The following is a 60,948-nucleotide window of genomic DNA, read 5'->3' as shown; positions in this document are numbered from 1 at the left end:
TTTGCAATTTGGCACTTATAACGTCAAAAGAATATCTAATTTCTATTTATAAACTAAATCTGTTCTCAGTGTGCGGAGATTTATTGTTAATACATGTACTTGTGTCTTTTTTGCAATTTTTCCTCCTTTCGAAAATCTTTCAAACAAATTGTGTCTATTGTTTGTAATCTTTACATGCATGATCATTTGGGTTGCCTTGACCTTTTTACTTTAACTCTTTTATGAGAATATATACTTTGCCAAATTAAATGGCAATACAAATATATAAAAAGAACAATAGAAGTATTTGGTCGAAAAAATCAACGGCTCATTAAAATAAACCCAGTAAAGCATATAGATGCCATAATTTTGACGAATGTAAATGAACAAACATTCTACATTGATAAGCTTCATAAAGAATGAAATAAAGTTTGTTTCCAGAAATTAAGACTTTTGCATTTAAACAATGAACTAACGGTTTTCAGTAAGTGCAATTTGTGGTTACAGTTCCCGATGATGCCAAACTATCATGTTGTTTGCCAAGTGCGTAAAAAGTTGCCTCGCACTTCACTTTAGTGTTTATATATTTTTTGGTCATTTCGGATCATTGATTCCAACTTTTTTTAGTGTTGAAAATTGAGTATGGCTCAAGACGGTGCTAGAGGGTGTGAGAGATGTTGCACTTTTACATTATCCCTCATGTACAGACTCAATCAATCTGAGTCTACAATATTCATGTAATTTTGCTGTTTTTGATGCTTCCGATGAAACACTTTTTTTATTTCAAGATATTTATTTAGGATATTCATATAAACGTGTGCATTATAAAAACAAGATGTGCTCGGAAATTTTCCTCGCCGTATATTTTGCTGTTAGCAAGGCTGACCAGATATATAGCCAGACATCTCCCATTTATTAGTGGTTTGTTTATCATTATCAACTGTTAATAATTCGGAAACGGTTGTTTTAGTTTGATATTTTCGAACAGCTAATCATAAAAGTGACACCGACCAGGAAGAATGCAATCGAACGTGCAAATGTATATCAACGTCTGTATGTGCACCTTATTAAAGGTATAACCACAGATGTGGAAATCACTTCCTATAATAATCAAAAGTAAAAATCGAATTTAATTAAATTTAATTATGGTTCAAATGAGATGAATCATTTCAAATGCATTGAACGAAAATTTTGGTGTTTTTTTTTATCGTACACCATTTAAAAACATTTATTGCAAATAACTACATTCCCAAATACAGTCAGGACACGAATGTTGTATAGACAGACGGACGGTGCGGTTTTAATATGCCGCCCTTCGGGGGGCACAAAAAGTATAAAATGAACTAAATAAAAAGTTAAAATCTTAGTTAACACATACTTTGTGATTTATTTTTGTAACAACATAAGACAGAAAAGCAATAACAAACTATTGAATATCAATTAAAAGCTTTACATGAACATTAAACATTCATTAACTTATTTAAGGCAAGAAATGTCGGTGAATAACCGTGTTTTGAAATAATACTTTTCACAAATAATGATGTTGAATTCTTTAATAAAAATAAAAATAAAAATACACGACTGTTCAATTACATTCATAAAAAGGATTTTTAGAAAACTACACGAGAAAGCAAAAGACAAAATCTAGAGACATTTATAACAAGGACATGCCAAAAACAACAATATTTAAGTAATATGTTTGATGTTCAATATATGTGTGTGTAAGGAACACTAATCATTCACTATAAACCAGTCATTAAGCCCGAAACGGATCAATATCAAGTAACCATGGAGATAAAAATCCATCATTTGTCTTTCCTCCATTACAATGAATTACATAATACTAGTTAGTATTCACTGATTGACGGTCCAAATAATTTGAACACTTTCTCTTTGAATGATGTTTGTGGTTTCATTTTGCTGTTCTTCCGCTTATAATCAATATACTCGTAACCTGCGATCATCTTTTTAATGACAAGGCCAAGGTTCCCGATGTCACTGCTGACGTCATCGGTTGTAGCGGAGTATATCGGCAAGGCAACAAGACTCACGCGACGAATCATCTATTAATAAAATATAAATAAAGATAAATCTTTTTATAAAATCATTTTAAAAATATCACTGACTAAACAATAAATCAAATAATGAAATAATCTATCAATTCGTTTATTTGTGAATTGAATAATTTTTGCATTATTAACATTTCTATTTACTGGTAACAATTAATGAAATGCATGCCATAAAATATAATTCATGTGTCATGAATTCTTTAATCTTATCGTGTAACATTCTGTTGTATCTTTATCACAGGAAATAATCTCGAGTCGAAAGAAAAAATGGCCGCCATTTACAAATTCTAAGTTTCAGAGGCGGAGGAATTTGTTTTCAAGAATTATTTCTTTGAACAAAAATGCCCCTTTCTACGAAATTCGCTGATTAAAATTTGATTGTTTTGTAATTTTGACAGTTTTTATGTGTTACATGATAAATAGAAAAACATACTACTGTCTTTTGATATCAATATTAAAAGACAGTAGCATGTTATTCTCTATAAATTACACATATAATGTTGTTATATGTTTGGCTTAATATCACACACAAAACAATTTATTATAAAGATAAAATATGATATTTAATTCCTTTGCTTTTAGAAACATAACAAGTGCATTATTTTAGCTTTAATTTTAAGTTTAATATGTTCATTCTCTTGCGTTGTTAAAAAGCAGCATGAATAAATTAAACTTCTTTCTTTTTTTTTTCTTCAAAACTCACTCCTGTACTTGTAAGTTTAAGAACAACTTCCTCGCATGTAAGAGGACCAATTACAAATCCGAGGGTGTGAATGAAATCAAGCGTTTCTGCTAATTTTCTTGTAATTGCTGCCGCATCGGATGATTTCAGTGTGAAGTTTTCCAAATATTTGTTCAATGTGATCGAACTTTGCTGCTTACAGAGCAATATGACCCCTTGATCGTATAAATCTTGAAGTTTCTTGGCTTCATCATCCTCTATAATATCGTAAATAGTGAGTATGAATTTATTAAACCAATCATCGCATAGGTGAGAAGGAAAGAAAAATAGATGTCCTAACATAAATTAAATTTGTTCGTTTTTTGAGAAATATGCTATTCATTATATCTTGTGGCTTCGCCAATTGTGATACTTTCTCTTTATGGTATGCCTATTTTTGCTTTTTTCTTTCCTTTAGTTAAAATCTTTTTCACCCACTGGTAGCCACTCAATATGATCGCATATTTCACCATACATGATGGTTTGAGTTATATAAATAGTATAAAAATATATGATATGTTATCATTTGCATTTTGAAAGATAAATGTTAATTACATTCTTACGTCTTTTAATTTTATCAATACAAAATATCAATACAAAAAATGTTTTTGTTAAGCTTGTACTTGTCGATATACGTGATTGTAAAATGTTTCACCACTAGTTCACATACCCGTTAAGCCCTTGTTCCTTTCTTGAGACAATTTATTCTTGACCTGAAATGGTATGTACATGATTAAAGTAGGAATAAAAAGGTTGAATATTATATCTCACTTTCTAGATGAAAATAATGTTGCTGGTTTTTTTTAAAAGTTTTGTAAACATGAATTCTCAACATTTTCGTTGTTTAATATCCTAATGTTATTACTAAGACCAGCTTTGGTATCGGCGCTGTTATACTTTGATTTAAACTGCCTCGTCAAAACATTATAGTAGTCATCAACCTCATTTTAAATCATGTTGATGGGTTTGTATTTTCCTAGTAGTGCACTAATCTTGTTGTCAAATGATATAATGTTCTAAAATTTACTCAATATATCTTTTTAAAGTTTAAATATGTTGTAAAAAATGACTTTTATTGTCTTGTCAATATATTGATATATAATCTCGAAAAAAGTTTAAATATGTTGTATACATTTTACAAAACTACAAAAGTAAGTTTTATAAATACTTCAATTTACCTTTTCTCCTATCCCGCTTGTAAACAAAGATGACAATGTGTAAACTATGGGGTTTGTGGCTGAATTTAGTGGCAACACAAACACGGCAACCCAGGCATATACTTCTATATCAATCACAACATTCGACATTGCAATCAGTCCTTGAATTAATGAATGTAGCTAATTAAACATTGAAATGATTAATTGGTTAACAACAAAATTTAACAAAAAATAATTTATTAGTTGATTTATTAAAGAAAGAAGACTCTCTGAATCATTATAAACACAGTTACGAACATTAATATACAAAAATTAACTGTAAGCATAAACAATTGACTATTTGTTACAATATATTGTTATATAAATACATGACATAAATACATCTTCACATGTTTTAATAGGATTCCCTTACTGTACGCCTTGAAATTTCAGTTTTGTTACTATTTCGATTATTACATTTAAATGAATATTGTATCATGTGTGAATATTTGTTATATTATTTATAATTATCATTTTACCCATAATACATATCGGGAACCAGCACAGGAAGTTGGTCATTACAACGAGCGACAACTTCCTGGCTATGGCGACATCATCACGCTGCTGTCCTTGAATGACAATGCGGACCTTCTGAATCTCTCTATTAGATAATAAAATAGACGTTGATTTGTGCAGTTCATATGAAAGATAAGTATAAGATTTGAACAAGGTGCCATAATATTTACAAAACGCAATGGAAATGATTTATGTCTAAAAGTTTACAGATGAAAATTTCGGCAATAATATCACTACCCACAGCTGTCAGGATTTGAGGGTGTTAAAGTAGTATGTGAATAAAATGAATGAATTTAGAGGAATGAACATATGAGTTTAAATGCATTTTAGTTTTTCTGCGAGATGTATTGGAAAAATGATATTTCTGCATGTTTTCTGTCTTTTTGTTTTTTCGTTGATCTTGTTTTTATTCTGTCAATGTTTTTAGTTTACTTAACAGAAGTGCATTGCTCTAAAAATTTCAATTCATCTAAAAGGAAGTAAAACAAAAACAAGGTTGTTACCTGAAAATAAGAAACTGTCCCACTGCAATGAATATAAACATGAAAAAGTTCAAGAAAACAAAAATCGCTGTGGCGTATTCCCACCCTCCACGTTTGTCTGTGGTCAGCGGATGAGCCAGGCATACTCCTGATCTATAATAACGAAAATCACGTGCATGATAAATCAACCATACATTACATCGCCTAGTAATTAAGAGAATAGACATATAACATGCAGATACCCAGAAACAATGTACTTGATGAAAGTAAATGTTAACTTTGAAGAAAGACAATAATATGAGGATTGTTTTTTTTACAGTGTTTACTTTCAAATCTAAACTCAATAGTAAGAAATACATTACTTAATAACGTGTTCTTGCGTTTTAACAAGATTTTTTAATCAGACACTTTTGTTTTATTCCCTTTTGAAATATTCCCTTTAGAAATATGAAACCTGTTATGTACCATATTATCTACACATTAATTTTTATGATATAAATAAATGTACAGTTGCATGTACGTATGTCTATGACAATTTTGAACATCACATATGTCAATTTAAGATCCTGTATGTTTTGTGATTGATATTGTTACTGTGTGTATACCACACTTGCAAAAAAAATTATATATGTATATAACTTTGCAAATAAAACAATTTTCAAACATTGAAGAATATGTAAAAAGTGTACTGCAAATATTTGTTCATTTAATCAATGAATTACATACATTCATTTCTTTTTTATTGGAAAATTTGACTCAGAATTTATAGAAAATAAATTTTTAATTACCTCTCTTTATTTACACGAAATGTTAAATTGGGTAATATCTTTATAAATAATGTTAATTGGAACTTACAATATTGACAAATCTTAATTTGAGCATCATATTTATGAAATAAAACGTGTTACAGGATCTTTAAAACTTACTTTGTATAAAACCGCTTGTCGAAGTAAGGAATTCCCACTAAAGGAACAACTGCCAGTATTATACAAATACCCCAAAACAACAGACAAGTCAGTATGGCGCTCCTTCTATTGAATCCCATCCTCTTTAACGTAAAACGTATTGTAACGAACCGATCAATGGTGATCAAACATAAGAAAACTCCAGATACTTCACACGATAAGAATGATAGAAAACCTGCAATTTAAAACATGATAGTAAGTAATATGAAAGACATGAATACAAATTACACGCCCACTTATACCAAATTTAGCAGTAACAATGCGTTATAATTGTGTGGAATAGATGTTGTAAATACGTGTAATAGTTACAATAGATAGTAGGATCACAATAGATATGAATGATAAATATGTTAAAATTATGTTTTGTTTTGTAAAATATAATTATATAAAATAGGTCAAAATAGAATATTTTCTGGTCTGTGATACAATCATAAGAAGTAAAATGGTAAAAAACCTGCTAATTTGCACATTACACCATTCCTCCATGAAATATCATTCCACACATATTTCCCTCTAAAGTGTGAGTCAGCACTGCCTATGATGATCATGTAAACACCCATTAAGAAATCCGCCACACATAAATTTGTCAATAGAATCCCATTTCCAGTTTGAAAACTGGTCTTTTCTTGCAAAAACCTGTAAACCAAGGCTAAAGCGTTCCCAGACAAAGCTATCAGCCCAATTATCCAAACGAATGCTCGCAGAACCTCGTTCCTCATGAGATCATCACACGACGAGAACTCATTCCTTGTTGGGAAACATTGATCATCCGGAACAGAATATGGTTTTATGCAACACAATAAATATAAATCAGAGATGAGAGTTTTAAGCGAGTCAAGCCCAAAGAACACGTCCTTTGAAAAATCAATTATTTCATTTCCTCTTAAATCGAGTGTTTTTAACATTGGTAAACCAGAAAATGCTTTCCCTTTTAGTGTTGAAATTAGATTGTTTGAAAGATTTAAAATTCTTAACGAATCGAGCCCTTCAAATGTCCCTGTATTAATTACTGAAATTTTCATGTTTTTCAATTCTAATTCTTCCAATGATGCAAGTCCATTGAACGTTCCTTGATCGATCACACTAATATCAGGATTTCCTTGTAAATCAATCTTTTTAAGACGAGATAAATCAGAAAAAATATTCTCCTCCAAGTTTGTCAGTTTGTTAAAACTTAAGTCTAATAGTAGTAAATTTGCCAAGCCTTCGAAGAGATATTTCCCCATTTTTTCTATTCCCTTTGAAGACAGATTTAGCGTCGCAAGGGCAGCATACTCGTTAAAGGTATGGTTGTCCCATTTTACCGACTTTTCAACAGTAAGGGATCGGATTATTTTTGTTGAGTTTCCACAAAGAAGCTCGTCATCGTTAAAAGGACAATCGGAAGAGCCATCACATATATTGTTTGATGCGACACAGATTGTTGAGAACCTGCAACGTAGTGCACCTGCACAGGTGTTGTTTACTGTGAAATAAGGTTCAAAATAATAATACTTTAAGTCAATGAGATATTTATACCAAAAAGACTTGTACATTGAGATGCTTTAAGGAGCATTATATTTTACTTTCCCTAAGCAAAGATACAACTTATAAAAATGTACCATTTAATCGTTTCTGGACATGAGATGTAACATATTTTCCGAACGGAATTGATGTAAGTCTCTTTTTTTTTAATTCTAATAATTTCTATTTTACATTTATATTTTGCCAATAGAATCTATGAAATATGAACCATAATGAGATTGCTACCAAGTGCCAATTGTTAAATCATTTAAATGTCAGTTGTTTATTCTTTTGACAGAAATTTGTAAATGTCTTAAATTTGTTCTCAAATATTTCACTGATCAACATTAATATATTTTTCTCTTTCTTTGACCACCATTATCACATTGTTACCATATATTGCTATGAAAAGGTATCAACACAAAGACCCGGAAGGGAAGAAACGTTCATTGTAGGCAACCATCAACATCATCTAGCTGCAAAAATCTGCTCTTTCTAAGAACGAGCTTATTCTCAAATATCTTAATTAACATACTGTCCAGCTGTTACAAGCTTGTCGTAAATGCTTTATTGCTAGTTTCTTAACCTGTCAGTTGCTTACTTTTATTACTGATTATCAGTATAACAGTATCATCTTCTTTAATGTCGCGAATTAACGTTGCATTGTATTTCGATAAATTATTTAGGATAATATTTCTCGCACGTGAATTAAATTCAAAACATTCGGCAAAAATACGTTAATTTGTAGATTTTGATAACAATTTCATTGCAGTCGGCTTGTAAACAAAAGTTTACAAAATTTACTGAATATAGTAAATGTGGAAAAAATCATTATATTTTATAAATAATGCTCATGCCATGTAATTACTTTATTTTCAGTTATTTATAACTTGCACAGTTGTCAATCGGATCATCAGTTACTAATACAATTTGCCTGTTTACAAAGGTGACCGGAATATATCTCAACTCACCCGATGAATGCTACGCTATGATGTTAATTGATTGATTTATTACTTACCGTTGCAGTCCTTTTCGTCTTCATTTCCCATGCATTCAGATTCACCATTGCATATAAAATGAAGAGGTATGCAATAACCTGCGTGACATTTGACGAAGCCGGTAGGACATTCAAATGCCTCTTCAAAAAGGGAAGAAACAATAAAAATAAATGAATAAAGTATGTATTTTATATGTTCATTATCATCAGATATCAAGAAGACATATGAAAATCATTCGATACCTTATCAATGCATGAATATTATCATATCTGGGTCTTGGGGTTAATATTATATTATGAAATTATGGGGGTTGGGGATAGAAGGCTAATACTGGTCAGTGTTGGGGTATAAAGTCAACACTTACCAAAGTTGTTAATTAACGTAAAAGGGGACAATAAAGGGGACAATTTATCAACATATATGACCAATTATTTACTTTTGGCGGAAAACAGAATCCCTAAAGAACGCCCAAAAGGACAAACTTGAAAATGTTGCAGGTTCAGTTTGATTGAGCTTGTTCATGGACGATAATGGAAAGTGCAAGATACCGTCCACACCCCCTAACACCGACTCAAGCAGAAACCATTATTAAACATGAAAGTGGTGTAATTTTGAATAACCGTTTTTTCTGTCTATTTGAAAATAAAACAGTGCAATTCATTATAATTCAATTTACTATATATCATACAATAAAGGAAAACACGATATATACCGCAATCATTTATGTGAGAAAAGTCCCGGCAACCTGTAAGCCCACCATGATTTCCGTCCGTAAACAAACAGCGGTATTTTGAATCATACCGCTCTCCGTTGTTACATACCAACCTGTCATCAGATGTTATACCTGAATCAAAATTAAAAAAATACTTTAAACAAACCGTACGAAAGACACTAATCCCTTTTAAATTTTCGTTTTCAAATTATTTCCATCATAGGAAATCTCTAATGCTTTCGATTTCTAAATTAGCAAAGGCTTTCACATTGTAAATGAATATACTTTTAAAAATTCTCTTATTTTTAGAACAAACAAAAGAAGAAGAAAATAATGTTACAATTTGTAAACAAACCAGCGTAAGCTTTGTGGGTTTAATTTGTTCACTAATTGGATATATGTATAGCACAACACATACTATTAAATAAGGCAAAAATGTTCTTACGTTCAAAGCATTCAAGAGGGCTGATGCGCACTCTGATTTCAGTAGGTTGTTGTCGTCGTAGACTTAGAGAAACTGCCCTGATAGGTAACATTGATTTTTTAGTGATCACAATATCCCTTTCTTTGAGAAACTCCATATATCTCAAAGACATCCATTCGACAGTACTCTTTTGGCAATGACACCTCAAATATAATGATTTATGAAATATTAGGGCATTATAACCTTGTTCTATACATGTATTTGCGTTTCGAATAGCGTGTAAATTATTAAATGAAGATAATGCTTTGGAAGTTGCACTTAAAATAGCAAGAATATTTTTGTTTGCTTGTTTGTGTGGTTCGTCGTTTTGTGCATTCTTTAGGTATTCTTTATTTCTCTCTATTTTACAACGTACACAGTATAGTGCATATGGGGCCAGAACAGGAAAGAAGATTTTGGCTAACCTCGGGTGTTAAAAACTTTAAAGCTATACCTGGGGTCAAAGCCATCCAACCTGCTGGAGCGACTCTAAATATTCGAACCCATTTAGTCGTCTATTACGATCATGATGGGATAAAATGTTGTTGCAAATCTTATGTGTCAACATTGAAGGCAACCTCTCATGCAGCCACAAGGGGCATTTAAAAATGAAGTGAATATAACAAATCCGAAACAAGATATTCAGAATTTTCACCAACAATAAGATCAAAGCAATGCCTCGTAAATAACTTACTATTACAACAATGACTTCGTACAAGCTCCTGATATTATATTACCAAAACATTGGAGTAAAAATGTTTAAGGTGGTAGTTGTAAATGCAAGCTTCCATCCATGCCCCCCACCCCTAACACCGACTTAAGCAGACTATTAAAAGATGTTTATTTGCAAAGATGTGCACAACGCAGTTTTCATTTACAATGTCAAGATGTCAGCAATAATTGGTGCACCAAACGAAGAAACAACCGGTGGAATAAATATGATTTGAGAGGGCATCAAAGGTTTTTCGTGTTCTATGTAATCTTCAAGAGAAATGATCGTATGTTGTTTCTGATAAATCAATGTTTTTTTATATGTTCACAATTATCTAACATTTGATTGATATATATATGATTGATTAAATTATTTTTAATGGACATCACGACAAACCATATCCAGTTGTTATATATGATAAAATCATATAAATATAACATATACCAGTATATTACTTATCTACCGATCAAGATATGATTTTCAATTACATGATTTAAGTAATCACCAACCTGTAAAATTTGAAATTTTGCCAAATTTACATCGTTGGAGTGAATTAAAGCCCGGCAAACTAATAATAATGAACGGTAAGAAAGATAGTTAAGGTAAATTTGTTCTCATTTTGGTAAAAAAATAATTAAACATACTTGTGTCTTTTTTTACAATACTTTCCTCCTTTCGCAAATGGTTCAAACAAATTGCCTCTATTATCTGTAAACTTTACAGCTTGGTCTACGTCTTCATCTATTGAATGTTTACATTCAAGTTCTATTTTTTGGGAACAATAATCTGAAGATGAATTAATCCGAGAAATTTATAAAGATATGTAATTATGGTGGTTTCAAAAGATCATGGCAATAAGCCACTTTAAATTCACCTGAGAACAGTTCAACTACCGCTTTGTTCCTGAACAAACTGTCAAGCAGTTCACCAATACTAGTGCCCTCACTTTCGTAGGGAATTGATATTACTTGAGTTCATGCAAGAGAAAATGTACAGTGCGAATGACCGTAGGATTCTATGATTAATCAACAAAACAATGAACTGCACCGTCCGGGATTGGAATCCTGGACACCCGATTGACAGTCTAACGCTCAACAGGTGGAGCTGATCGGGTTTTGTTTTAAATTTGTGTAGAAACATTTTCCATCTATCTTGCAATTATATTTTATTTGTCTAAATCTTTTAACTTTGATTTTTTAGTTAAACGCAATATATAACAATATTTTGATAAGTGTATTGAACTTTGTTATTATTTAATTTACTTAACATAAAACTATACTACTGTTATTTCTATAGTAACGTCAACGCTCAGTTAACAGCAACGAAAGACAAGATCCCTCCCGAATAATAGAAGAAGATGTTGATAAGAAAACATCCAGACTCGGTTCAATTTGGCAAAGTTGTGCAAGAAAATAGAAAGTGCACTATCCCATAGCTTCAGATTCAGCAATATTTTTATACTAAAACATATGATTTATTTAATACAGGTTAGTTAATATTTTGCAGATATACATTTAGATAAGTGATTTGAATATATATTTACATACGTGAATTTGCTTTCAATATTTCTATTCCCTCGTCGCCTATCGAGTAAGTTATATTTAATTCCTGTACGGTGACATTGACCCAATGATCAAGGTCACTGTGAACTTTAGAAACAACTGTCTCGTTATCATCATCTTCTCCGTACGCACAGTGAATGTCAAAAGGTTCGTCTGAAATGTTTATAGTTATTGTTTTAACAATAAACTTGAAGAGTCTTGGAAAAAAGTAAAAGATATAACTGTATACGGTTACACGTTCCCCCGGGAAATCATGTATTTGTTTTGTATTAAAGATATGAAGCTGGTTTAAAATGTTATGCTATAGTAGCACCAACGCTTTTTTAGCTGAAATAAAAAGAATAGATCTTGAAGTATGTGCACAAGTTGCTACATCAGTCTTATTTGATGCATGCATAAATATAAAACATTTTATATTAAGTTATAACCTAGAAATATTTACAATTCATAGGTTCAACAATTATAAATCTATAGTCTGTCCCATTAAAAATGGAAATGAACTTTTGCCTGGTATGAATTAACAAAACGAGGTTGAATAAGAATTTGACTATTTTTGTAAAGAAAAAAAAAATCACCCTCGAGATTTTTCAGGATTTTTCTTTAAAGTGTTTATTTTTCTTATAAAAGCAAATTTTGATTTCTCTACGGCAAATCTCTGTTGTTTATCTTCGTAGCCTTTGCCGAAGTACTCTTCATTTGAAAGTGAACGGGAGAATTTTGACCATATAACTGACTTTATGAAAAAAATGAAAAACAAGCCTAGAGATATTGACGTCAGGGTTAACATGACACTAATTTAAATGATTTTACTATTATATTAAATAAAAAATGGAAGTCTGTTGGGACAAACTATAATATCATATTCACTGACTGAATCTTAAAATAGCATCAGACTGATATCCAATGACCAAACATTGTTGACTGTTAACTATGCGTGCGCATATAAAATAATTGCTGTTTGTTCTTTATTGCGAATTTTCAAATATCATAACTTTACTATAATAGAGAAAAGCAATAGCGCCACGAGCAATTTTTCTTTAGTTTTGTAAGCGTTTGCGTCTGCCATATTTTTGCATGTGTCTTTTTTTAAAAAAAAAACTGTTTCGTTTTGTTTTCTTTATTAGACTCTAGCTTCCATAATATTGTAGTCTTAGACTAGCCATTAAATAATACAGTTATTGACTTATTAGCTATGGAATATGATAATGATATTCACCGGTATAATGGCATATTGACCATGGTGATATCCAATTGGTAAATAATTTTATTACATAAATAAAATTGATCGTTGCTAAGAAACTTACCGCTTTGTTTGAATAATATTGGGAAGAAATCTTCCTGAGAATTAGTATACACGAGCATTTCAAGGCAAGACTGACGTAAATGCCTCGGCGAACATGCCATCGGTTCATCCTCATGAAACGGACCATGACAGTGCACGGTTTGGTCACAATAAAAGCTTTTCCTAATGCAGGATCCGTCCAAACATTGGAACATGTTATTCGAACAACTTCGTTCTTGAACACACAAAAAAGAAAAGAAATGATCTACCATTATGTATAATATATTTCTTATGTTATTGAGACATGCATCGACAAATCGATTAAATAAAACAAACAAAATAATTAAAATATTGCTAAATAATGTGATGTACAATGTGTGAAGACCTAGTTAATATTATTCAGTGGTGTAGATATTTAGCTAAATATCAATATATGTTTGCTTGCGCTCCACATCACATTTTACTATTTACATTCATTTTTCCCAAGTTTCATTAAAAACAAGATTTCCGTTTATATAGACAAATATTAATGAATGTAAACCTTACTTTGAACATAGTCTGGTATGCTGTCTCTGATAAACAGAGTCATGCCAAACTCTGGTGATGCAACCATATTGGGAATCCATCTGTTACAAACATGCAAGAAAAAAAATGCTACAATATTTCAGGATTAAGACATTTTTGTGACATTGTTAAACAAATATTTTACCATTTAAGACATAGGTAACACTTTTGTGTGCGTTCTGTGGAAGTGTGTGCAGTAAGAGTTTAAATGCGAATGCCGGTATGCCTTAGAGATCAATTACAAAACATTTGAGCGATAAACCATACTGTTAAAAAATTGATATCTATTTTCTATTCAAACATTTTGATGTAAAATAGGGCGGAAAAGTGTCCAAAACGTCATTTAGTTTATTGACGGCACATTGACGTCATATGCAATGACAACATTCTTTTTTTTATGCCGTTTATGTATCGTGCGCTGCATATGTTCAAAGGGAAAATGGCGTGAAATGTCATTTTTTGAAATATTAATCGGGTAACAGGATATTTCCCCCGCTCAATATCATGTAAAAAATCTGGAAAGTGGGAAACCCCGGCGGTATTAGCTTACAAAATATCTGATCAATTAGAGTTAAGAATGAGCTTGGCTAATCACTGGGTGAAATTTTGAAATTGTACATGCTTTTTAATATCTTTTAAAGACAGAAACAAGATTCCCGCTTAATATTTAAAGATAATTTGATATATGATGCAATAAAAATTCAATTGTTTAGCTGTATTCATATGGACCTTGCTATTTGTTTTTTACCAAGGTTTTCTTCAGTCAAATAACAAGGCCAATATGAATTCGTTAGATCTAATAAGCACTATATATAAACGATAGAAACAATAGATTATTGTTTTCTGATTCATGCAATGCTTTAAATTTTTCTTGATACAAAAAAGTAATTATTTTATCAAATAAAGCCTTAGAAAGGCAAAAAATTTGCAATACTAAACATGCTGTAAATTTAATGAATAAATGGTGAATGTAAGTACAAGTATTGTTGCGCCATGTCATGTTTTAATTTTAATACAAAAATTACTTTTTCGCCATAGTTGTTATTGTGACGTTCGTATCGGAGGAGTGGATAATAATTTTGTCCAAGAACCAAGTGTCAAGAATATTTGGTCCAAAATGATACAGCTTTACCATTGCAATGTCTCCAATACCAACTGTTTCATAAGTAAAGACATCTGTCTGAACGCATGAAAAATACAAAGGTGTTAAATTGTGTGTAACATGTTAATCAATTACGTTTGGTTGTTACATAGATATGGAAATTACTAAAACATTCAAGGGCAATGAAAACGATAAATTAAAACTGCATATTCGATTTAATTAAGCTTGTAAATGTCCTGTTATAGTAAATTTAACTATGCCAACACATCAGCACCGGATATAAATTCTAAAATAGAGAACAAACGGAATCACTTTAGGACGCCTAAAACGGTAAAATTGAAAATGTTGCAGGCTCGGTTTGATTGCACCGGTTCATGGACGGAAGTGGTAATTGCAAACTACCGTCCACTTCCCTATCACCGGCTTAAGTAGTATACAACATTTAAATGTAATGGTGAAGTTGTTAATTTGGAAACAAAACCAAATGCTTACAATTATTGAAATCTATGATAAAATTAACCCGAAGTTAAAGCAATGGCAATATGAACTATTGAACAACTTACATTAGCCGATTGAAAAGTTTCTTCGTTATATCCAAAAGGATGTTTTAATTCGACAACTCCAGTGTCCGATGTATCGCCATACAGTGTCATGTACACTTTGTTTTTTGTACTGGCTTCAAAACCTTCACCCGTCCTTATTTTGATTGTGTAAGTGACCATTTCTATAATATGGATAACATGAAGTGATCAAAGTGCAGAACTTGGAGTAGGCTGGCAGAGTTCTAAATCACGTGGATTGGAGATGATAAAGTAGACACAGAATTATATTTAGTTACAGATGAACAGACCGATGAAACATGTTCTAGAATAAAACATGTGAATAAAAGTATTTCTGGCAATGACGATAATGATTTAATAGGGGTACAGTGGCCAAGGCAAATTAAAACTTTCAGAATTTAAATGTGTTTGTAGAATTGGAATAAAGAATAATTGAACAATAATTAAGATATTTAATAAAATTATCCCTTAGATCCCTTTTTTGCAGTATTGTGTTTGTAGAAAGATGATTGCTGAGAAAAAAGTTTTGTCAAATAAATAAAATGAACATAAGATGTCAGGTGTCAAACACTCCGAATATGGTGATAAGAATTTAGATATGTTTGGATAACTTTATCAATCTAATTAAAACAATTTAGACGTATTAATTAGTCAAGGGTATAAAGATACGTACAGGGATGGAAAACGATTAATCTTGGTTGTATAGATAATGCCCATGTTTATGAAGAGTATACGGATACATTAGAAGATTACATACAAATGAGATTTATTTAAAGTTACAGGTTTTAATCAATTTGACAGGTACTATAGAAATCATTTAAACTTAGATTATTGGAAACAGTTTCCCAATTTTCATATGGGGTGTCAAGCTGTCAGCAGAAGTCAAGTGCTATGTGGCAGCTGTAAAAAGTTGTCACTTCAGTGTTTTTATATTTTTCTGGTCCTTCGGGATCATTGATGCCAGCACTATTAAGTGTTGAGAATTGAATACCGCTTAAGCCGGTGCTAGGGGGCGTGAGGGATGTTGCACGTATTCATTATCCCTCATGTACAGACTCAATCAAACCGAGTATGCAATTCTCTTGTAATTTTGTTGTGATTAATGCTTCTGAGGTATGACTTTGTTTCCAGATTTTTATACTTCACAACATTAGGTGTCAAGTGCTGCGTGGCATCTGTAAAAAGTTGACCTGTACTTCACTCCAGTGTTGTTATATTTTTCTGGTCCTTCGGGATCATTGATGTAAGCACTATTAAGTGTTAAAAATTGAGTACCGCTTAAGCCGGTGCTAGGGGGCGTGATGGATGTTGCACGTATTCATTATCTCTCATGTACAGACTCAATCAAACCGAGTATGCAATTCTCTTGTAATTTTGTTGTGATTAATGCTTCCGAGGGATCACTTTGTTTCCAGATTTTTTCACAATGCCGAGACAAATGTCAATGACTAAAATGGCAGAAGCAAGCTATTAGAGTGAAAAGAGTTCTTGTTTCTTGTTGTACAATGTGTACAAATAGTCAGATTAAAAGCATGTACATGTACAATTCAATATATGTAATAGAATTAAAGCTCCCACATTAACTTTAGAGTCATTTGAACAAAAATGTTAAGGAACTGTCGTAAATATCCTTTGGGCATATATTTTTCTATGATGAATTATTAAATAAGAAAAAAAACTGTTGTAAAACATTCAAATCAACTGCAATTGTAACAGGTGAGGTGATTGCGGTCGATTTTCATTGTCTATAGGTATATATGGTTTCACGACTTGATTTGGACACAAGAAATAGATTTGCTATGACCGGTCTGTTAAACAGTATAAAGATATACTCTTATACATGATGAGAATAAAATGAAAAATTTTTACTTGTAGTATAAACTTTTTTCTATATACTAATGGATTTTGAATGATAAGAATAACCAGAATATTGGTGATAAAAATATTCCTTAAAACTGTTTGGTACTAGAATGCTAGAACAATATAGATAGAACTATTTCAAAGAACAAAGTTAAAGCAACTAGCACCAGTTTCATGCTAATTTTCATGAAAGTTATGAAAATGTTTTTAAAAGTAAAAAATATTATGAGGTGAACAAAGAAAGTTATATACACAGTGCAATCGGCACAACGCAAATTACAAAAAAGGATAAAAAAATCCCGCAAAAATAGCCCTTACTGCGTTAGTCACGCAGTAGAAATATGGTGATAAATACTGCAAAACCTGTCTTTAAACGCAAATAACATGTAAATTATTACTTGAATTATTGAATTGTTTAACATTTCTTAAAATCTTAGTAAAATTTCTCAAGTTTGACTTCTTTATATATTTATGTGCAATAAACCTAAAAAATTGTCTTCTACAATACATATATTTGTACGCGATATACATGTACCTGATACAGGCTCTCCTATTACTTGACTGTCCACTGAAATGTCCCGGAATAGAATCCAGATATTGTTTGGGTCTGGGAGAATACAGTGACATTCAAATTTGAAAGTACCATATTCCTCATTGTAAAGTGTAACCTAAAATACAGATATACAAATATATCATCATAAATTAGACACTCCTGCTATATAATTCGTCCTGTTCTTTTCTTACATCCATATTTCATTTTGGAATTTGAACCGTCAAACTTATACGTTTTTGTCAAGACAATTAATTACTGCTGGTTACAAATAATAACCTGGTAAACATGATACTTAAAACATAAGAAGCTAATACATGGCTTTTTTTCTCAGGGAAAAAGAAAGAGCACTATGAGATGCATCAGAAGCCGGAATAGAATAGAAAGAAAAAAAGTTATATGAGCTGCGTCACGACAAAACCAACATAATGGGTTTGCCACCAGCATGGATCCAGACCAGCCTGCGCATCCGCGCAGTCTGATCAGGATCCATGCTGTTCGCTATCAGTTTCACTACATGTTATAGGGTTTGAAACTGAAAAGCATGGATCCTGATCAGACTGCGCAGGCTGGTCTGGATCCTTGCTGGTCGCAAACCCATTATGTTGGTTTTGTCGTGACGAGGCTCAATTATGATTTTTTACCCTCTCCAGGTACCAGCGATTTTCACCGTTAGCATCATAGTGAGTTATTCTAATCTTGATCGGGTTAGTCATATTCAACATTGTTACGATGGACAGAACTGGACCGTCTATTGTATATGAGTTTTTAACCAGATAAATGTTCTCAGAACGCCCGTTTTCTGAATATATTTGAATAAAGTTGTCTGACGGGGTGTCAAATTCTTGTTCAGTAGTGTCACTTTTCTGTATATCGATCCTCCATTTAAAACCTAAAAAAATATCATACATTTGTTAACTCTTTAGACATAACACGCGACTTGTTGTTCATCAAAAGAAAGAAATATTGACCTTATGTAATTGTAATATTAAGTAAGTAAGAAAGTAAGTAAATCTTTTATTAAAGTGACGTGTGTACATGTAATAACAATAACATAAATAACATATTAATATAAACACCAGACCCAATGGGTATATAAGTAGCTTTTTAAATAGAAATAATTCAATAGTTCACTAAAATGATTTCAAAATGGTTATAACATCATTCATATACTACTTGCCCTTCATCGCTGTCGGTTCGAATCCCGACAGGGACTTTGGGTTCTTTCATGAGAAGAAGCTATCCAGCTAGCTTACGGAACGCCGGTGCCCATTCGTGCCTGAAATAATGCACGGAAGGACACCTGAGGTCTTCAACCGCCATATGACCTATACTGTGTCGGTGTGACGTAAAACCGTATCAAACAAACATACTGACAAGCCATAAAAAGATTAAGACTTTGAAGTGTAATACTAAATAAGTGCAATTTTTAATGATTTTCGATGGGGAACCTTAGCATGTTTCAATTGTGGCCTACAATAAACTCAGACATTGAAGGCTAGATGGGATAGCATGAAGGAAGACATGGCATCACTTCACCAAACAACCAAGTCTATGGCGGAAAACAACACCGACATCAACACTATCTGGGACAAATTTACAACTACACTGAAAGCAAGTATACAACAACATATCCCTCACAAAACTGCTAAGCCAAGAGAAACATCACCATGGATTGACAAAAGCATCAAAAGAATACTTCGAAAACGAGACCGTCTCCATAAGAAAATGAAAAAATCACAAGACAAACAACATCAAAGAAATTACAAGAACTGCAAACACTTAGTGCAGAAGGAACTCCGACAAGCCTACTGGACATATGTTGACAAAATTGTGACACCGCAGCCTACAGATCCAAACATACACAGCAGTCATAAATGTTTCTGGACCTTCATTAAACACAAGAAGAAAGACAATCAAACAATTACTGGACTAAAAGAACATGGACAACTCCACTCCAATCCTAAGTACAAAGCTAACATACTAAACCGGCAGTTTAAATCTGTATTCACAGACAAAATCACGATCACTGCTGATGACTTCAAGAAGAGGGACTACGTCAATCCACAGTCAACCCATCCTGTAGCCCCTGAGATATCCATAACCACTCACGGAATCACCAAACTCCTTCTCGCACTGAACCCACATAAAACTGCAGGACCCGACACCATAAGTCCTCGCATCCCCAAGGAATTGGCAACTGACATCGCTCCAATACACAACACCATCTTCACTCTGTTACTAGAAAATAGCACAATTCCTAATGACTGGAAAAAAGCCAATGTATCCCCGGTCTACAAGAAAGGCAGCAGATACAAACCAGAAAACTATTGCCCTATCTCTCTTACGTGCATCTGCTGCAAGCTCCTAGAGCACATTGTCACCAGCCTCATCATGAACCATGCCGAAAAACAGAAGATTCACTATCCTCTCCAACACGGCTTCACAAAGGGCAGATCCTGCGGAACACAGCTTCTTGAATTCACAGATGACATAACCCGGAACATGAAAAATGGCAAACAGACTTTGGCCCGAGTCTGTTCCTTTTCTACATTAATGACATCCCAGAGGGTCTCAACGCAGTCGTCCGACTATTTGCAGATGATATGCCGGCCTACCTTGCCATTAAAAACAAGTCTGACTGTTCCACCCTACAAACTGACCTCGACAAACTAGCTGTCTTGGAAGAGAAATGCAAAATGTCATTCCACCCAGACAAATGCCAAGTCCCACGGGGGAGGAAGTGTTACACGAAGGATGGAGTTCTTATGATAACTTGTTCATATCAGGAGTTCTTGTGATAACTGTCACGGAGTTCGTCGGAAAACATCTGTATATACTACAAAAACACTCGTCAAAAATGGTTATTTTCATCGTTCTAAAAGAGTTTTAGGTGCTAAATTACACTTTAATGATTTATCTTGTCTTACATCTTGTATTATGTGTCAAAGCCTAATTCACAGGCCATTTTTCATCGCCTCTTGCTTCAAATCTGGTAGTTTTGAGTAAAATTTCCAAATTACTTGCCAATTCACAAGTTTTGACCGGTTTATTTCTGGTTTTCATTCTTGCCATACATAATTACCTAATTATAACATAAAGCACCGGCTAACAGATTTATACACGATTTTTCAAATGTCCCGGAGTTCTTGTGATAACTCTGAAGAAGAAGAAGAAGAAGAATCTAATGGTCACCTGTCTCTAACCGCTGCATCAGAAACTATGAGGAATGAAACCATGAGGATTTAGTAGTTGGAGGTCACTTGCGCATAAAATGGGAATAACTGGTTATGTACTCAGGAAAGCTGGTAAGGTGGATCCACCGCCGAGATATGAGCATAAGTGTTTTAAAATCGGCGTAAAAACAGACAAACAGTCAAACTTCCAATGAAATACAGAATAATCTTTTGTTGTTATTTGTTGTTATATCCGATTAAAGCAATATATTTACAGGCAGCAAATTTAACGAAAATAGTCGCATAGCAGTGTACATTATTAAAAACGAAACTAATTTTCAGTGATGTTTGGAATTTGTAGAATAGCAAGTGCGATGTGTGACATTAATTTTTGTTTGTTATATTGATATTGTGTTGGCCGGCGAGCACGTTTCTCATATATCCATATTTTACCTAAAAGTTGTTATTTTGTTCAACTCTTTTCCCGAATTTTATTTTATTTGGCTTAAAATTATTAATATTATAAATATTCCCTTTTCAGCTATAATTTATTACAATGTATTCAAGACTTAATGCTGCTAAAGCCGGATCTAGTAAGATTGCAATTTATAATAAAATCAAATATGGTAAAAAAGATCATCAAGGAAAGGCGGCGTTCAATGAACGCAACTCCAACCCCACACAGCAACAAGAACTAGCTACAAGGAGCCCAGGATAGGACCAACAACAAAAAAAACAGGACAGGGCGCAAGGCAGAACACGCACAGGCTAACACTTGAATGATACTTAAAAAAAGAAATAATAGTAACCGATAAGGAAATTAAATAAAACAAATAATTAAAGATACTTAAAAAAGAAATAATAGTAAATGACAAGGAAATTAAAGAAAACAAATAATTCATTGATTAACAGACTCACAAAATAAAGGGGTACAGGGGAAGGGGATCCGAGATTCGGGAAGGGAAGGGCAAAATTTAAAAAAGAGAGAGAGATAGAGAAAAAAACTAGGGGCGAAAGGAAAGATACTTATCGCAGACGAGAAAACAACAAGGGACACAAACAGAAGTGTCACCAAAACAGTATGAATCAACAAAGACATACATCTGAGGAACACAGAGGGATGCGGCCTTGGAACGGTCAGCAGCATAAGTACTGCTGGGGAATTTAAACCGGTAAATCTGCATATATTATATCTTTCTTTTTTTACAGAATTTATACAACATAACGTACCGTCAACTATCTCGTCCGATTTGTCCATGCAGTCAAATACACCATCATTCTTTGAAAACTCCGGGATACATTGTCCGTTTAGGCACATCCATTGATCGTAGTCACACTCCGGGTAAACTAAAATGTTATTGTAAAACTCCATAAAAACTGCAAGCGTAATTGTAAAATAAATCGTCCTATGAGAGCTACCAGTGTTATTGGAAAATAATAATGAATCTCTCCCAAAAACTAAAAGAGTGATAATAAAAATAGAATTATCACTCCGTGAAAACTACATTTGTAATTGTAAAATTAGAATTTATTATTTCAAGTTAACTACATGTGTAATTGTAAAATATAAATGTTAAATATAAGTGAAAATAAGAATGAACCACACTGGGTTAACTACAAGTATGAATAAAAAATCAAATATAAACACAACTATATTGTTAAAAAAACAAAGTAACACTATGGATAATTGGAAAAATACGACTGAATCACACCGAGTAAACTACATGTGTAATTTAAAAAATATAATTACGATTCCAGGTAAACTACAAATGTTATTGTAAAATTAGATTGTAACACTCCGTTTTTGCTATAATTGCAATATAAAAAAAGAATGTTTCACTTCGGACAAAACAAAAAAAAACAAGAAGATAATTGTTTATCAACTTTAATAAGAAGTTTTTTGTAGACTGTACAAAATTTATTTTAGGAAAATAAAGTTATTTATGACATTTTATATTAAGATATTTCTTTTCGCAAAAGAAAGGCAATTTGTCAAAAGAATGTAGACTGTGTCCAAGCGTACCACAATCTATTTCATCAGCTCCATTATGACAGTCTCTATAGCTGTCACACGTCAGATTTACATTTATACATCGAGGTTCATCATCACCACAATAAAACTTGTCCGACAAACACGCTTGGTAATCTGTAATAACATTTACGAATCTTCTAATTATTATTTAAACGATCAAACATATATCCGACAACACATTAAGTATATCATATCTTGGTAATAATCATTTAAATAACTTTGTTTTAATTGAAGTTTTTACTTGTCAAACATCATACGTAATGATATGTGAGTGAAACCTTTACTTTATTGCCATCATTTTCAAAGAAACAATACTGAAATACAAGACACACAGAAAAAGCACTAAGACAATTACCAGGTTATACCCATTTTAGGGACATATGTTAAATTTATTAAAACATTTAGTAGATCCCTTACCACATGCTACCTCATCAGAACCATCCAAACAATTTTTCTCCATATCGCATTTAAATTCCTGTCTAATATATTCTCCATTATCACACATAAAAAGGTTACTATTGTTTTGTATACCAGTTCCATTTCTACTCAAATCCTCGAAGGTAAATCTAGAGAATCTAACTATAAAAGGAAACAATGGTATGGTATAGATCAAAGCACATGTGTTTACATTTGAAGAACATACACAAAATATAAATCGACATATAACTGTTGTCATTTATCAGTCTTGCTTTATTTTTCATCTTACTTAATGGTATCATATGTAATAAAAAGTTCTTTCGACGAAAATCATTATTACGTTGTTAGTAAAGGAAACTGCACAAATAAAGAAAAATCTGGGGAACAAAAAAAACAAATATTTACTCGTCCCCGGTATGCGGATTGGCCGTTCACATACCACTAAGGCTATAAATTCTTCATCACAGTTTACATCTGCCCATTTTGAATTCGAAAAAGTGCCAGACGTCTGGAGAATATCCCTCAGCATAAGGCAGTTGTTCAAACCAAACCCATTAGGTTCTACTGACATTACGGCATTGTCAAATCCCCTTCAAAAAACAATTGGAATACATTTCCCAGCTTATTTCAATGATAGTACAAGATAATTAGAAATTATTTATCAATGGAATTTTTGACCGTGTACATATTAAAATGGTATGAATTTTTTTGTAGTAACTAAAGAGACAACATTTTAGATAGACAAAACACATGATAGTTGTGAAGGTATGCATTCACAGTAGATTAGGCATAAAATTACATAATAAATAACTGTAAATTGTAAATAAATAAGTCATATAATACAGCACGTGCAGTACTATAAGTTGTTATAATACTGCACGTTTGTAACGTTTTTTTTTTTAATTATTATTGAATAATCGTATGGCTTATATAGTTTTATATACACGACTGCTTTCAATTTATAAAGAAATCTCACTTTTTCTTTAAAGAGAAGAATATACGGTTGTTTGCAAAATATCCCTCGCCTGGCGGCTCGGGTTATATTTCCAAACAACCGTTTACATAGGGCCATATAACCTGTCAAATATCCTACAACTATTAATATAAAATGTACGTCAGATAACATATTGAAATGAAGATGAAAAAAATGAAGTCTGAAATAGTTTTTGACATTTATTTCGAACAAGTTGCATAAACAAGATAAATAATCTTGAACTGAAATACGATTTGATTACTCATATAGCGCGAGCTTTTCAAAACTTACCATCTCATGTACATATATTTCTCCCCTGTTGTGTCGTAAAGCATGCCACTAGAGTGATTACGGTAAAGTCCTGAAATAAAAACACAAGTGAAGAAGGTGATACTTTTGTGCATGTTTATGGATATTTTACAAGTGTTCCTTTTATTCACAAAGTTCCAACATCATTCAAGAAATAACACAAAATGTCTACTCGAATTTAAACAAGAGGGCCATGATGGCCCTAGATCGCTCACCTGACTTATCAAACTCATCCAAACAATTACCTAGACAAGCATTCTGACCAAGTCTCATGACAGGTGAGTCAAAAATGTGACCACTACAGTGTTTATCCATATTTGAGCAGTGCGACCTAGTTTTTTACCCAGGTGTCACATATTCAAACGTGACCTAGAAATCACCAAAACAAACCTTCAGACCAATTTCCAGGATACTTGGATCAAAACATATTTGGGCGGTGTGACCTAGTTTTTCATCCAAGATGACCCATGTTCGATCTTGACTTAGAAATCATCAAAACAAACTTTCAGACCAATTAACAGAATATTTGGATCACAACAGTTGCCACTAGAGTGTTAACAAGATTTTTCTATTTTTAGCTCCTGTGACCTAGTTTTTCATCCGAGATATCCCATGTTCGATTTATTCCCAGCAATGACCTAGACAAGTTTCCTGACCAAGTTTGATGACAATTGAGTCAAAATTGTGACCACTAGAGTGTTAACAAGGTTTTTCTATTTTTAGCTCCTGTGACCTAGTTTTTCATCCGAGATGACCCATGTTCGAACTCATCCGAGCTATCACCTAGACAAGCATCTTGATCAAGTTTGATGATGATTGATGCAAAAATGTGACCGCTAGAGTGTTAACAAGGTTTTTCTATTTTTAGCTCCGGTGACCTACTTTTTCATCCGAGATGACCCATGTTCAAACTCATCCGAGCTATCACCTAGACAAACATCTTGACCAAGTTTGATGATGACTGATGCAAAAATGTGACCGCTAGAGTGTTAACAAGGTTTTTCTATTTTTAGCTCCGGTGACCTACTTTTTCATCCGAGATGACCCATGTTCGAACTCATCCGAGCTATCACCTAGACAAGCATCTTGACCAAGTTTGATGATGATTGATGCAAAAATGTGACCGCTAGAGTGTTAACAAGGTTTTTCTATTTTTAGCTCCGGTGACCTACTTTTTCATCCGAGATGACCCATGTTCGAACTCATTCAAGCTATCAACTAGATAAGCATCCTGACCAAGTTTGATGATGATTGGTCAAAAATGTGACCGCTAGAGTGTTAACAAGGTTTTTCTATTTTTAGCTCTTGGTGACCTACTTTTTTATCCGAGATGACCCATATTCAAACTCATCCGAGCTATTATCTAAACAAGCATCCTGACAAAGTTTGATGATGATTGGGTCAAAAATGTGACCACTAGAGTGTTCACAAGGTTTTTCTATTTTTAGCTCCTGTGACCTAGTTTTTCATCAGAGATGACCCATATTCGAACTCATCCAAGCAATTGACTAGACAAGCATTCTGACCAAGTTTGATGATGATTGGTTCAAAAATGTGACCACTATAGTGTTCACAAGGTTTTTCTATTTATAGCTCCTGTGACCTACTTTTTCATTTGAGATGACCCATGTTCAAACTCATCCTAACTATCACCTAAACAAACATCCTGACCAAGTTTGATGATGATTGGGTCAAAAATGTGACCTCTAGAGTGTTCACAAGGTTTTTCTATTTTTAGCTCTTGTAACCTAGTTTTTCATCCGAGATGAGCCATGTTCGAACTCATCCGAGCTTTCAACTAGATAAGCATCCTGACCAAGTTTGATGATGATTGAGGCAAAAATGCGACCGCTAGAGTGTTCACAAGCAATTGTGGACGTACGACGGACGACGTACAACGGACGACGGACATTCACCGATCCTAAAAGCTCACCCTGAGCAAGCTCAGGTGAGCTAAAAATGTGTGAATAGTGTAGTTTATAATTTGCGTTAACAAAAAAAAAAAAAAAGAAAAAAAAAGAAATAACATTCAACACTCATAAACTAAAACAAAAAAATGTTAACATAAATCTTTCTGGTAGTCCGTCCATTAAATGACTATTGATAACATTGATGAGCATATGAAAATGCAAATTTACATTGAAAGATAACGTTATGTTAAAGATTTTATATCGAGGATTTTAAAAAAAAATAAAAGAATTATCCGAACCGATGAATGAATTATTCACAACGCCAAGGTCAGTGAATGATCGTACAATAGCATCTTCGACACTATTAGAAACTGCTACAAGTTTTCCTCCAAGCTATACAGGGAAAGAAAAATAATGTTACTTAAAAACGTAATAACTACATCTTAGTCTAACACGTTTCACTTTATTCGCCTTTGAAACATCCAAGGCAGTCGAATGCATTACTCACACGAAATAATTAGGTGCGACATAAAAAAGGAATTTTTGCCCATTTTATAACCTCAGATGTGACGCCGAATGACGTCACGCAAATTACTCCTCCGATCAATATAGTTAAATAAAGAATAAATGAGCCGCGTCATGACAAAACCAACATAATGGGTTTGCGACCAGCAGGGATCCAGACCAGCCTGCGCATCCGCGCAGTCTGATCAGGATCCATGCTGTTCGCTTACCAACTATATTACAAGTATAGAAACTGATAGCGAACATCATGGATCTTGATCAGACTGCGCGGATGCACAGGTTGGTCTGGATCCATGCTGGTCGCAAACCCATTATGTTGGTTTTGTCGTGACGCGACTCAAATAAAGATATATTGGTTTGTTTATATTGCATTGTAGTACAAAAACCAAAGTTTAGCGTTCAGATAATAAGTGATTATAATATACATGTATCACATTTGAACTCGAACATGGCATAGCAAAGAATTTTTTATTAAATCAATGACTTACAGTAAAAAATTCCAATGACATAATAAATGGCTGATAATTATCGTATAGGATTTCACATTAAAAATATGGTTAAAGAATGATCCCTTGGATGCATTAATTACAACAAAATTACAAGAAAACTGCAGATTCGGTTTGATTGAGTCTGTACATGAAGGATAATGAAAAAGTGCAATATCCCTCACGCCTCCTAGCACCGGCTTGACCGTTACCCAATCTTCAACTCTTAAAGGTGCTTCAATCAATGATCCGAAAGGATCAGAAAAATATGACAACACTGAAGTGAAGTACGGGACCTAATTTTAGATTTCCTTCATTAGAAATCCGTATGTTCATCTGTGATTTTTGTTTTATATCGGTGAAAAAAATATACCTGATTACATTTGGAGTACGCTTTATTCCAGCTAACAGGCTGATTCTTGGTGATAAATTCATCATGTCTCAGGTAACATTTATATGGATATTCAACAAATAATTGATAATTGTACTTCATTCTTCCACAGAAATGGAATTGAGCTGTAACATAAGGATATGATCATAAGCTTGAAATTTTACATTTGAGCCGCGTCCAGACAAAACCAACATAGTGCGTTTGCGACCAGCATGGATCCAGACCAGCCTGCGCATCCGCGCAGTCTGATCAAGATCCATGCTGTTCGCTATCAGTTTCTCTACTTGTAATATGGTTGGTAAGCGAACAGACTGCGCGGATGCGCAGGTTGGTCTGGATCCATGCTGGTCGCAAACGCATTACGTTGGTTTTGTCACGGCGCGGCTCATTTGAAGTTAATTATCTTTATTTTAGTTACCTTTGAAGTAAATTAACTTTATTTTAGTTATCTTTATCATCCTTATTCATCAAATGAAAATAACATTTATCTAACATTTACAACTAGTAAACGTCCTACTTGTCAGATGGCTGAACTTTCTCCTGATCAGGAAAATAATTGCAAGTAACATTAATGAGCCGCGTCACGACAAAACCAACATAGTGGGTTTGCGACCAGAATGGATCCAGACCAGCCTGCGCATCCGCGCAATCTGATCAGGATCCATGCTGTTCGCTATCAGTTTCTCTACTTGTAATAGAGTTGGTAAGCGAACAGCATGGATCCTGATCAGACTGTGCGGGTGCGCAGGCTGGTCTGAATCCATGCTGGTCGCAAACGCACTATGTTGGTTTTGTCATGACGCGGCTCATTTTTTTAAGCAAAAACCTTTAACGAATTATATGTTAATACTGATGCCAACGATACTGCTTCCCGGAAAAGTTGAGATGAAACAAGGTGAAAACAACATTGATAATAAAAATAATTGTTTAGGGCAGTGGTGACCCAGTGGTTAAGGTGTCCTCCTCTCAACCAATGGATCATGGGTTCGAGCCCTACTTGGGTCAAGACCATGAATCTTTTTGTGACAGGAGTTGACTCGCAATATACAAGTTGCAAGAACTTAACAATCCAGCTTAAATAAATATGTTTTAACTGATTTTTAATTCATTTTTAAGTCATATCTTACTCTGATTGATAAAAAAACGCGCATATCTTTCTACATCTTGACCATTAGCTGCAAGCACATGTGCCCCTTCAAATATAAAAAAATAAACAATGAGTACTTTCTGTACAATAAACATGTAAACATATCATTCCATTCAGTCTACTGTATGGTTTGGTATATTAAGTCAAACCGGAACTGTTTTGTCCCTAATCGGCTTTCATTGATAAAGAAAAGTCAGAGTATCATAGCTGTTAAAACACCAACTCTCCATTACAAAACCGGATAAATTGAATATACAAGAAATTAACTTTGAGCTGTACTAGATCAAATCTTGGAGTCACAGCTTTGGGTTTTGACATATTGAAAACAGTTCAGGACAAAAGATGTGGTTAATGATAAGAAAAATATATTTGAAGTATGAAGTTGATCCTTAAGAAATAAAGAAATAATAGTAAAAAATAATGCTTTTTCAAGTAAAAAATTCTAAGTTCAAGGGAGATAAATCTAAAAATATTGGTGCTAGAATTATGAAACTTGTCATAAAAGATGTGGTTGATGATAAGTAACACATATTTGAAGCATGAAGTTGATCCCTTAAGAAATAAAGATTTAACAGTAAAAAATAATTTTTTTTTAAGGAAAATTCTAAGTTCAAGGGAAGATAAATCTGAAAATATTTGTGCTAGAGTTATGAACCTTGTCACATAAGATGTGGGTGATGATAAGGAATATATATTTGAAGTTTGAAGTTGATACCTTAAGATATGAAAAAGTTATAGTGAAAAATATTTTACTGCACCAAAACTTTAATACGGACGCGGACGCCGACGCCGAGCGGATAGGACAGCTCTCCATATACTTCGTATAGTCGGGCTAAAATTTAAAATGTCAAGTAATAAGAAGGTTAACCAGAAAAGAAAAGGAAAAAGGAACAGAAGTAGTACAAGTGATGAAAAATTGTTAACTCTTAGCAAGATATTTAAATCCACGACTTCGCCGCCGGCAAATTGATCTCTTAGTGACGTTTTGAACGAAACAAACTCGATATTGTGTGAAAGTGATACCTTCTCACCAGTAATCGCACCTAAAGACATAACTGTTAGAGTTAATGGTGTTAGTGGAAACACGTCAGTTTTAAAACATGAATGGTAAAACTACGGAGAGAGAGGTTGGACGTAGTGCCATCGGATCGACTGAGTCCGCGAGTACAACCGCGCAGATCGGATGAGCAAAGACCTTGTTGAATTGGATAACGTTGAAAAGTAGCGGAAAATTTTGATTTCGAATTGAAGAAAATATGGTTGCATATCAACGACACAGTCAAAATTACCCAGGGAAGGGTAGACCGGGTTGAGGATGATTAGATTTCGACGGTCAAACGCAAGAGCAAGAATGTGTGACTTAGAATGAGAAAAAGACTCTATAAAAAGTGAATTGAATTACATTAAAGCCCGAAGTATGAGAAACAATCTTGTTATTGGTAATCTACAGGAAACTGTGAACGAAACCCCGGCTCAAACTGAACAAATTGTCAGAGACTTTCTTATAAATAAAATACAAATAGCTGAGGAAAACGCACTTAATCTAAAGCTTGACCGGGTGCATCGAATGGGAGCGAGCCACAGCCATAATTTTGAAAATGTTTTACCTGTTTTTCCGGCAATCAAACGTTTGAGGACCAGTTGTTAAATGAGTACATTATAGAAGCGTGTGCTATTTTGTACAGTTACATAACTGTATAGTTTAATAAAAATGTTAAATACTGGTCACTTCCCAGTAGCATGGACAAAAGGCATCGTAATACCATTACATAAAAAGGGCGATAAATATGACGTCATAAATAACAGCGGAATTAACCTTGTTAAGCAAGTTATGAAAACTATTTTCACCAGTGTTAAATGAGCGTATAAATGAGTGGTCCGAAAACAATAATTTTGTATCTGACGCTCAATTTGGGTTCTGCAAAGGCCGGTCCAATATTGATGCAGTGTTTGTTCGGATCTCATTGATGCATCAGTTTAATAACGAAAATAAACGTTTGTATTGTTGTTTTATTGCTATGAAACGCTGATTTGACTCTCTATGTAGAAATTCTCTTTGATATAAGCTTTATAATACGTGATTAAATGGCAAAATTCTACGCATTATAAGAAGTATGTATCAATGTGTAAAGTCGTGTATACGTTCATGTGATGATATGAATCATTTGGATTTTTTCGATATAGCAATGGGTTTACGTCAAGGGAAGATATTTTCCCCGATTATGTTCTATTGTTTATTGAAGATCTTGAGCTTTACTTGCAAGATAGAGTAAACTGTGGACTTACTTTATTTGAGATATGTATGATATTATTACTATTCGCTGATGACATGGTTATTCTAGTTACAAATTCGTCTGATTTACAAACATCACTTAATAAGTTATATGAGTATTGTTATACTTGTGAAATACAGGTAAATGTAGATAAATCAAAATGTATGGTATTTAGCGGGGAGGCTTGCGAAATAAAGAAGTTTGGTTCTACGGTGAAAATTCATGTATTCTTGAAAATGTAAATGATTTTAAATATTTAGGTGCTACTTTTAATTATACAGGAAATTTTCATTAAATACCCAAAATGTATATGGAAAGGACTTAAAGCAATGAGTACACTCATAGTAAATTTATAAAAACATGACACTCTGCCGAAAGTGGCTTTACAACTATTTGATTCGTTTGTTAAGTCTACAATAAAATATGGATGTGAAATATGGGGTTTTGTGAAAATGAAAACAATTAGAAACTTTACATATCAAGTTTTGTAAGACATTATTGGGAATGAGATATTCGTCATGTAGTGTGTTGTTTACGGAGAGTAAGGTAGATGCCCCTTGTATATAAATAGATATGTCCATATAGTTAAATTTTGCCTCAAATTATGTCATAGGGAAAATGTCATTATTAAGGCTATAGAAGTGTCAGACTTAAACAATTGTTTATATGGTAAACCCAATTGGTTTACAAATGTAATAACTCCGATGTCTAAATATGGATTTTTACATAAAAAGAATGAAGTTGTAAGCACTAGAAATGTAAGCCTTCCTATTGATTATGCGGTATTTTAGAATGATTAAGCAACGTTTGATAGACGAATTTACACAAGTATGGCGAACTAGTATCAACATTATGGAGGTCTTAAATTTGTATAACACACTTACAAAACATATGCCATATTATAACAATAGGGCATATAGAAAAAGCATATAAAATGTGATTAGTTAAAATTATAAAAATATACAATGTAATTTATTAAAATATATACAACATACAAATGTATAATTACAAACATAGAACAAACAATGCATAACTACCGTCTACGCCCCCTAGCACCGGCTTAAGCAGAATTCAACATTTTACATGAACTGGTAAAATTTTGAATTTTGAAACATCCGCAGATGTGTTCATACGGCGGTTATCATGGAACCTTCAATGTGACACAGTAATGCCATTCCATGAAAAGAAGCGTATGGTCCCAAAGTAAAAGAATGCGTGTGCCCAAGAAAGCAATTGGCAGAACTAAATAAAAAGGAATTTTGAAAGGGGACAAGAGGTTACAAAATATTAAACATTGAATAACAAGCAAAGGACATACAATTCATAAACATTTAATTACAAAACGTTGAAAATTCAATTATAAAACAAAGAACACAAAAATTACATATCATAGAACATAAAAATAACAAAATATAGAATATACAATAGCAAAAGATTGGACAAACAATTGCAAAACATTGCAACATTTACAAAACATAGTGCACTATTCTATTTACGTTTAATTGATTGATGAGAGATAATTAAATAAATGCTTACAATCGTTTATCATAGAGACTTGTCTAAAGGTGGCGCGTTGTTTCTCTTCTCTATTTTCTTGCCATTTCAATAAAAATCCTGTCCCGGCGATACTGTCATCAGTAGCAAATTCAACTAGGAAGTCAGTTTCAAGGTACCAAACGGCCCTTGGTCGGTTAGCATTGCAGTACCTACAACAATAGACTAAGACATATATTGATGCATGCTTAACTTTAATTAAAGTTACAAATATATTTTAATGATTCATTTCGGTCGCTAAACGTCCATTACTTATCAACTTTACAATAATTAATAAGTTGTACGTTGCTGATGAAGATCTCAATAAGAACAGCAAAATGAAAACAAAAGAAGTATCAACAAGAAAAAGGGCGCTGTTACTTACACTCCTTTTACAGTCCAATCGCCTTTGTTAGAGAAATCTGGATTATATTTTGACAATCCCGATAATATAGTGAAATTATCGCCACTGCAGTCCACGCCGCCTGGTATATCAAAGTGCAGAATTTCAATTTTCACCAATCGGCTCACCATAAAAGACCATCGGCACATCAAGTTGGGATCTGTAATTCAATAATTTATAATTTCCCTTTTACCGGTACATTGTCAGCTGACGGAAAATACAGCCGTTGACAGATTCTGGCTAGTATTGTTGGTATTTACGGATATACTTGTATGTGCATCTGTTAGCCGATAAGCCGTTAACTGTGTGCTAGTTTAGGGAAAGCAAAACTAGTGAAATTGGGCAATATTTATTATGCCATGAAAAAACAGGTAGTTGATAACAAATTGTTATCCTATTATGTTAACGGTTATTCTAAGTGAAATATACTTATCTTTCTCTGAATTTAAAACTGTTGAGAAATAATTTATAGGATCTCGAAAAATATTTATTTAAATTGAACATCATGTGGTTTTCGAATTGGTCAGCTTTTACGGTCGTGCAGACTGGTCTGGATTTATACCTAGTCATAGATATGGCTTCATTATCAAAAGCTATACGTGTTTAAATATATTACATACGGTATTTGCCAAGATAGTTGAGGCTCAACAAATATCCACATGCACGTAATGTGTCACATATAGTGTTTTCTGCAAAATTTTGCGCTCTACATGTTGTGGGCTCATTTCTGCAACCCGTGCAATCTTCGGAGTGAGAGAGAGAAAAGATTCCCATTAGTTTCTCCAGCAATTAAGGAAAGAGCAGCAATAAATATATACAACTTAACCTAGTTTGTCAGAAAATTAATGTTAAAAATCTCACAGAAGGTGATCTTGGAGATTTGGCGCATTGAAAAGTTGCAGTAAACTGGTTGATAACTCTTGTTTTAAATTTATAGAGAACATTTGAAAAGTTTAACCGATGCTCTTTTGTGTAAGTAAACAATAACACACATAAAAAATAGCGCATACCAGTTTCTTCAATTCTAAGAGAAAATCCCGGCTTTGAATCTTCGAATGGTTTCCTCATGCAAGATATGTAATTGATATACAGGTACTTCATTCTTTCTATATATGAAACTGATTGTTCAAATGATGATGCGTTCTCGTGCGTCAGTATCACGTGCGGCCTATACGCCAAACTCCGTTCTTTTTCCCCGAGTGATAAAAAGTCAACGCAATTTTCAAGACCGTTTTTAATCTTCAAATATAACACTTATGTTATAAAACATATAGTAAATATTAAATCAACATAAAAATAAAGTATTGCGTTTTGTATTTTATAACGTATTTCTATATTCAAATAGCAATATGAATAATATCAACTACAAATTAACGCTACGCATTAGCATCTGACGGGCACCAATAGGAGGTCACCTTCTCGTGACCTTTCAAACAGCCAATTATCGGTGCGCTTTTCGCAATTTTGAAAGCGATGCGGTTTCTAAACCAGTACTGAGTTAATCATTTTCACGATTTCGTCCGAGAACAAACTAGCAAACTGGCAAAACAATCCTGCCTATTAAAAACTTAGTCTATTATTTCCAGTTTATCTGCTTTAAATTACTTTAAAACACTTTTTATGACAAAAATCAACAATACTTTTTACTTCCACGAACAACGGTATTTTGATACTTTGTCTAATGCTTTTTTGTAAAGGACGGTTTGATTGTGTGGCTCTCGGGAAATCCGAACAAAAAAGGTGAAACAAATACGATGGCAATCAGATCTACATGCAAGAAATAATTTACATAGCTCTTAACTTTAGTCAGATTGACTCAAGTAGCGTTAATTAGGAGCTGATTTTAATTAGATTGTACATTAGTATAGGTTCAATTGATCAAAAAGGCCTACTCATAACGGAAAAACGAATCACTTTCGGCCGACTCGTTATAGTGCTGAAGGTACGTATATAATTTATTTTCGTTGATTACATACTCTCCTTGTGTGTAAGGGGTACAACTTTTTCACAATTAGCTCAGCGACATAAAAAATCAATGAAGGAAAAGGTTCAATTTTTTGATACCAATTAACAAAAAATAAATAAAGTAAAGTGTCCGTCTTTTACTGATATAAGTATGGAAAACAACATTATTTGGTTATTACAATAATTAATTCAAATTAAAATCCAAAGCACGTGCAATGTTACTTTTCAGCGAACTTTTTATCACCCCTCGTACCTGCAGTACATGTATTTTTATACAGGGTAGAACCGAAACAAAAACATTATTTGATACTTTTTATTTCAGATCTAAATGAATGAATGAATGAATGATCACTTACTTTATCTTGATTCGGTGTGGGTATATTCAAAGTAAGATATGTCACTTTTACAGATTTGTACATGTAGAAGTTAATTTTCCAGGAACATTTCATATTTGGTGGGTGGGCTTCTGGATAGTATAGACTGGTAATATACATCGGATCCGTAAAATTCAATTCAAAATGACACGGATTTGCTACAGCACTGCCTGTTATAGGAGATAATGAAAAAATATATATCATGAAATATATCAAATATTTATCAAGGGATAAACAGAAAGATAACAATGTACTGTTTCATTTCTCTGGAAATTATTCACGTGCCATGCTTGATTGCATTGTTTATGATACTCTGAGATTTCATACAGAATAAAGGAAACTATGAGCATTTGAGAAATTTAAAGCAAATACACTTAAAAATAAAACTTTTTTGTTAAGTAGGCATATAGATATTCAACTTGTTATATATGTCACTCATGAATTACATCTGATTTTCTATTATGATATAAAAATGATGACACTTAACCCTTTCCTTCATTGCATTTTGTGAAAGGGATTTTTCCTAAAATTGACAAGTTCAACTGCTCATGAGAGACTAGAAATTTAGTGCTTACAATTCCCTAATCGCCCTTTGGGTCAATTTGCTGACAATTTCGCTTTTTTAGAGGACTGCCCAGTCTTAAGTTCCTGTTACCATGTCAACGAGAGAACATATCAAAATTGCACTTTTTTGCAATGATTTTTTCCATCAAAATTGATTTCAAGTGCTGCAACTTCTCAATAGATTGAGATAGAGTCAAGGGCTTTTCAGTGTTCGTTACACATTACCTTATGATCGACCTGGGGTCATTTTTAGCCTCTCACAAGTCCAATTTTTTTGGAGATGAGGGGGACTACCGCCCCCTTCAAACCTCCCAAACAGAAGGGGGCACATCCCCTTCTGGCAACCCCCGGTGTACCTTTTTGATAGGGGGCAACGCCAAAAAAGTGATCACTTTTTTAGCAACATTTCCTAAACGAAAAACATTGTTTGTGGTCTAAATAGGGTAATTTTTCACTGTTTGAGGTCTCAAAAAGGGGAGGGGGGGTCGAAAGCCGTCAAAACACGTCTATATGAAGTAAAGGGTTTACCCAGCAGATTATCTTGAAACCTGAAAAAAGGGTGCTTACAACAAATAACATGAACATTTCAGACTCGGTTTGATGAGTCTGTAAATGGGGGATAATGAAAAAAGTGCAACATCCCTCATGTCCTCTAGCACCGGCTTGAGCGGTACTCAATGATCCCGAAGAACCAGAAAAATATATGAATATAACAGCGACTTTATCAGACTGGACTGAGTTTTATAGTGTCAGTGGCATGTCATCAGACTTAAAATTACACCAGCAGTCTATGGAAACTATATGAGGACATAACTGACGTGTTTTCTCGTTCTTATATTCGAACCCTATATGGAAGGAAAGTGCGTACACAGGGCAAAATAAAAATCATTATGGGAATATTACCTTCAAAACAAATCTTTTCTCCGGAATCATATACCGACGATCTCTTGATTTTGTATGCATTCTTTTGTCCGCATGCCATCTTCTCACGTCCCTCAGTAAAGAATGACCACTGATTACATCCTTCTGTAGCTAAACAATTTCTACTACATGTTGTGGAATTTGTAGCTGTGCCAATATCCCTCGTCTGTGTGCCAGACATAGACGTCCCTCTCTCAAGTGACATTCCAACTATAGTACTAGTATCCTGACACTTTGGATCACGTAAAACTACCAAAAAACGGTTTTGAGTAAACATGCGACGTTTAGACATTATAATAAATGAGCTGCGTCATGACAAAACCAACATAATGGGTTTGCGACCAGCATGGATCCAGACCAGCCTGCGCATCCGCGCACTCTGATCATGATCCATGCTGTTCGCTTACCTACTCTATAACAAGTAGAGAAACTGATAGCGATCAGTATGGATCCTGATCAGACTGCGCGGATGCGCAGGCTGGTCTGGATCCGTGCTGGTTGCAAACCCACTATTTTGGTTTTGTCATGATGCGGCTATTATATTTACGTGTTAGACTAGTATAGCGTAGTATCAGTTTCTTGTACACCCTTTTAGACGAAACAACACAAGAGTTAATGAAACTCAACACATTAAATGAATGTGAATTATGTCCAATGGGTGTATATCTATATAGTACGTAACTTGAAATTGAATATAAAACGAGCCAGTATGAGCTTTTATCTTAAGATGCTCAAAATCGTACTGACTCGGTAAAATGAAGTCTCTATATACTCATATATAGAAGGCTGAAAAATGCCAAGTAGCCTCTGTTACATAGTGAAATGAATAATTCTTGATAAAATAGGAAGGTTAATTGAAATAGATTAACATAAATAAGACAGAATAGATATCATAATTATAGTAACTACACTTGTCACTGAGTTTATACCAGTCAATGATACATGCAGGTGTGGAATCGTTTATCTAATTCTCTAATTCTGTTTTCTTTGTATTGATTAAGGGTTAAACTTACTTTTATACATTGAAGCATTTTGAATTACAAAAACTAAAATTCTATTACACAACAAGTCCACTCTTGTCCATATATATATATTCAAAAACGCTAATTTAAATTTGCCGTAGCTTTCGGCCTTGCGGCCTTCTTCAGCAGCATTTATTTTTCATATATATATATGACAGTGTTGTTAGTCAGATCTGACTGAACCATGTGGTCATTTTCTTATGCACGTGTATTTCAAATCATTATTCTTAAAGAAAATTTAATGTTTCGAAAAAAATCAGATGTTAGTAGAAAACTTAAAATAAGATGAACCGACACGTGGAAATACATACGAGTCAGCAACAATACGTCATCGTTATGTAACTTATAAAGATATAAATAAGAATGAACCGCGCCATGACAAAATCAAAATAGTGCGTTTGTGACCAGCATGGATCCAGACCAGCCTGATCAGGATCCATGCTGTTCGCTATCAGTTTCTCTACTTGTAATAGGGACATGGATCCTGATCAGACTGAGCGGATGCGCAGGCTGGTCTGGATCCATGCTGGTCGCAAACGAACAATGCTGGTTTTCTCATGGCGCGGTTCAATTATAATATACATACATATTTTAGGACAGCCGATGAGATCGTATCTGACGAGAATATTACCAACTCTTTGAGAATTTATGAAAGTAATTTCCAGGAAACGCGCAAATATTTTCTTCTCAAAATACTTTATTTGTACCTTCTCTCTGCTACTCAACTCTATAAACAGTTCCTAGATGAAAAAAAAAAAATAAATTTGTGCTATTAACCTCATTTTATCATTGCAATGATGATTTTCAATCAGTAAAATGTATTGAAAATGATAGAACCAACCAAATGTAGGTGTAGGTTAAACAATGATAACACATCTACGCATCAATGTAAATTCAAAACTTGTTGAATCTGCTTAAGCCGTTGCTAGATGGGCATAGAATAGTAGCTGATATTTTCTATTACCGTCAATGAACAGGCTTAATCAAACCGAGCCTGCAACATTTTCAATTTTGCCGTTTTTGGACGCTCTTATCGGATTCTTTTTATCCTCTATTTTGTTGTCAAGTAGGTAGTCGATACTATGATTTCAGATAAAAAGGCAGTATTTTCTTCCTAGAGAGTTTAAGAAATGGCGTCATCTCTTGTTATATGCCATTTTTATTATACAATGATTTTAACATGCTACAAAAATACTGTTTTCTTAACAAAATAAAGCAAATTGGTGATTTTTATTCAGTATAAATGTATCCGACATCATTCCTTCCTGATTTAGTCTACCATGACAAATTTGAAAAGAAAAAACTATTGTTAGCCCGGTTGCATTATGTTTGTAAATCGTTAGCAAGCAACGGTATATGAATGTCAGCATCCACACCACCTAGCACCAACTTTATAATAATTTAACACTTTGATATGAATATAGTGCATATTTGAAGAAAATTTTTAAAGTGTTAAGTAAGGTATTACAATGAAAAGAAATTATGCTACGTGCTTACATTGGCTGTTTTTATTTAAGTGCATTTATTATGGTTACATGGGAATGTAAAAATGAATGCATGCTACAAAAATACTTACCATTTCTATCTTTTCTGACGAATCCGAAATCTCGTGAACATCGTGCCGAATTATAACAGTTAGATATTTAATATAGTTAAAACTAAGTGCTATGCCTTCGATTGTAGTTATTGACAGTAGATCAAGCTGAAACGAACAAAAGAAAAAAGCTTGGCACAACTTATTTCAAAATAATTTATCATGACCTTTTTTAATTATTTTTATAACACAATGGCCCGTATTCAGAATCGATACTTACACTCACACTCATTGAGTAAATCCCATATAATTACCTAACGGTCAAGACAGTCCTCAACCTTTCAGTAAAGTGGTATTCAGGTTATAAAGTAAGCTTCGAGTGAACTCAGGAAAGTTGAGAATCTGTGAGATTAGGAGAGGGCTACCTTGAGGTGTCCTCAATAAAATAATACTGAATATCACTTAGTTTTGAGTATCGATTTTGAATTAATTTCGTCCCATATACATTTAAGTGCATCAAATACGTGAACTGACAGTATTTTAGAAAATAAATGTTGAAAAACAGATATTTAGGAATAGAGATGATCCCAATAAATTTATGTCAGAAGTTGAATTTTATCAAAACTTTTGATTTACAAATGGGTGTACCTAGTGTGATACAAGTATTAACAGGGTATTCAGCTCGCGGGATACCAGTACTTTTGCCAAAAAGAAAAAAATAATTTATATGATTTCAAATTGGAAATTTCTTGAATTTCCTTATATCCATGAAAATGACTGTTCCTGTGTTTGTCAATGTGACCATCGATGATTCTGGGCTCAAGTCCTCGGATGATTTGTCGTATGCGTCTAATTATAGGCATATTTATAACAGTTAGATACAAGTTATATCACACTGTTTGAATTTTGGGATTGACATAGAATTTGCAATCCATATATTTAAAGATATTCTAAAGGAAACATGACAGAAAAAAATCTTCATTTCGTCATGAATAACCATGGCATAAAGTTAGCGTTGACGTCTGAGTATATTAATTAAAAACAACAATCAAAATCCACGTAGAAAAACAATATCTTGAACATTTACCGCTTCAGTCGTTAGACATTCCAGCATCACAATCAAACAGGGTTGTTTTTTTTTTTTTGTTTTGTTTTTTTTTGGGGGGGGGGGGGGGTTATGTACAAAATCATTGAATTTGATTCAAGAAATTAAAAAGATTAGGATATACCAACGACAAAGATTTAAATTAAACAGTCTTGTTAAAAGCACGTTATGCCTCTTTCTATTCTAATTCTTAAAAAAATAATTAAAAACTATTTAAAGTTGCACTGAATGTGCAGTAATGTGTTATAATGGTAGAAAAATGTAAACAATGTAGTATTTGAACTTCCATATAAAAAGATAATGCAATATGATTATACTCTTTGCAAAAGTTGAAATTTTGAGAAATAAAATTGATAGAATTTCTATGGCAAAATGTCATAAGATGATTAAAAAAGGGAAACATAATTGTGTATTGCAAAAAGAATTTCATTGACATAAAAAATTGCATGCTACTTTCAAAATAAAGTTAATGCTATTGAAATGTATTTCTTTTTTTCAGTTTTGAATGCCTGTTATAAGCCTTTCACTACTTTCTTTAGCTTCTTTTTTTTCGTCCTGTCTTTCAGGTTTTCCAACATTATTTTGGTATTTTGGCATTTACTACTTGAAAATTATTAATTTCTCTTTAAATTTCTCCTCATGCTTTTGTTTTATCGAACATATTGTTATGAAATTTGAAACTAGTCTTTTACTAGAAGAGTATTCTTTTAGAATGGTATATCTGGACAACATTTCTAAGCTGGTTAAAATGTTTATGTTAACTTTTACTCATTTTTGTTGTAAAACAATTGAGTCATTAACAGTCCAGAATATTGGCACAGCTCAGTTATTTTTAGATTATGAGCATACCTCATTCCAAATTTGGAAAGGTCGCGCAGACAAAGGTCGCGCGACACTTAAGGTCGCGCAATAGGAAAGGTCGCGCAGAATCAGCTTTCCCAGGCATGCTAGTTCCAAATATGGAGAGGTCACGCAATTAGAGGTCGCGCAGACTAAAAGTACAAGGTTTAAGTTATTTTTAGCCCTTCAGCATCTCAATTGTTGTTAACAAAGCATAATTTGGTCATATCAGATTTTATGAATGGGATTCCTTACTGCTTTATCTATGTACAGGTTACTTGGTTCAAATGTTGAGCTGTATGTTGTAAAGCTGGAGAGATTATATTTCTGTTGTTTAATGAATTATCAGTCAGTATTTTAAGTTTATAGAATTGTCAATCAGTAGTAAGTGTATTGGTATTATAAGCCATATATAGTACATATATCTTTATTAATACAAGTGTATTTTGCACTATTACATGTATTAAGTTACATTATTGGACAGATAATAATTATGCTATTGAGTGTTAACATGTAAATTTATATAACTATTATGTATTTTTGTACTTATGTTTGTATTGTACAACAGTCTGTATACCTGAACCAGTTGCAGGCCATTTTGAACATTGTTAAGGCATTGTCAGCACTTTTAATAGGTTGCGCAACATTCAGGTCGCGCAATGAGTTTGTGCCAAACTGGTTAGCGCAAGCGGGTCGCGCGACAGTCTACTTTTGCACACCACCCTAGCTGCGCAAACAGAAGGGTATATAAGCTGGGAACTTTTCTAGCTGGGTTGGTTTTTGAGGAGTTTTGGTGTGTGTTGGGGTTTTGAGTTGGAGTTGGTTGAGTTGAGTTAGTTAGTAATTGAAGAAATGTATTTGTTGAAGTTGTTAAGAATTTTACTTTGGTTTTGACTGTTGATAGAAAATAAAATGTTGCATTATTTTGATTTACTGCAATAAATATAATCCTGCTTTCATTTGGACTTGACTTGTTCATTTTACCAGCATAGAGAAATGGTTGACTTTTAAGCGAAAAGAGTGAATAAACAAAACTATTCAAAAAAAGAGAAGTTTTCGCAACACTGGTGGCAGCGGTGGGATAAGGACTTTAACATGCTTCAGCATAGGGATAAAGACTTTGATTTTTTCTACTTTTGAGTGTAATGGACTTACAAAATGGAAAAGGAATTAGAATCATTGCGTCAGACTGTTTCTTTGTGCTGTTTAGAAATAGGAAATATCTCCAAAGAACTAGTTAGTCATAGTGAAAATCTTACAAGTGCATTTAGTGATTTTTGTAACAAAGTGAATGAAATTTTAGAAATGAAAAATAATGAAATCAGTGAATTAAAATCATATAATGCAAAATTACGTGCTTCTATGTTAGACGATGACACTCGGGTTTTAGAAGAAAGTCAGTAATATGGGACCTAAGAAATCTGCTAGATCTGCATCAGCATCACGTCTTGAAAATTCAGAAATTACAATGGATTTACGTCAACAACTTTCCAGAAAAATTGATGAAAATGAAGATTTACAAGCTAATTTAACTGATGCATTGGCAAATATTGAGAAATTAAATGAAACTGTCAAAATTTTACAAACTGAAAAAGTTGGATTACAAGAAATTATAGAAAGTGAAAATGAACAATTTAGAAGAGATAAGGAAAATTTGAACAGTCTATATCATACAACTCAGATGAATAGAGACAGACAAATCCAAGTATTATCAAATGAAATTGATGAATAACAAAATATTTTACAATCAAGAGATGTTGAACATAGTCGCCTTCAGAACATTGCATTACGAGAAAGTAACCATAGAAATTCTCGGGATTATAATGTTCCACTACCAAACCAGGTTCTTTTTGATGGTAAAACATCATGCACTGCATTCATACGTCAATTTGCTGTGTTGGCTGAAACATGCCAATGGAGTGATAAAGAGAGGGCATTTCGCTTGCTGAATAGTCTGAGGGATGATGCAGCAGAGTTTGTATTCAACCAGGTCAGTCCTGAAACTCAACAATCTTACAAACAGCTTGAGCAATGTCTAGCAGCAAGATTTGTAGAAAGACGTTCTACCGCCTCTTATCTGATGGAGCTCGAAAATGTAAAGCTTCACTCAAGGGAAAAACTCGTGGAGTATGTTGCAGATATAAAGCGTCTGGTTCGAAAGGGCTACCCCACTGCAGATGATCACACTATTGGTACAATATGTTTACGGCATTTTATTAGAGGTCTGGGTGACTCCCAGATGGCTCTGGCTATAGGGATGAAGGATCCGACCAGTATCGAAAATGCACGTGAGATTCTGGAGACGTACTATAGTTTGAAGGATGAAACTAAGGCAAACACCAAAGTTCGAATGGTTCGACAAGGGAACAACAATATTTCTCAAGAGCAGTTTTTGTCTTTCAAGAAAGAAATAGATAAAAAATTTGATGAAATTCTGTCTGCTATTAAGAAGCAATATATGCAGCCAGAAAAATTCAAAAGAAGGGATTTATCTACTGTTGAGTGTTGTAAGTGTCATAATTTAGGTCATTATGCACGTGATTGCACGAGTCAGCAGAGTGATAAAAATAAAGCGGAAAACTAGGTGGGACTAAGGCAGACGGCCTTGCGTTAGTCCAAAATCATAGTGAAAAAGTGATAAAAATTCATTTTAATGATACCTTCAATGGATTATCTTTGTTATTACCTGTGAAATTTGGTGATATCAGTGCAAATTTAGTAGTAGATACTGGAGCAGTTGTTACTATTGTTTCTTCTAATATCTATCATAGTGTGCCTTCAGATATTCGTCCATCACTGGAGAAAATTGATCCAAATTTTAAGCTTGAAGTTGCAAATGAAGGGTATCTCCCTATTTTAGGTAAAACTGTGATGAGTTTTAAAATTCATAAGGATATATTTAAGTTCAATGTGTTTATTGCACCAATTCAAGAAGATGGTCTTTTAGGTCTTGATTTTCTACAAGAAAATAATTTTGTGTTAAGTGCAGAAAATGGTTTGCGTCTAAATGGAAAGAAGTATCCTACGTTGATGGAATCTTCAGTTTTCAAAGTGATGCGTGTTAAAAGTTCAAAATTAGTCATTGTACCAGCAAATAGTGAAGTGATAATAGAAGGTAGTTGTTCTGGCGGCAAAATTGATACTGAGTTTGGAATTGTTACGCCATTAAAAAAAGGTGATGATAGTGAAAATAGCTTAATTGTTGGCCATACGCTGGTTAACCCTCATTCTAAAAATGGTTGTGTTCCAATTCGTTTAATGAATATTAGCAATGAAAATGTAAAAATTGAAGCTAATACTACTCTTGGATATATTGAGAATGCTGAAAAAGTTAGTTTTTGTGAGAAAAATGAGTGTTTTGTTAATGAAAAGTGTGACTCAAAGCTTCCATCTCATTTAAATGAGCTTTATGAAAATTCAGTGAAAAATCTTAACTATGATCAAAGAGTGAAACTTAAGAATCTTTTGATTAAGCATTCAAATGTGTTTGCAAAGTCACCAAATGATTTCGGTCGTACATCTGTAATAAAGCACAAAATCAATACTGGGGCAGCAAAGCCTATTAAGCAACGCCCTAGGCGCCCACCAAAAGCTTTCGCAAATGAAGAAGAGAAAATAATTAAAGATCAGTTAGCGGCCAATGTTATTCAGGAAAGTAATTCTCCTTGGGCGTCACCATTAGTATATGTCAGGAAACGTGATGGAACAACACGACCTTGTGTGGATTATCGTCAGCTTAACAACGTAACAGAAAAGATGCATACCCCTTACCTAATATTAGTGATTGTTTGGAAAGTTTAGGGGGATCATCATATTTTTCGTGCTTGGATATTTTGTCAGCCTATTATCAGATTGAAGTTGATGAGGCTGATCGCCCAAAAACAGCCTTCACTACAAAATTCGGTTTATTTGAATATTTGGTAATGCCGTTCGGATTATGTAATGCACCGTCAACCTTCCAACGATGTATGGAATTAGTAATAAGAGGTCTTCAGTGGGAAATTTTGCTGATATACCTTGACGATTTGATTATTTTTGGCCGCACATTTGAAGAACATTTAGATAGGTTTGATACAGTTTTAACGCGTTTGTGTGAGTGTGGAATGAAACTGAAGCCAAGTAAATGTTTTCTGTTAAAAACTGAAGTGTCATTCTTAGGACATGTAGTTAGTAAGGAGGGAATAAGCCCTCAAAAGTCTAAAGTTAGTTGGATTGCAAATTGGGAAAGGCCGTACGATTTAACAACTCTGCTATCCTTTCTTGGTTTTTGTTCATACTATAGGATATATATTTGTGATTTTTTCACAAGAGCTAGGCCATTAAATAGGTTGTTGGAGGCCGGACAACCATTCGAATGGTCTGATGAATATCAGAAAAGTTCCGACGATTTACGCAGTGTATTGACTGGTGATGAAGTCATGGCATACCCTCAAGATGATGGATTATTCATACTTGATTGCGATGCGTCGAATTTCGGTATAGGAGGACGCTATTGTGTAACACGTCGGGAACTGTTGGCAGTTGTTACATTTGTTACTTTGTTTAAACAGTATTTGTTAGGACGTTCATTCTTAGTGAGAAGTGATAATTCTTCATTAAGATGGATTATGTCCTTCAAAGAAACAGAAAATCAGATGGCTAGATGGCTTGAAGTGCTATCACAATATGACTTTAAGCTAGAGCATCGCAAGGGATCTAAGCATGCAAATGCTGACTTTTTGTCGAGGATTCCGTGTGACCCTTGTTCGTGTACTTGTTATAGTGGTCACTCTATTCTAAGTGAGCTTCCGTGTGGAGGTTGTAAAGAATGTGTGAAAAAGCATGAACAGTGGTCGGAACTTGCAGATTTTGATGATGTGGTTCCACTGGTGTCTAAGAAAGTCAAGCGAGTCAGAGGAAAAGGTGTTCCTGCCGACTTAATAAGGGACTGTTCTGCATCAGTGCTGAATTTTCTGTTTGTGTTTGCGTTGTATCTGGGAGCGTTTCTCAGGCAAATTGAACAGAAATTTTGTGGTTGTGAGAAATTTGTTTCTGTGAGAAGACTTAGGGCAACGGAGGAGAAACGTGCGCCTAAGTCTGGTGCTGCGGATAACATTGATTTAAGTGATGCCACCAAAGAGAAGGATATGGCACAGACATCACATGCAGGGGGTCTGTACCCAAATGGTGACATATCTTCTGAAAAAGTGTATAAGTTCTCAAATTGGGTAGGTTCGTATACCACAACTGAACTTAACAAAAGTGTGTTGGAGATTGTGAATTAAATTGAAGAGACAGGGAAAACTGTTATGGGATTTTATCGCATACTTATGATTTATATTTCATAAAAATCCATAATGCTTATTTGTTAATTTGTTTAGTTTTGCTTATGTTTAATCTGCATAATATCATATAACACTTAGTAGTTTTTCACATGTATTGTTCAGTACCAATATTATTCTTTTATTATTACTTCAATTTCACTTAGCAAGAGTTTTCAAGGTTTATTTCAAATTTAAAAACTTAACATTTGTAAATTAATTGGTTTTGCTTCCGGAGTAAGCAAAGTCCAAAGGTGGGAGAGTGTTATGAAATTTGAAACTAGTCTTTTACTAGAAGGGTATTCTTTTAGGATGGTATATCTGGACAACATTTCTAAGCTGGTTAAAATGTTTATGTTAACTTTTACTCATTTTTGTTGTGAAACAATGGAGTCATTAACAGTCCAGAATATTGGCACAGCTCAGTTATTTTTAGATTATGAGCATACCTCATTCCAAATTTGGAAAGGTCGCGCAGACAAAGGTCGCGCGACACTTAAGGTCGCGCAATAGGAAAGGTCGCGCAGAATCAGCTTTCCCAGGCATGCTAGTTCCAAATATGGAGAGGTCACGCAATAAGAGGTCGTGCAGACTAAAAGTACAAGGTTTAAGTTTATTTTAGCCCTTCAGCATCTCAATTGTTGTTAACAAAGCATAATTTGGTCATATCAGATTTTATGAATGGGATTCCTTACTGCTTTATCTATGTACAGGTTACTTGGTTCAAATGTTGAGCTGTATGTTGTAAAGCTGGAGAGATTATATTTCTGTTGTTTAATGAATTATCAGTCAGTATTATAAGTTTATAGAATTGTCAATCAGTAGTAAGTGTATTGGTATTATAAGCCATATATAGTACATATATCTTTATTAATGCAAGTATATTTTGCACTATTACATGTATTAAGTTGCATTATTGGACAGATAATAATTATGCTTTTGAGTTTAAACATGTAAATTTATATAACTATTATGTATTTTTGTACTTATGTTTGTATTGTACAACAGTCTGTATACCTGAACCAGTTGCATGCCATTTTGAACATTGTTAAGGCATTGTCAGCACTTTAAATAGGTTGCGCAACATTCAGGTCGCGCAATGAGTTGTGTGCCAAACTGGTTAGCGCAAGCGGGTCGCGCGACAGTCTACTTTTGCACACCACCCTAGCTGCGCAAACAGAAGGGTATATAAGCTGGGAACTTTTCTAGCTGGGTTGGTTTTTGAGGAGTTTTGGTGTGTGTTGGGGTTTTGAGTTGGAGTTGGTTGAGTTGAGTTAGTTAGTAATTGAAGAAATGTATTTGTTGAAGTTGTTAAGAATTTTACTTTGGTTTTGACTGTTGATAGAAAATAAAATGATGCATTATTTTGATTTACTGCAATAAATATAATCCTGCTTTCACTTGGACTTGACTTGTTCATTTTACCAGCATAGAGAAATGGTTGACTTTTAAGCGAAAAGAGTGAATAAACAAAACTTTTCACAAAAGAGAAGTTTTCGTAACAATATATTTAAAATCGTTTTTTTTTTTTCTTTTTTTTCTTTTAAATAAAGATTTCTAATAATTAATTCTTTAACAAAATTGTTCTACTTCTGTGAAATACACTCTTTTAAACGACATGGTTACACTTTTCAATGTAAATTGAGTGATGTTATGCAATTAAACCGATCGGTCAACTTTTGAAGTCTCCCTCACGAGAGGTAAGGTTGAGTAAACAAAACGAATACCACTTTGCACATTGTGAGTTACTTACCGTAAGTCTACTCCAGCGCTACTTGAGGCGACCTTTCGTGAGTTTGAGTCGAGATTGAGATTAAGTATCGTTTCTGAATACGGGCCAATGTCATTCAAATGATGATAAAATGTATGATTTTATAATGTAAAAATTTACTTTTAGAATAGTTGTCACTTAAACAAATACAAATTCACAAGAATATACGGTAAATAATATAATCTGTTCGTAATATAATCTGTTCAAGGAAATATTCATATTTCATCGATTAGAAATTACAACATTTTTTGAACAATTTCTTCAAAATGATCTTAAATCTAGAATGTAATATTAGATTAATGAATTATATCCAGGTTAATTATCTAAATTTGATTTAAATTATCAATTAATACTTAAACTTAATAGATTATCATTTTTATAATAATCATTATGTTGGTTTTGTCATGGCGCGGCTCAAATACTTTTGATGAAAATATTAGGATCAAATAACCCTGCTTTCATTTTCATTGTTTTATAAAACTAAAATTGGTCTTAGTTTACCTGAGTTAAAATGGTACATAACAAATTTTAAAAAAGCTAATTTCCAAGGAAACAATCCTATTTTTGGATATAATCAACCTACAAAAGTAAAAGGATCTAAATAAGGATCAATTTTAGAAACAAGATGAATATTTTGATCAACTGAAAAATGCTAATATCTTGTAAACCAAAAATAAAAAGTATTATAAAATTTCATTAACATACTATTTAAAGTCGAATTTTATCAACTAAATATCAAATATTTAATCTATGAGAATAAACAATGGAGATTATATGTTGTATTTTTTTAAATTTGACCTTGATCTTGATCATGATCCTTAGATCTTAGTGAACACGGGACCACAGGCAAACGCATAGTCAGAATTAAATTACCAATTAAAGATTACACATCAGCCAATCATATATTCTAGTTATAGTCTAACTTTTTAAATTTCTTACATTTAGCACAACATCCGCCTTTTCGCCAGCTTTTTCGTCAAACATATAGAATTGAGTCATCTTGTCCATTGTGGTATCTACTTGAAATCTCCAAAGTTTTCCTGTTCCTATTCCAAAATATTGTCCGCACTTTGTTGCTTAAAAAGTAAATTCGATAAAATAATAATAATAATAATAAAAATAATAAAAATAATAACAATAATAATAATTCTCAGGCCTTCTAAACAATATAAAGGCACACAAAACATCATACAACAATAACAACAGTTAACTATTTATTTAAGATTGTGTCATATGACAAACGCTCCTTTTAGATTTTATATATCATTTAAACAATTTTCATTTAAAATTATTTTAACCAAATATACATGTCACAGAATTACAATAGCGTAAATTATTCTATTCAAAATCTTTGCACCATTGTAACAAAAAGTCTTTTAACCATAGTTTGTGCGATTTTTAGGTATAACTATGTCATTATGTGACTTGTCTAAAATAGTGAATTTCATTGTTGCATAAATGATGGACAACACTTATATTGTAGAAAGAGCAAAACCTATTAACTTTCATTTATGTCTGTCTTTTATCATATATAAATATATTAATCAGTGCCACAAGATATAACAACATACGTGAAAATCATTGACAAGTTGCTAACAAACGTACATGCACGCACGTGCAGGTAAAATATAGAACAGAACAGTTCTGTTCGGTAAAATATAATGGAAAAGAGCTAAAGAAAGAAAGAAAGAAAGAAAGAAAGAAAGAAAGAAAGAAAGAAAGAAATAAGATGGATATTTATTTAAAGTAACAATCGTGCAAACACTATGCCATGATTGATTAATGTTAAGTTTAAGAATTTTAAAAATAAACAAATGAAGTATTAAAATGTCACATTATTTTATAACAAAAGAATACTATCAAAATATTCTTTAGTGTATTTGTATCTTCAGGAACAAATTTAAACATATTAAGTTTATTGCTCCAATGTTTATCTTCTATTCAAATTTTGCACAGTCATCGTCTTAGCAATTGTTTCTTGTCATGGGTTACACAATTTACACAAAAAATACAAGTTATCGATTAAAAACATTTCTAAATATGTAACATTAAAAATAAACAAAAATGTAATATTTTTGTCTATTTGTGCGCACATGAGAAACGGTCTTAACAAACTTAATATGTAGCATTTTATTGTCTTTCAAATAATCTTCACTTCATACATAAACATTTTTTTCTTCTGTTTTCTGTGTGCTTTTGCTCTTCCGAATTCTGCATTTTCGGTATACTTTGATCATTTGATGTATCACAACCGACAACGCTTTCATTTTATACAATTTTTAATAGATATTTAACATCCATGATGTACGTAACATGGCATGATTTCATAAAATATTCTGGAAGCGGCATTATTATGGAGTCAATACATTTTTTTCCCTTTGTCCCTTTGTGATTTCATAATTTGCATTTGTTATGTTTATAAAGCAATTTAAATTGAGTCGGCAATAACGAAAGCTCATATAATAAGTTCTGCGGCACAAATTTAATTAAAATTTTAATATATATATAAATAAACATCAATAACAATAATTACATTATAGACATACGCACATTGCAAAAAGAACTTGTGTAGCTTTCCACTGATTTATTAACATTCCTTATTTTGATCCTTGACACAGTTTTAAGTTGCAAGACATGATCAGGCAGTGGGTTATTTAAAAGATAAAACATTTATGAAAACTGACAGCAATGACAAATTTCAAATTGGAAATATTTATAAGTAAAATAATTTTTTATAGGGCCTACTCTTAATTAATTCAGGTTTATCATAAAACTATTCCGTATCGTTCTAGATAATAGAGCAAAACTATGACAATATTGGTAACGTACAAATCAACAAACCCCTTATTCTCGGGTAAACTTACCTTCACCATACACCTCAATCTCTTCAAAATGTGTTTCTTTACCTTCCGGTTGTATATAATCGACCAACGCTGACGCGTAAGCTTGAATCGTGACGTAATATCCGGTTAATGGCTGAACACAGATCATCTCAATATTGCAAACTTCTAGCAATTCTTCTATTTCCCAGCACAAGTTTGCACCAAAATTTTCAAACTGATAGGGACGGTCATGTATCCATGTGGCTATATTGGTCCATTTATGCGGGTACATGCCTAAAGGACAAATGGTTTAGATATGTTCTCTAAGATTACATGTTTATCAGTAAAGAGCGCATCTTCAAAAAAAAAAAAAAAAAAAAAAAAAAAAAAATAAAATAAATAAATTATATAATGCAATATAATGTAATATATAGAGGGTATTTGTTTGTTTGTGTGTAAGATGATATTTTATTTCATCGAGTGGGCTTTAAAAAACAGTATTATCACGACTGGCGTAGCTACGAGTGAGATTACTGTTCTTAAAGTTCATGAGATGTAATAAAATTACATCTTACACAACAAACAAACAAATTATCTTTTTATTTTATGCTTAAAAACAAGTGAAAACGAAATTTCCTTGATATTAACCTTAATATTAAAATCTGTTTTCCAACTGGTAGCCTCTATTATGTACATGTATTAGTCGAATTTCTCATAAAACACAAGAAGTCTTGGGCTGAAAAATAAGTTCGATATTCAACTTTAAATGGCGGTGATGCTATTCATTTTATTAAAAAACATGAATCATCGCTTGTTTTAATAATGAAAAAAAATCAATTCTAGTACGAGAAGAAGTCCAACCATCCATCCATATTACTTACTGCGAATTTATATTAGACCTGGCTCTGTTTAATGTAAGCGGCCGCCATTTTTAAAAGTTGTGTATTTCACGGGAGGAAAATAATTGTGTTTGATTCAGAGGGATATCATTTGGATTTGTTAGTCATACACCTTTTTAAAAGAAAGAAAACTTATTTGAGGATTGTAACAGACAATATATAAGTGTTGACAGATGTGTAAACATTCAAAAAACGGCTAGGAAATTGGAAAACTTGGAATTGTTGAAAGGCTGCCTTACGAACGCTGGGTTGTTTACTTATTCTTCGGGCTGATGGCTGTCATTGCTTTTCAAGTTTTCATAAAGCATACGGCAGTTATTGCTCGTAGGATACTTAAATATGCCCAAATGTCATCAAGAGCAGTTTTGCATGTGGAAGGAATGTATTTTTCAGACTGTAAAAATGAAACAAAAAAATTAAGAGACGATATTTGGTGATTGGAAATTTGGATGAATAGAAGTAAGTTTTCTTCTTTTTATTACTTTTGACATTTATGTTATTTATCAATTTCATCTTTGCTTGTCTCTAAACAGCCTTACATTGTCAAAATTGTCAGCAAAAATAAAAATCTTTAAAAAAGTAGTTTCGTCATTGAAAAGTGTGAAATTATATTTTGATAATTTTCACAGTGAACTTATCAAATATTATTTTCACGGATAAATCAGTAATCCACTTAAAAGCATAAAATAAAGTGTAAATGCAAAGGTGTTTTTTAACTACATCAAATTCATTTTAGACGTAAGACGTAAACAAGTGTTAAACATTGACCCTGCTGATTTACAATTGTCGTTTTTCTCTTTTTTTGCCACAATGATGCATGCGACAAGACAATGATACAACAAAATGACACTTTGTTGTATCTTGGTGTGTTCCCATTTTGGAAGTGAAAATGCCGAAGGACGCCAAAAGAAGGGGTAGTATAGACTGTGTCGCGTTTTCGCATCCTTGCTTCTCCGTGCCGAAAATGCAAATACACCTCAAACCAAAGATATGTGCAGTCAGCAAACAAACAAAAACAATTCAATGCATATATTTCAAATTTTAACTCATTTGAAATATTGCACATTAGTATGTCTCATACTTTTGTTTAATAGTCTTCTGGTAATGACCACGTGTTATGAAAATCCAGGTTCTTACATTTGTTATTTGCTCTGTACATGATAATTCCATGTATACGGTATTCGGCACCAAGATCAATTCGCACCCATGGTTTATATGCTCTATGAATATACATGGAGGGAAATGGATCTTCTACAAGAAAAATAAATATAACTATGAACATTATGAATTTTATATACAAAAGTGTATCTTGATGTATCTTGATGTTTACTATATATGTCTTTATAAACATACTAAATTCTGCAATCATTATTTTTGTTTCTCATTTCTTAATTTTTACAGGGTCTTTCATAATATCTGTCCTTAATCTAAGCGTTAACAGATTCCACACTGTTTTTCCATGCCGTCTGTCTTCAACTGGCCCGGAAGCTACAAACCTTTTAACAATTCTCTGAATCTGTTTGACATTTGACCGTCCAAACTCGGGCTGATTATTTATTTTTGTTTTTGTAACGGTTTTCAATGATTTACTTTGGTAATACAATCTAACAATGCACTGGCCTTTAGTCGGTGCATTCTTGAATATTCAAACAACAGAAAGTGACGTCATAAATGACGTCGTGATGTCAGCATTTTCCAGTACTTAAATTACCATTGCGAAAGAAAGTTTTCTATCTTTTAGCCATGAACATATTTTATAATGTAAAATAATAACGATGACATGAATTTTTTTTATAAGGAACACCAGCTATATCTTATCGTTTTATTACAACTATTTTGTAGTACAATATTCTTATCTATGTCAACATTTTTAACCCTTTATATCATATACAATTAGTCTTATACAATGAAGATGTATAAAAAGTTTAAAACCTTTCTGTATCTAATGCCTTGATAGCTATTGTTACATTAACTAACCCAACGTGTTTCATTCTTGTCAATGTCATTTGTGTTCTTTTCAATCGAAAATGACGTGACGGTCCTTTATCTCGACATGGTTTGTAATTCTCATGACTTTGTTTAGTATATTATACATTTTAAGCGAGCATAACTTAGATCAGTTCAAAGCATTGCACTTGTGTGCTCCTTAATTAAATTGTACATACTGTCCTTGATGTTTTTACTGTAGGAAACCACATCAATATTGTGTATGTAAACGTTCTTTTAACGTGCCATATCTCAAACTGTCCATTCATGATAACGTCTTTTGCGTTGGACATCTTACATGGCGCAATCCATTCATGTTAACGTCTTTTGAGTTCTATCTTACCTGACGCATTCCTTTCAGGTTTGATATGGTTCAAACATATTTGTTTAAGCTCGATTGCGAAACTAGTTCTTTCAACTTATATTAATTACTTTTGAGAGCGCTTCCTGGAACCAACCAGCACTGGTGTCATATGAAGAAATATGGTCGTGACTCGAGTAGGGCTCGAACCCATGATTTCTGGGTTGAGAGGCAGACACCTCAACCACTAGGCCACCGCTCCTCTCCTTCCAGGCCGATGTCTTTCGATTCCTATCTTACCTGACTCAGTACTTTCAGGTCGACGTTTTTAGCGTTCTATCTTACCTGACGCAGTCCTTTCACGTCGACGACTTTTGAGTCCTTTCTTACCTGATCCTCTCCAGCTTAGACCGTTCACTAAACCCTCTAGTGTTGCCTTTTCAATATTTGTCAACAGTGGTCGGTGGTAAGCTATGTTTGGATAATGTTTATACAATATATCCCGGTCATCGCCAAGCTTATCTAAATAAAATACAATAAATGATTAAAAGAAAATATTAAACGTTGTAGTTTTTTGTATACTTTGACCATTAGTTATGAGATATGACATAAAACAGCGTCGTTTTTGATAAGATATATGAAGATCTTGTATAAGCATGAAGCCATGGTGAGCTAATCATATAGTGATTATAAAACATAAAATTATAAAATTATTATAAAACTCTATAAAACTTTATAAAACATATAAAGATCCGACTAGAAAGGAAACTGCAATTTACTTAGCACAGGTTTTTATTGCATAGTTTGATATTCATTAACAAACAATTGTTTCGCGGTACAGACAAAGCCGCAACATTTTTGCCTAACATACGGTTATGCCATGATTTTTGTTAGTGTCAGATGTATGTTTACTAGTATTTCTTATTGTTTCTCACTATTTTTGTAATGTTAATTTCCTAATGGCCAATGGGAGTCTTTTTTCTGTTAATGTACACCCTTGGGCACATAACTCTTGCATAAGTATTGCATAGCTTCATAACAACATTGTATAGTTTAAAATTGGATATTTAAAGAATTATACATATATATTGTGTCTCAACTTTATGTAGAAATGTATGAAATTATTCTTGAACTGTTTTTTTTATTCATTGTTTTGAGCAAAATTAAATTGTAAAAATGATGATGTGTATTCCATTTATTTCCTTGACGGCGTACTTTATAAATTTTGTAGTTGTAGGTTTTTCGGTATTATAAAATAAATAACACATGGCTGTCGGGGTGATATGGATATTGCCAACCCTTGAACTGGAATATTACCCCCAATCGGAACGTATCCGTTCTGTGTATTCATGCTATTGTGTTCTAGGTCCTTATCCGAAGACTGACGGAAAGGGCCGAAAAGTTGCGATTGATATTACTCCACGGCTGCACCTGGGGGTAATATCCCAGTTCTCGGGTTGACAATATCACCCCGACAGCCATGTGTTATTTATATAATAACACATTTGTGAGTAACAGCAAAAATATCACCCCTCGAAAAAAATATTTTCTTTTTTTTTACATTTGGTTCCTTTTTCTTCATTTTATCCATTTCTTTGCACTTTCCAGTTTGTTTTAGCTGCTTACAATAGACTTAATCAGCATCGACATAATTCATGATTACACATTCGAATATAGATTGAAATATGGTTAAAATTTTACATTAGCCTATGAAAAGATAGTTCAAGTGGTAGTAGGTGTAAATGATTGTATACGGCTTTCATTCTTAATGGAATGGTAAGCCTTTGTTGATGTTGAAAGTTAAGGGATAACTTGTAAAGCGGTACAAATAAGTTCTCTCTTTCCCTCGGAGCTTGCACGCCGCAGAGAAGGCACAGGACATCGGCAGAAGATTTGAAGAACTTGGGACGGCAAAACAGAAAACAGAAACTTGTACCCTGCGGACCAGCTGCCGGTGTCCTGACTAATGTCGAGGGAGGGCTACAGATAAGGCAGTGGCGAATAGTGAGTATGCTAGGGTGCGTGAGTCCCAATCACAGAGTGTTTGGCACCAACAGCCCTTTTAAGGGCTACGTCCTTTTCATATAGTATCATGTTAGTATACATATATTTTCTTATTGACCGCCGTACAGTGACCTACTTTTGGCTCCAAATTCATATATTTGGCTAATTCTCTGTAGAAATTGCATGGAGGTAAATCAACACCCCTTTGTGGTTCAACATTAACCCTTTAAGGACATGACTGGTGACATGTCCGGGGCCAATACCCGACAGCGAAAGCTGCATTTAGAGCATAAACAGGCGGACGGATCCTCGTTAAACATAGAGTACACACGCGCGGCAAAAATATAGTGCTTACTGTTTAATCAATATGATGTTCACAAACGATTTATTAATAAACTTATGTTCTGTTCTGTTCTGCAATAATCAAGGTAAATAAAGTACTTACGACAATAATCAAGTTCACAATGCTGTAGTAGTTCCTGGTCCCCAACTTTTGCATAACATCCGGTCTCCATTATAGCCAGGTAAGTTGTTCTGTAAATAGGAAAATAGTGTTTATTACAAAAATTACACTATAAATTATCCTTAACATAGAACAATCATTTTATGCTATGGTATGCCATTGACATGCCTATTCTATCAGTTACACTTCACATTCGGTCTCATTATGCTATTGACATGCCTATTACATCAGTACACAACCAGAATCGTATGAGTTGACCCTTTTATCTTTTATGACTCGTCTGACTGTTCTCTGCGATAAGGAATATCTGGGTAAGTGAAGGTTTGGCATCTTTGTCAGTGATACGCTTGATTTAACGATTTTTTTGTCAGAAAGTATCGAGCATTTTCTATAAGACTTACAGGCAACTTCAATTGACTCGTGTCCATTTTTGAATTTATACTTCCACTTCAAAACAATTGCATACTATACTTCATTGTTGCCGTAAATATTGCAAATGTCATTATAAACATTTACAGTATAGCAGATTTTCCTTGTTTGGCTAAAGCTTTTACTTCATCACTTTTAACTGAGCGTTTACCAGCCATATTGTATACTTGAGGCATTTTTAAACATAAATCGGTTGACTACACAAATATTTTGCATCATTTGAAAGCAGATGCTTAAAGTATACCATATTTACACAAACAAAAGAATCACGACCTAAATAAAGAAAATATACTTCGTATTGCAATTCATATTGACCAACCCTCGTATTGTGCTAAGCAGTAATCTAAAAGGTCCATTATAGCCTAAAATGGTTTTATTTTCATTTCTCATAAGCTGTTTGTTTTTTGGTGTCATAGTTTCCAAAAAGTTATCAATTGGCTGAATATCTGAACCATACTTTGCTTCTGCTGCTTTCCAGCAATTCATACATATTTAGTGATTTAGTATAGGGATGGAAGTCAAAATACTAAGTTGTTTACATTTAGATACTTTTATGACAAATAATTTCATATTCATTGCTACTTTCTTCAGGTGATAAGCATCTAGAATATGATTAAAACCTTATCTAAATGTTATTAAACTCACGTTTGCTCTTGTTTAAGGAGGAAAAATATATTCGTTTCTGAGGCATAATATGCCTTTTATGCTTGATCAGTTTAAATAAGAAGTATGTATATAAAGTACGTACTTGCGACAATAGTTTTTCTCGAGTATGTTGGAATATTCTATCCCTGGTATATCTTTCCAGTGTGAACAAGGCAGACCATCCATAGTATAGTTAAGTCGACCTCTATAACTGGCTCCGTGATCAATGAAATTAATGCATTCACTGCGATCTGTGGGTACCAATATATATTTTTTCATTTCAGTTACAAACAATTATTTTTTATGCATAGGCACTTTACATGTATTAACATATACTGGTAACATATAAGGAAATATGGCCATGACTCGTGTAGTGCTCGAACCCACGATTCCTGGGTCGAAGAGAGACATATACCTTTACCACAAGACCACAGGCGCTTGAAACAAACTTTTTTATGTTTTATATGAGCTATATACTATAATAAGATATATCTGAATATACATATATAGACCGTTTATGAAAAAATATTTGATTATGTGACTAGCGCCTGTGCACAAGGCCATACCATATGGATAACATTTATGTTCTCTAAATTTATGGTAGTTATTTTAACCTAGGAGAACCAAAGTTTTATCCACCGTTCATTTTTGTATATCTGTTTATATCATTTTTAAAGGAATCGTCTCTTTATTGCATATAACGCTGCAATCAACTTATCACTTTGTTATTATAAGTTGAATAATTATGCCTTGTGTTTATTGTCAATTATTAAGATAACAGCAAGAGTTACACTCAATACATTTTAAAATAGAAACGATTTTTTTTTATTAAAACTTCTTTACATCATTTAACTTTTCATTTACAAAATGTAGTTTGTAAAGAAAGATTACCATAGTTTTTGTAGAAGCAATATGTTAAATTGGCGTTCGATTTGCGATGGTACAATTGTAGTGGTCTCTCGCCTGACTGGTTATCCCTATTTTGATTTGAAATGAATGCGAACCAGTCCTGTTTTACTTCAGTTCCCTTCACGTGTTGACATTCTTTATTTCTAAAAGCCTTAAATGTGATTAAAGCATATTATATATATAACATTTTGTTACAGTGAAATACCATTTTTATGATAGTCAATAGTTTATAAACAAAATGGTTGTAGGTTTACAGTAATTGCAAGACGGTCTCAAAAACAAAATTTGTTAACCTTTCATTTATTGAAATTGAAGAATAAAATTGTTTTGGTGCAATTATTTGGTAAATAAAATATCACAATTAGTTCCAGGTATATGATGTCAAAAGCAATGAAAATGTTGTTGGCTCAGGTTAATGGACAATGGCCATAATTGTATATTCTAGTTGTCACACCCTGCAGCACCGGTTCTAGCAGAGCTCAACATTCAAATATGAATAGATATTTAGTGTAGCATTTAGAAACATATTTATATATATGCGTCCAAATGGATTATTATGGAACCTTTTTTTAAAATATATATTTATTTAAACATGTATACAATTAATATTTTTTCCTCAGAATCGAAGAAGAATCCCGTGCAATCCCGTATAGAAGGAACCATTTGTTTTCACCAATAAATTTTCCAACCATATCAAATTAACATACCTGTAATAACATAAACGGTTTTCTCCTCGGCAATATTGTTTCTACCACCTGTTTATCAGATGTCTTGCAGCATACAGTAAGTCTTACAAAAGTTGTTTCATTGTTATCTACAACATCTATGAAAGGAATTGGTCCTAAAGTAGTGCTTGTATCTTTCATTTGATATCCATCTAGATTTATTTCATCTTCTTCCATTCCTTTATTAAAAGAAAAGTTGTTTAATGACGTATTGAAGAATTATGTAGTTTATGTATTTATAAAAAGACATACTTTTATGACATACATAAAATACACATACATACATTTGAACCGCGCGATGACAAAACCAACATAGTGCGTTTGCGACCAGCATGGATCCAGACCAGCCTGCGCATCCGCGCAGTCTGATCAGGATCCATGTTGTTTGCTATCAGTTTCTCTACTTGTAATAGGGTTGGTAAGCGAACAGCATGGATCCTGATCAGACTGCGCGGATGCGCAGGCTGGCCTGAATCCATGCTGGGCGCAAACGCATTATGTTGGCTTTGTCGTGACGCGGCTTATATATTTCACATCAATACATAATTATAACAAAGATATTCTCTCACATTATTATACACGGATAATAATGTCTGTACATTGAATACTTTATCTAATACCAAACTTTAGCTTCGTATGTTTTAATTCTGAATCTTCCAAGTTTAAAAAAGAATTTGACGAAAGGTTAAATAAATAAATAAATAAATAAATAAATAAATAAATAAATAAATAAATAAATAAATAAATAAATAAATAAAATAAATAAATAAATAAAAAAATAAATAAATACGCAATAACGTCAAAAGTAAGTAGTTTCAACGTAAAATTCAAATGCTTAAAGATGTATCTAATGCTTGACTTTTTTTCCCATTAAATTTTAATAAATATTTGTTATACTACATTTTAAATGGGACCATTTTTTAAGATGGAACTTAATTTTGTTTTGATTAATTGCAATTTCTTTTACAATAGAAATAGTGAATTTTAGACATGATAAAA

General features: G+C 33.1%; 2 protein-coding genes across 2 annotated transcripts; both read right to left on the bottom strand.

Moving 5' to 3' along the window:
- Positions 1 to 1,383: 1,383 nt before the first annotated feature.
- LOC132722738 (uncharacterized) lies at positions 1,384 to 34,471 on the bottom strand. Its single transcript, XM_060707280.1, has 30 exons — positions 34,381 to 34,471; positions 33,353 to 33,530; positions 32,971 to 33,140; positions 29,142 to 29,207; positions 27,997 to 28,139; positions 26,913 to 27,006; positions 24,686 to 24,755; positions 23,827 to 24,011; positions 23,422 to 23,583; positions 22,996 to 23,118; positions 22,203 to 22,319; positions 18,441 to 18,688; positions 17,782 to 17,914; positions 15,390 to 15,550; positions 14,750 to 14,904; positions 13,707 to 13,786; positions 13,183 to 13,395; positions 11,864 to 12,031; positions 10,961 to 11,102; positions 9,587 to 9,768; positions 9,142 to 9,273; positions 8,450 to 8,569; positions 6,383 to 7,393; positions 5,890 to 6,103; positions 4,985 to 5,116; positions 4,445 to 4,566; positions 3,948 to 4,087; positions 3,440 to 3,482; positions 2,752 to 2,987; positions 1,384 to 2,042 (listed from the first exon to the last, which is right to left on the bottom strand). Exons 1-30 carry the CDS (start codon positions 34,469 to 34,471, stop codon positions 1,827 to 1,829), a joined length of 5,247 nt encoding a protein of 1,748 aa, XP_060563263.1. The 3' UTR covers positions 1,384 to 1,826.
- A 1,154-nt stretch (positions 34,472 to 35,625) lies between these two features.
- On the bottom strand, positions 35,626 to 37,426 carry LOC132722729 (uncharacterized). The gene is made up of 2 exons (XM_060707268.1): positions 37,177 to 37,426; positions 35,626 to 35,879 (listed from the first exon to the last, which is right to left on the bottom strand). Exons 1-2 carry the CDS (start codon positions 37,397 to 37,399, stop codon positions 35,635 to 35,637), a joined length of 468 nt encoding a protein of 155 aa, XP_060563251.1. The 5' UTR covers positions 37,400 to 37,426; the 3' UTR covers positions 35,626 to 35,634.
- Positions 37,427 to 60,948: the final 23,522 nt, after the last annotated feature.

The sequence above is a fragment of the Ruditapes philippinarum genome, unplaced genomic scaffold (genome assembly GCF_026571515.1).
Source record: "Ruditapes philippinarum isolate M1 unplaced genomic scaffold, ASM2657151v2 ctg147_1_1_1_1, whole genome shotgun sequence".
NCBI lineage: Eukaryota > Metazoa > Mollusca > Bivalvia > Venerida > Veneridae > Ruditapes > Ruditapes philippinarum.
Note: the sequence above shows the minus strand (reverse complement) of the source record. Positions and strands in the feature narration are given on the sequence as shown.

Excerpts from the sequence above, each read along its gene's own strand:
- LOC132722738 (XM_060707280.1), bottom strand. The coding sequence starts at position 34,471 with ATGAAGTACCTGTATATCAATTACATATCTTGCATGAGGAAACCATTC. Across the intron at positions 29,208-32,970 it reads AGTCTCTATGATAAACGATT|GGGCACATGTGCTTGCAGCT; the intron begins GTAAGCATTTAT and ends TTATATTTGAAG. Across the intron at positions 3,483-3,947 it reads CAAGCGGGATAGGAGAAAAG|GTCAAGAATAAATTGTCTCA; the intron begins GTAAATTGAAGT and ends ATACCATTTCAG.
- LOC132722729 (XM_060707268.1), bottom strand. The coding sequence starts at position 37,399 with ATGTCACTTGAGAGAGGGACGTCTATGTCTGGCACACAGACGAGGGAT. Across the intron at positions 35,880-37,176 it reads AGAAAAGATTTGTTTTGAAG|GCAGTGCTGTAGCAAATCCG; the intron begins GTAATATTCCCA and ends CTCCTATAACAG.